The sequence below is a fragment of the Schistocerca americana genome, chromosome 5, assembly GCF_021461395.2.
Source record: "Schistocerca americana isolate TAMUIC-IGC-003095 chromosome 5, iqSchAmer2.1, whole genome shotgun sequence".
NCBI classification, from domain to species: Eukaryota; Metazoa; Arthropoda; class Insecta; order Orthoptera; family Acrididae; genus Schistocerca; species Schistocerca americana.
Genome location: NC_060123.1, coordinates 317,616,538 through 317,688,626, shown reverse-complemented (window position 1 = coordinate 317,688,626; position 72,089 = coordinate 317,616,538).

The window sequence follows — 72,089 nt, the reverse complement described above, 5'->3', positions numbered from 1 at the left end:
GGTCCCCGGGCCGCTGACCGGACGGCACCGTCGCTGAAAGCAGACGCCGAGCGGCAGATCTCGTGCGACGATAGAGGCGCAGCTGATTGAAATGCCAGCGCACCTCACCAGAGGCCCCCAAAACCAGATACATAGCGCGTCCGAGGCAGCGAAGAATGCGCCCTTCAAGCCAACGCCGTGAACCTCGATAGTGGCGGTAGTACACAACGTCGCCTGGGGCAATAGCAGGTGTCTGCCGCTGCACAGGAACCTGATGCGGTGGATGTAGCAAAGACATCAAGGTGCGATGAGGGCGACCGTGGAGCAACTCAGCCGGCGAGCGACCATCTCGGGGCTGAGAGCGATACGAGGACAAAAAGAGCAATAACGCGTCCTCCCGAGAATGCGACTCTTTCAACTTCAACATCTGTGACTTGAAAGTCCTGGCGAATCGTTCAGCGGCACCGTTTGACTGTGGCGAAAACGGCGCGGACGTCAGATGTTGAATACCATTGACCCTGCCGAATGACTGAAATTCCGCGGAAATGAATTGTGGGCCACTGTCGGAAAAAATAGTCTGTGGAAGAGCTTCAATGCAAAAGATAGCAGACAAAGCTTGGATCGTGGCAGATGATGTCATGGAAGACATCCGGACATCAAAAGGAAAATTACTGAATAAATCTATCACAACCAACCGTCGAGCATTCCAGAATGGACCAGCAAAATCGATGTGTAAGTGTTGCCAAGGGGAAGTGGCTTTTGGCCATGCAAAGAATTTCCGCGGTGGTGCTGATCGTTGTTCGGCACACACCATGCAAGTAGAGCACATATTCGTAATCGCGGCATCGATTCCGAACCAAGTACAGTGCTGACGAGCAAGTTGTTTCGTTCTCACCAGACCCCAATATCCTTGGTGGAGAATCTTTAAGACAGAGGACTGTCACGAACGTGGTACCACGACCCTGGAGTGATCATTATCAGAACGCAACAGCAAAACACCACGTCGAACAAAAAGTCTCTCCTCGTGAGAAAAAAATCGGCGAACCAACGTGTTCCCGATCCGTGACTTTGACAAGGGCCATTGCGTAGCTACAAAACGCAGAACGGTAGCAAGGACAGGGTCGGCAGTTGTGGCTGTAGCTACACGACGAAAATCAATCGGAAACGATTCGACCACGTCATCGGTTTCCGAATCAATGAACAAGCAAGCAAGTTTGGAGGAATCGAATGCCCTATCCTCAGCGACAGGCAAATGGGACAACGCATCGGCGTTGCTGTGCTTAGCAGTGGACCGATACAAGATGTCGTAGCGGTACTCCGAGAGGAAAATAGACCAGCGAATGAATTTCTGCGCTGTGCGTGGAGGTACAGGCTTGTTCGGATGAAAAAGCGATGTCAAAGGTTTGTGGTCTGTGATTATGGTAAAGTGACGTCCATACAAGAAGTCATGAAACTGTGTAACACCAAATACGAGAGCCAGTGCTTCTTTCTCGGTCTGTGAATAATTTCTTTGCGCAGACGAGAGCAATTTGGACGCAAAGGCAATAGGGCGATCGTGGGAGCCATCTTTGTGCGCAAGCACAGCACCGATCCCGAAATCCGATGCATCCTCCATCAACAAAAGGGGCTTCTGGGGATTGAATGGCGTAAGGCAAGTATTGGAAAGCAACGCCGATTTCAACCGGCGAAAGGTACGTTCGCATTCCGTCGTCAACACGAACGGAATACCTTTACGGCGTAAGCGATGACGCGGAGTTGAAATGGAAGAGGCATGCGGCACATACCTGTGATAATAGTTGATTATTCCCAGCGCACTCTGTAGCTGCTCCAAATTCTGCGGCGAAGGCAAGTCTTATATGGCACGGAGGTGCGTGGGACTGGGATGTATGCATTGGGCATTGAGTACATGTCTCAGGTATGACAAGTCACGAACAAAAAACACACATTTGTCCTTCCGTAAGCGAAGACCATTTTGTTTCAAGACCTGAAATAATGTTCTGAGGTTGGCTAAATGTTCTTCTTCCATCTTTCCGGAGATCACAATATCGTCCAGATAGTTTGCTGCAGTAGGGACCGACGCACAAACAGTTTGCAGGTATTGCTGAAACAATGCAGGGGCGGATTCACACCCGAATGGCAGTCGTTTGAATTGACACAAACCAAGATGCGTGTTAACCACCAAAACGCGCTGGGGTTCTTCGTCCACCGGTATTTGCAAGTACGTATCTGCTAGGTCGAACTTCGAAAAATATTTGCCCGGGCTCAGTTTGTCAAAAAGATCTTCAGGGCGGGGTAAAGGAAATGTTGCAGTCACTAGTTGTGGATTCACTGTTGCCTTGAAGTCCAAACAAAGTCTCAATTTTCCAGAAGGTTTTGGCAAAATTACTGAGGGTGATGCCCAGAGAGAAGTCTGCACACGTTCAATTACACCCTGTGATTCCAAATCGTGTAACGTTTTTGCAACCTCATCACGCAATGCGTGGGGAACATTGCGCTCTCTGAAAAATTTCGGTTGCGCGTTTACTTTCAGTTCCAAATGTGCTTTATAGTTCTTAGCGCAACCGAGGCCCAGTGCAAAAATGTCTACAAATGTCACATAGACGAGAAACACTGTCTGAAGGCACAGTCTGGTTCACTGATAGGACCTGATTTACTATAGACAACGACTGAAATGAATCAAAACCAAACAAGTTCACTGCAGAAGAAGAACAAAGGACGTAAAATGACACAAGTTTTGTTTGTCCTTTGTATGTTGCAAGAAGCCTGCGCTGTCCTAACACAGGGATCTCTTGACCTGAATAGCTAGTTAACTGAACATTTGCGGCACGCAATGGAGGTGTGCCCAGCAGTTTGTAAGTGTCGTGATTGATCAGCGAAACTGCAGCTCCGTTATCGAGCTGGAATGGTATCACTTTGCCGTTATTGTCCAAGTCTATAAAAAGTTTATTTTCCTGCTGACAACAAGAGCGACTGTCTCGTGCAACGTGAACTGACACTGGACAAAATCACATGTGACTTGACGGGAGTTCCGGCGATGTCGACGCACACTATTTGTGGGATGAACACAGTCACTGTTAGAGAATGTGGCACTGGACGGAGTGGAATGAACGACATGAATTCCCATGGGCGAAGTTTCGTGAGCCTGAGTATCCCTGGTTCGATTCCGATTCCGGCGCGAAGCAAAGGGCCTGGAGTGGTTTTGAGTTTCCGACCTGAGTTCCCGATCTGAGCTTTTTCTGGCAAACACTCTGAACATGTCCTCTTTTTATTGCAGTAAAATCAAATAGCTTGGCGTGATGGGCAATTCTAACGCGAATGTTTAGTAGCGCACCACGGGCATGATTTAAGCACTGCATTTGCTTGCCAGCGCGGCACACAAGGCTGCGAGCCTTGCGGCAGTGGCGCGGCCGGGCGCGACGGCTGTTTACTGCTCCGTGCAGCTCGCCCGGCGGGCCGGTTAACCTGACACACAGCTGGCGAAGTTTCAAATGATTCCTGAGTCAAGCGTGTCCTGCCGATTCAATATGTCCATCACTTGTTGAAGGGCGGGATTGACTAGTTTCAGAATCTGTTCCCTTATACGAACATCAGAAACGTACTGTGCAGTTGCATCACATACAATAGTATCTGAATATGGGAATCCACATTGACACTCAAAAGCACAATCCCTAGTAAGGCCTTGCAAGGTTGCAACCCACTCCCGATTAGTGTGACCTGCCGTACGTTTTGTACGAAAGAAAGTATCCCATCCTCGTCGCCAATGTAGTGTTGGCAGAAGAGCCAACACTGTGTTACTAGTGGAAGCCGAAATGCACTCGTTTTAGCTCACGCAGGCTGGCGTGAGGAGAGAAGAACTATACTGATGTGAGGTCTGGAACATGACAAGGAATTAGAATTCAGAAAGTAGACGTAATTAGTTTGATAATTAACTTTAATCCATCAATGATGAACGTCGCTCTTGACAGTACATGAGCCATAATATTACCTGTTCAGAATGGTAACTGAATATGGCGCCTTGCTAGGTCGTAGCAAATGACGTAGCTGAAAGCTATGCTAAACTGTCGCCTCTGCAATTGAGAGCGTATGTAGACAGTGAACCATCGCTAGCAAAGTCGGCTGTCCAACTGGGGCGAGTGCTAGGGAGTCTCTCTAGACTAGACCTGCCGTGTGGCGGCGCCCGGTCTGCAATCACTGATAGTGGCGACACGCGGGTCCGACGTATACTAACGGACCACTGCCGATCTAAAGGCTACCACCTAGCAAGTGTGGTGTCTGGTGGTGACACCACAGCTTTCATATGGATCCTGACACTGGAAAAATAACAGATATCATGGCTTTTGGCGGATACTATAACCCATCACCTGTGGTCTGAGGGTCAGTCAAGCTTTCGCTACCGTGCAGTGCTGACGTGCTGTTGTTTCCACCTGCGGAGCGCGCAAGCTCACTGTTGTTCACATTTCTGCGACCGTAAGTACGTGTCGCTTACATGTACTAGAACCATGGCCAACCGTTTTAGAAAATCAACACTACGCTTCAACTTCTGCAACGACTACACACGACCAAAGGTCTTGGAAGTGGAACGCTTCCTGAGTGACTCAGATCCCAGCTTCCGACATCTTGGGCATACATTTGTCCATATTAAGCAGTACGGTGTACGTCAAAGTCGTCAATGACGCGGTATGTGAAAGAATACTTCGTGACACCAACCATGGATTACGCATGTGCCACGCCGACGGAAATGTCGGTGCGGTCACTGTCGACAACGCAGGCCTGGGAATGCGCACCATACGAGTTTTCGAACTCCCGTTCGAAGCTCCCAGCGGAAGATGTTGTCGCGGCTTTCCTCCCCTATGGCGCTGCACATGGCCACACTGCCGAACGCTGGGCGCAATTCCAAATGTACTACGTTCTTAACGGTGTACTACAGATCGCCATCGATTTCCATCGCCACGTGCCATCTTACCTGCAAATTAGCGGTTGCCGCCTGGTCGTCATATACGACGGCCAACCCAAGATTTGTTCCGGGTGCGGCAAAGAAGGCTACCTGAGATCTGAGTGTCTTCACGAATCACCCAACTGCCAGCCGCTACCGCGGCGCCTCCGACTCCGACGACGATTTTACCGATCACCTAAGCATCGGCGCTCTCTTCTCCTCCCATCGGCCACCGCCCGTCGGACCATGTACCGGTGACCCATCCTGCTGCTACGGATACCGCCGGGGTCGGGGTCGACGCGTCGCGCTCACAACCTGACGCTACTCTGGCGCCGCTACCAACAGCGACGACTTCCGATCCCCACCCGGCCGATGATATGGACGCCCCTTCACTTAACGTTCCCGCGTCGGCCTTCCTCCCAGAGCGCCGCGACTCCCTTCCGAACACTGAAACACGTATGTAATATAACAGCGATGGCGAGGCATTGTAGCATCTGTGACCAGAGAGTTTGCGCTTGACCGCGCGAGTGTTGCGAGCGGTTCTCAGTCTGTCAGTAGTCGTTGCGAGTCTGTCAGTGAGTCGTTGCGAGTCTGTAGCTCTGTCTAGTTGCAGAGCAGTACTCTGTCAGTAGTCATCGCGTGCTGTACGCTATATAGTCGTCATGCAGAGCGGTCGGTCAGTAGTAGCAGCCCAGTGCGGTTGTGTGATGTAGGCGGTCGGCAACACTGGTCAAGATGGTGAATAAGGTATACCATTAATTAATATAATCATTAGATAATGTAAAATTTATTTATTGTAATTATTCTCCAACAAGTCCCCCAATAATAATTTTTATTTCAAAAGCATTTTTTCAAAAATTTAATTTTTTATTGAAGTAAAGATTTCGTTGCACTTCCCATTTCATTCCACTTCTTTTGAAGAAAAATTTCACTAAAATCACAAAAAAAGAGAATATTATTATTTGCAATGCAGTTCCTCCAAGCGGTGCGCAACAACAAGAGCAGAAATGTGACATCCATTTATTCTGAGGTAAGACTTTAATTCTGATTGTTTTACACAGGGCCAAATACCGATATTTCGGTTTAATTAAATTTTCTTATCACTGAATGGACTTTAATTTTTCATGAGGAATTTATATTTGAGTCAGATTGCGATTCTCATTTTTTATTGTCATTAAATTTAATTGCTAGGGAGGTTACGTTTGGCTCCCATTTCTATTAAGTATTGTCTTTACATTCCTTTTAAATATTTTGTGGGGAGGTTACACTTGGCGACACCCAGTCCAGGATCGTATTTCGTTGAGAGTCTTTTGAACAACAGTCAGATATCTGCTCTTGTTTGCTTAGATATAATTAGGATTTGGCGCAACGCTTTTATTAACTTGTGACTTTCTTTCTACAGGTCAACGGCAATTCGTTGCTCTATTGTATTTGTGTGCTGCTTTTGCATTTGTGCTTATTTGTTTTTGAATAATTGTGACTATTGTAAAAATGCCGCGAAAGACTGTGAATAGTGTATCGCGAGGTATTATGAACGAAATTACCGACTTAAACAACGTGACCAATAGTAATTGTGACACGCAGTGTAATGATGACAATCCTGCGTTCACTGACAATCAATGCATTCCAACCACTAGTGATGACTTTTACCCTGATAATGAACAAACAAACTCAATTGTCTCGTCTGTTAATTTGACGACAATTGATGACGCAGAACGCTCTATTGTAATGAGCGCTGCCCAGCTTAACACACCCGATTCGGAAAACTCAAGTAATGTACAGACAAATTTGTCTAATGAAAATGAACAGATCACACAAAGTAGGACAGATTTATTTAATTCCGAAACAATGACTGATAGTATACATTTGACTGACAAACGTTTTTGTAAATTTCAAAATGACCAAATGGTTACAGAAAGTGAAACAATTCCAGATCCACTATTGAACAGCACAGAGAATAGAAATGCTGACCTTGAGTCGAATCCAATTATGGCTTTGTTGCGACAAATGAGCAAACAACTTAGTGAACAGGACGAAAAATTTAATAAAATTAATGAAAAACTTGACAATAATGACGTAAATATCAAACAACAGAGTGAGAAAACAGACAACAATTTCAGACAACAGAGTGAAGATTTTAAACAACTTAGGGAACAGAACAGACAGCTTAGTGAGCAAATTAGAGACGTTGCCGCGCAGTGCCATGACACTAAGGAACAGTTGCGCGTGGAAATTGAGGCTTGTTCTCAAAAAAATAGCGAAGAAATTAAGACTGTTGCGCAAGAATTAAGGGAAATGCAGACAGCCGCAACAGAAACACTCAGAGACGAAATTAGCGGAGTCGCTAAACAATGCTCTGAAAAAGCTGCACAATTACGGGACGAGTTTAAAGTAATGACGGTAGAACTTTCGCGCACAATGGACGCAAAGATAGACGCGAAATTCGAACAGCAGAACACTCAGATTAACGAGCGCTTTAATCAGCACATACAGAACAGTGATACGCGTTTCCGCAGATTTATTCAGGATCAAAACAAAGTAAAACGACAAGTCATGGAAACAATCACTGCACAAAGACAAGAGGACAAACGTAAAATATTCGCGAAAGCGAAGACGTATGTAGACAATAATATTACTACAGTGTCCGACAAAATTAACACCATAGAACAGTTGAACGCGGAATTACGGGATGAAATTTCTGACCTTAAATCAAAAACAGATACACACACAGTAAATATTCAAACAGTGACAGACAGATTCGAACAATTAGATCTAACACAGGATTGCGATGTCATCAAAGCTGATGTTAAAAAACTGAGCGAAACTACGCGTAAGTTACAAAAACAGATTAATGCGTCTGATTCTAAAACCGACGATCAGGTTAAAATACTGACTGAAAAATGTGATGAATTGGCCAGTCGTATTGATGTTATCGAAAATACTAATGACAATAAATCAGACGATACTGCACCGGTTTCATTTAACCAAACACCTGAATTTCAAAATTTACAGCAGACAATTAATGAGATCGATTCATCTAACAACACGTTGCGTAGGAAGTTGTCAAATTTACAACAAGAAGTAACAGAGATGAAAAACATTTCAGTTAATAACATACCACAACAGACGCCACTTTATGAACATTTGTCAGACTCACGCAGCGCGTATATTTTGGGTAATCTACAGAGAGTACGGGACTTAGATTCCGATCAACCACAGTTCAATAGATTCTCTTACGATCCTGAACCTGTTCCATCACACAGAGATGATAATTTCGACTACAAACATTTTCTGTCAGTGAGAAAGTTTAAGGTTTTTAAAAACGATAGAACGCAGATTCACCCACTGGATTGGATTCAACAATTTAGCTTTGCTCTTCCACCGACTTGGCCTGTAACACACAAACTTGAATTCATTTGCAGTTTTTTGGAAGGCGAACCGGCAACTCGTATGAGACCGATCGCGAGACAGTGTTACTCGGTAGAGGAATTTCAGAATGCTTTTCTGTCAGCGTACTGGTCGAAGACGACACAGCGCGGAATTAAAGATCAGTTAATTAGTTTGCCGAATTACGAGAACTCAAATTTTCCCAGTGTGACGCAATTTTTTGAGCACATGGTCCAACAAAACCAGTATCTAAGTGAGCCGTACAGTGAATCCGCACTTATACAATTATGCATTTCGAAATTACCACGGTCATTACGAGTGTCACTTCTAACAGGTCAGCAAAAAGAAAATATTTCAGCGTTCAGAGATCTTTTACAGCTCTTGGAAGTACAGCAATCTGATTATTCTTTTGTAAACAAAAACTTTTCGTATAATAACCAAGGTCAACAAAAGTACAGCAATTATGATCAGACACGTAATTTCAATAGGAAAGATAACAGACGCTTTAGGAACGACTACTACCAAAACTCTAGTAGCAGCCAAAATTCTAATTATCAATATCGTCAAAATTTTCAGCAACAGGAACCACACTTTAGTAACAATAGAGGTATTTCACAACAACAACATCAAAACCAGCCGGTTAACATACCTAACCAACAATGGAATGCACAAGGTCAACCAGGCTTTAATGTTTCGCCGCGTGCACGTATAGTCCCTGATACAAGAAATAGTAACGTACGGCAGCAAGGAAACAACTACGTACAAAGAAGACAGTATTTCAATTCCTATCGTAATGCACCGTATAGGAATGACTATTACGACAGACGTAAAAACGATGAGCACAATTATCAGCGTACATATAACAACAGTCGGTCTCACCAACAGCAAAATCATACGCAAGAACATATTCTCATGAATGAACCCGACAGTAGGTACCATCCAGAGCGTAACACGTCTGGAAGAAGTAATAGGACAGTTCAAATAGTCGAAATGCCACAGAATCCTCCTAATAATAATAACACGTCAGATAGAATCTGACTAGATACTGCACAGGACGCATCTTCCAATAACACAAGCACTACCTTTGACAAGCAAAATGTTGTTCACGAAAATGTAATTACTTTTGACGATATCAGAGACACTCTCTTGCAGGAAAGACCAGTTATTCAGAAAACCATTTCTCATCCTGTTATTGAAATTAAAATTGGTTCTTCGAAATTCTCAGCAGTAATCGATTCCGGCTCACCTATATCAGTCATAAATGAGGAGACTTTTAACGAGTGTAACAAAGAGAATACCTATCCGACATTACCTTTAGGCAAAACAAAAGTGAAGGGAGCAGTATCGAGTAAAGGAGTAGACGTTAAATTACAGACGCATTTATCATTTTTTATTGGAGGTCATACTTTCCACTCTAATTTTTGGATTGTTCCTTTATTGACAACAGACGTTATTTTAGGTACGAATTTTCTGGTACAACACGACGCAGTTATCGATTTTCAAAATTCTTATTTAATGTTAAAGGATGAAAATGTACAACTTGCTTTAGAATTTCAGCACTCATTATCTGCGGAAGAACAAACAATCAACCGCACAGAGGTCATTTCCGCAACACGTGACATAGACTGTAATCCCACATTGTTAACGGATACGTACGTACACAACTATAATACTCCAGACGAAATGGACTACGACGTAATACAAATGATTTCCGATAAAGTTAGACAAAGCAGTGCAACTACAGACGACGAACGAACGCAATTACACAAAATTCTTTTACAGCAAGCTCCAGTTTTTGACAACATTCCTGGTACTATGTCCGGCTTTATGTATGAATTTCAAGTCAAACCGCACGACACATTTAAAGCTAAGCATTATCCTATTCCGTATATTCATAGAGAACAAGTTAAAAAAGAATTGCAGGATATGCTTGATCAGGGAATTATTGAACCGGCAGTTAGTCCATACATAAACCCGCTACATATTGTTAAGAAAAAAGATGGCTCACTTCGCCTTGTACTTGATTCACGTCACATTAATGACATTATTATTAATGAAACAGATCGACCACAGACATTAGAGGAACTTCTACAGAAATTTCACGGTACAGCTATTTATTCTACACTAGATTTGAAATCGGGATTTTGGCAAATTCAACTTCATCCGAACTGCAGAAAATACACAGCTTTTCTCTGTTTCGGCGACTGTTATCAATTTTGCAAATTACCGTTCGGCTTAACTATTTCTTCTGCAGCTTTTATTCGCGGTTTGAACACTATACTTCCGACAGAACTTAAAGACAGAATTACGACGTATGTAGACGACATTCTTATCGCAGAAGCTAACTGGTCCGAACACAATCTGATTCTTGAACAACTGTTACAAACTTTTCATGCACAAGGACTTACAGTTAATCTTAGTAAATCGCACTTTGGCAAAACTTCCATAAAATTTCTTGGACACGTAATTTCAGCAGAAGGCATTGCACCTGATCCGGAAAAACTTCAAGCTCTACGTGACATTACCGTTCCTACGACGAAGAAGCAATTACGCAGTTTTTTGGGCTTAATTAACTTTTTTCGTAAATTTATTCACCATTCTGCTTTAGACACGCCTAGACTATGCCAATTAACAGGTAAAAACAGTATTTGGTCTTGGGATAAGCAAGCACACTCTGAATTCATGAACCTGAAACATGCTTTGTTGAATGCACCACTATTATCGCACCCAGATCTTACTAGAAATTTTTCCATTGCCACCGACAGTTCCAACACCGCCTTAGGCGTACATATTTTCCAGGAAATTGAAGAAGAAGGCTCAACAGTAATTAAAAACATCGCATTTGCAAGTCGCATTTTGTCACCTGCTGAGCGAAATTACTCCGTTACAGAATTGGAAACATTATGTGTTGTATGGGCTTTCACGAGATTTAGGCACTTTCTTTATGGCAGACATACCACCGTTTACACAGATCACAGAGCGATACAATTTTTACTTTCGGCCAAATTCACTCACGATAGATTAAGTAGATGGAAACTGTATTTACAGGAATTTAATTTTACGATTGTTCACATTCCCGGCACGCAAAATGTTATAGCAGATGCACTATCGCGTTCTCTCGGCAACAATCAGCAAGACGTAGCAACCAACTTCTGCAAAACAAATTTCAGTGTCATGTACATTCAGCAAGTTGCATTTGAAAACTTTATTTCATCGTCATTACAGGACATAGCAAAGGAGCAAAATAAAGACAATGTGTGGAAAGAAATTAAACACCTTTGGCAAGATAAAAAAAATGTTACGATTAGAAACCATTACACTGTACGCAATGACGTTCTGTTTCGCCGCTCTCATCCTGACAGCAACAATTGGTTATTATGCATTCCTGACGAACTGGTCAACAAATTAATTTGGTACACTCATTTAAGCTACGCACATTACGGAGCACGAAAATGTTTTCTTATACTGAGACAGAACTGTTATTTTACTAACATGGAAAAACGTATACGACGAGTTTTAGCGTCTTGTAAAATTTGCCAGAAAGCTAAATCAGACACCACTTCACATATTCCTCCTTTATATCCCATTATACCTGTTAAATTAAGACACATGGCCGCAGTAGACATTTTTGGTCCGATTCCGAGAACTAACAGAGGTTTTTGCTACATTTTTGTCGCTGTTGAGCTCACTTCAAAATTTGTTACTTTCACTCCGTTACGTAAAGCTACTGCTAAAACTGTTTCGAAAGCATTTGTAAAACATTTTCTATCTCATGTAGGGCATGTGATGAAAGTAATTTCTGACAATGGATCTCAATTTCGTAGTAGCGTATGGACACGCATGTTACGAGCCAGAAACATTTCTCCGATCTATATATCCAAGTACCACGCTTCTTCGAACCCCTGTGAAAGATTAATGAAAGAAATTGGTAAGCTGTGCCGAATATACTGCCACAAAAGACATATTGATTGGGATACACACATACTCTCATTCCAAGATGTAATTAATTCCATTCCAAATGAATCCACTACGCTATCTCCGTCTGTTATACTGAAAAATGCTGAACCACCTAACAAAATTAAAGAATTAATAACATTTCCTACATCTCGTCGATTACGACACCACGAAATAATTGACATTGCGCTGAACAACATCAAACGTGCCGCAGAGCGCCGGAGAAGACAGCAAAAACAGGTTTGTACACGCCGTGACTTTCACGTTGGACAGAAGATACTAGTACGTACACACTATTTATCCAGTAAATTAAAAGGGAAGTGCAGTAAATTTGAACTTCTATACGCAGGTCCATATCGGATTCGCAGCATCCCTCACCCCAATGTTGTACATGTCGAAACTTTGAGAACTAGAAAATCGAAAGGCAATCACCATATATCAAACATTAAACCGTTTATTGAGTGAAACCACTGTATGATTCAACACACTATGATGCCATTTACTAACGCAATTATTTCACGTGACTAATTACTGATGATTATCGTATTTTTTCTTGGCAAGTGCCCGGCAAGGTAAGGTTAGCAGGTCGCTTTTCTTGTCGTTACACATCAGACCGTGCACATTTTCCACTTTTTTTTGTGTGTATGATTGTACTCCAGTTTTGTTTGTATGCACTATGAAATAGTTAAGATATAACACACACCAGTCGACTTTGACATTTTTTTTGCCTTATGACATCTCAACATCGTGACTGTTTCACATTTTTTTTTTGCTGCTGCATTGTATTATTCTGTGTATATTTTTGCATTTGAACACTGTCAATGTTTTTGACATATTACGTTTTCTGTCATGTTATGCTGTAGGGTTAATTATGTTACCATAAACCAGTCATTATCTAGTGGGTATATGATTTAAATGCAGGACATTAATCTTTGTTCATCAATTTCAGAAAGGAATGATGATTCTAAGAAATAAATTTAACATAAATGGGAATTTCACCTACGGAATAAACGAAAGGAGATGCAATAACTTTATGAGGAAGAGTAAATGGATCAGGATTAACAAAAATTAACAAGAATATACTATACTCATCACAGAATAGCAGTCTTAACTAATTTTTTCTTTCAGAATACAAGGTGATTGATGCAGGCTGTCAGAGAGAACTACACATCTTAGTTTTAGTGATGAAATATGCTAGAGATAAGGAATAGTTATGTAATGAGTAATGAAGTGATTTTTTGCAGATGATAATGAATACTGATGAATAATGATGAAGGATATGGTATTATGAATAATGAAGTTTTTCTTTACAGGTGGTGATAATAATGAAGTTATGATAATATGGATAATGAAGTGATGGATAATGAAGTTTTTTCTTTACAGATGAGGATAATGTTGAAGTTATGTATTTATGCTACGTAGTTATTTAAGTATTTGTTGCAGTTTGCTTTGACAGCAGGTGTTACATTGCATAGTAGGATGACTGAAAGTTTTGGAAAGGACAGCTATGGAACACATTTTTATACACACTTCACTGCCTGTTAATTCGAAGTTCACTACTTTTCAGCATAGTGTGCATTTCTTCTTTCAGGTCAATAATCCGTTTTTGTATTTTTTCCAGGAGAAGCTTTTCATGATACTTACTAAACCTGTTAGTTATTATACCTGTTCTAGTACTTGCATTTTTATTTTTTACCCATTTGTGTTTATCACTTATAAATGTGATCACATACACTGCCTTGTTACATAATCTTGCTACAGCTGACTCATGACGAATGACGTTACCTATCCTCATTTGCAGCAATAGGTCAAAAGCAAAAAGTGTTATGCCTCAGCAATTAATTATCGATCCCAACGCAATGCACTGCTAAAAAAAAAAAAAAAAAAAAAAAAAAAAAAAAAAAAAAAAAGTATTACCAGTCCCAAATAGTGATACTAGTTTATGATAATTCTGAATAATACTGATCAACTCTGAATAGCATGTCACTTGAGTAATGACCTCTTAATGAGACTATATTCAAAATAATGCTTTGTCACTAGCTAATAACTGCCACTGTTTATTGTAATGATACTACTTATAATGCCTGTGATTACTAATGATTTGACTGTAATTAACTGATTTTAATAATGACGTTGTAATGATCTGAATACTACTGAAGGAGGAACACTGTTTATTGTAATGATACTACTTACAATGCCTGTGATTATTAATGATTTGACTGTAATTAACTGATTTTAATAATGACTTTGTAATGATCTGAATACTACTGAAGGAGGAACACTGTTTATTGTAATGATACTACTTATAATGCCTGTGATTATTAATGATTTGACTGTAATTAACTGATTTTAATAATGACTTTGTAATGATCTGAATACTACTGAAGGAGGAACACTGTTTATTGTAATGATACTACTTATAATGCCTGTGATTATTAATGATTTGACTGTAATTAACTGATTTTTAATAATGACTTCGTAATAATCTGAATAATACTGAATGATGATTCTATTCAATACTTGCTGGCCACTGAGTGCCAATAATTAATGTCACTTGAAGAATTGTTATTAATTATGCCATTAATTAGCCCTTTTTTTTCCCATGTTGAGTTTTCATGTTTTTGTTAATGGCCAATGAGTGCCAATAATTTGTATCACTCAATGTATTATGTTAATGCTAGGCCAATAATTGACTCTCCTTTTCAACTAAGACTTCTGATGAACATTATTCTGTCGTACTAAATATACTTTGTAACTGGCCAAGGACCACCACTGTTTATTGTAATACGATCACCCATGATGCCAGCTAGTGATTCTTAATAGATTGGAATGACACATAATTAATTAACTATGGTACTGTTTAATAATGCTTTGTAATTAATTAAGGCTAATAACTCTTACTATATTGAAATGACAAATGATTAATTAATTAACTGTAATTAGACAAATGATTAATTAACGACAAATGATTAATTAACTGTAATTAGGAAAAGGCTAATGATTATTATTAGAATGACAAATGATTAATTAACTGTAATTAGGAGAAGGTTAATGATTCTTAATTATACTCTGTAACTGAAAAGAATGCGATTATTTCATAATACTTTGTAACCAGGAAAAGAAGGCTACTGATTCTATGTACAACAATTAATGAACATTTTTCTGTAATACTACATACTTGGTACAGAAATGTTCTATAACTGGGCTATGAATGCCACAAACTACTAATTAAGTCTGTAATTGTCAATATTATGTGACTTGATGTCCTTCACCTCATAAGCTGACTACCCTGAATTACTGCAATGTCCATTTGTCCTGTTTATCCCAGTGATCATGGAGCACTATATTTGGTTTTGCACTAATTCTACGTTGGTGTGCCTTGTAAGAGTGTGGTGTTGACACGACATGCTGTCCACCACCATGAGCGATGAAGACATTATTATGGTCCCACTGTTTGGTGTACCTAATGTACTACCAAAATGAAAACATGGAACATTACTACGACAGTTCAGTGTCTTGGCTACACTGATAAATTCTGATGGGAAAAGAACTTCAAGTTGTGTCACTTGGTGTTGTACTTCTGTGGAAAGATATGGACTTTCAAAACAGCTGTGTGCAATCTAAAGTGCTACAACCATGATGCAATCCTTCCCCTTCCTATCCTAATTCTTGTCACATAGTAAAAATCATTTTTGCTAACATTATTTATGTTCGTAGGTTATACATTTTTTTTTTTTTTTCGATTCACTGAACTCCAGTGTGAGTACACTTATGTCACTTGTCAACATAATATTTTTTTGCCAGTCTGTTTATTTGTTCTGAATATGCTAAAGAATTTTTTCAGTGCCTGTGCACTTTGTTATCTGTCAAATAATTTGTATATACATTTTTCTGATTTGCTACTATGTTTAGTATTCACATTTTGTCTTTGTCTGATATATTTTGTACTTAGTGCGTGTGCACAACATTTAAATATTCTGTAAGTTGTAGGATTTTGTTAATTAAAGAAAAATTTTGCCGCGCTTGGCAAGTCCAAATGACTCACCATCGCTGCCAAATTTTTGCCCCCCCAGTGGAGGGTTATGAAACACGTATGTAATATAACAGCGATGGCGAGGCATTGTAGCATCTGTGACCAGAGAGTTTGCGCTTGACCGCGCGAGTGTTGCGAGCGGTTCTCAGTCTGTCAGTAGTCGTTGCGAGTCTGTCAGTGAGTCGTTGCGAGTCTGTAGCTCTGTCTAGTTGCAGAGCAGTACTCTGTCAGTAGTCATCGCGTGCTGTACGCTATATAGTCGTCATGCAGAGCGGTCGGTCAGTAGTAGCAGCCCAGTGCGGTTGTGTGATGTAGGCGGTCGGCAACACTGGTCAAGATGGTGAATAAGGTATACCATTAATTAATATAATCATTAGATAATGTAAAATTTATTTATTGTAATTATTCTCCAACAAGTCCCCCAATAATAATTTTTATTTCAAAAGCATTTTTTCAAAAATTTAATTTTTTATTGAAGTAAAGATTTCGTTGCACTTCCCATTTCATTCCACTTCTTTTGAAGAAAAATTTCACTAAAATCACAAAAAAAGAGAATATTATTATTTGCAATGCAGTTCCTCCAAGCGGTGCGCAACAACAAGAGCAGAAATGTGACATCCATTTATTCTGAGGTAAGACTTTAATTCTGATTGTTTTACACAGGGCCAAATACCGATATTTCGGTTTAATTAAATTTTCTTATCACTGAATGGACTTTAATTTTTCATGAGGAATTTATATTTGAGTCAGATTGCGATTCTCATTTTTTATTGTCATTAAATTTAATTGCTAGGGAGGTTACGTTTGGCTCCCATTTCTATTAAGTATTGTCTTTACATTCCTTTTAAATATTTTGTGGGGAGGTTACAACACGCAAACAACGTTCACTTAAAAGGCGCAAGAGGAGGCGCCGTACGGTCTCGGAACGAGACGGATCACCTCCCCCTGAGGCTCCAGAGGCCGTCCGGCCCGACGAGACCTCGGAAAACCTGCACCACGACACGAATGACGACAACATGACGCTGACTGTGGCTGTGGCGATGCCTACTCTGCTGGCTCGCCCAGGTGCACCTAAACCAATGGACTCCACCCTTGCGGCTGCCGCCGAGACGTCCTCCGCTCCTACGGCCAAAGTGGAACGTACGAACATCACAACGACAGCGCCTTCAATGGCATGGAGTGACGATGTCGGCGAAGACCCGGACCACATGCTGGGGACAGAGTTACCCCAAACGGAAGCCTACTTACGCCGCCGATAACGCCGTGGCGTCCGGCATGACTCGCCGTTGTCTCGCTCCTCTTCCCCCTCCGCTGATGGTGTTCCCCTCCACAGCGGGGTACGGCTCCAAACCTACCGAGTAGCGATGATCTACACTAACACCATTAGCTCCCCCGTGAAACTTCAACTGCTGCGAGAGAGGATATGGGATCGGAGGTCGACATCGCACTACTACAGGAAGTACACTTGGCCACACTTCCAGACATCGTGGGATATAACACTTATCGTTCACCTGATGGCCACCTGGGACGCGGCGTAGCCATTTACTCCCGAGAAGGCGTTCCAGTGGCTGATATCACTTACCTTCTGTCCGCCAGAGGCATGGCCGTCACCGTCATGGGGAAGCGTGTTGTCAACATTTACGCTCCGTCAGACTCCACCCGCAGACGCGACAGGGCACTCTTCTATTCAGAAGAAATCGCCCCTCTGTTTCTTGGACGCTGTGACCGTTCTTGCTTGGGGGTGATTTTAATTGTGTCCTGTTCTCTAAGGATCAAATTCCTCACCACAACACCTATCAAGAACTGCGTATTGTCGACCGTAATCTGTTGCTCCGCGACACTTGGGAAGTTCGACATGGCGACTGCGCCTGGACGTACTTAACAGACGAGTCAGTCCACAAGCCGCCTTGATAGGATTTATGTCTCTCGGGAACTCACAACTGCAGTCTAAGGAGAAGAACTTTGGCCCTTGGCCTTTTTGGACCACTGTGCCTACATCTGCAACATTCTCCTCCTCCAGCAAGTGGTCTGGCGTAGTCGTGCACCGTGGAAGCTAAACACCTCTTATCTTCATGATCCGGAATGTCTTCAACGTGTTACCGCGACAGGGGCCACCTGTGAACGTCGCTTGCCTAATTAATGCACGACCTTGACTTGGTGGCTGGAATGTGCCAAACCTGCCGTTCGACGTAACTCGATTCAGTGTGGCAAGGAAATAGCTGCGTGGCGCCGGCACACCACCGACTGTTTCTACGCCGTTCGCCGCGAACGGCCAGCTGCCCACCCCTGACACCCAGAGGGAACGCAGCAGGATTAAGACACAAATAGGAACGTTTAAACACCCTAGACTGCAGGGGACGATGGTGCGGACCCGACCTCAGGATTCAGCGGAACAAGAAATCCCACCATGTATCATATCACCTCCGACAGGAAACACCGACGTCAACGACTCATCACCGAGATCTACACCTATCGCGCCCAGCAAGTCACTTGCCACGCCGAAATCGTCAATGCCTTTGTAGACCACTGCCGCACAATGTATCAGAAGGAGACTACTAACAACCACGCCGAGGAGTCCGTGTTACCACACGTAACCTGCATCCTCGCCAGCGACGAAACGGACGACCTGATGGAGCCAGTTACGCGTGACGAAGTCCACGATGCAATGAACAAAGTTGCTTTGAATAAGTCACCCGATGTCGACGGATTGCCGATAGAATTTTATCGCGCTTTCCTCACGCTAATGGCGTCACGGTGGATGACGATGTTTCATGAACTGATGATGACGGGGAACACCGTACCGCCGTCCTTTGTCACGGGAATTATTATAGCCATCCACAAACCGACACCTGGAGTGACGACAGCACATTACCGGCCCCTGACTCTGCTTAACACAGATTATAAAATTTTTACACGCCTTCTGGCGACGCGATGCCTCAAGATCCTGCCTAGCATTCTATCCCTGGAACAGACCACTCCGGGTGGCTCAGTTAATATACAAACGGCCACAGGAGATTGTCATCATTTAATTGCGCTGGCAGCGGCATACAGACTTCGCGCCGCGGTGGTTGCCATTGATTTTGACAGTGCATTGAACAAGGTGCGGCATCGTTTTCTGTTCTAAATGATGAGCCGAATGGGTTTTCAAACAGCCTTCATCGAAGTCATCCAGCTCCTGTGCGTCACCGCCGAATCGCTGATTCAGGTCAATGTTCGTGTGGTGGGATCAGTGACGATTCGGCGTTCCATAAGGCAAGGTTGCCCACTTTCGACCCTACTTTATGCCATAAGCCTGGAGCCACTCATCGGGAGTCTAACGAGCCACCTTTCTGGTCTCACTTTGCGACAGCACAGTCTTCGGTGTCGTGCGTATGGGGACGACCTGCTGCTCTTAGTCCGCTCACGGAATGAAACACAAACGGTGCTTGATTTGATATCAATGTACGGAACATGAATGTGGCTAAATCCACGGCGACGTCCATTGGACGCGGCCTCTCACACGACGACTTAGCACCTCTCCCGTGTGTACAGAAACTACGATACTTTTGGTATCATTTTCACCTCCACCGTGCGCCGCTCCGCTACCATAAATTTTCGGCGTGCATTCCAAATTATCCAAAAGATAGTGCGACAAAATCTCCTCCGCCGACTCGATTCTTTACAACATGTCCAGTACTTCAATCAATATGTGGGGTCCAGAATGGTCCACATCGCACAGGTCCTCAACTACTGGACGCAGCCTCCAGGCTGCTTCCGGATAGTTTCTTATGGCCGGTACGCTCTTTAATGTCCGCTACGAAACGTTCACCCTTCCCCAACAAGCGGGAGGCCTCGGCCTTGTCAATGTACGACTAAGAGAGGTTTTCTTGTACATGTCCATCATGCACAAGCAGTGGAACAGGGGCTCCTCCCTTACGCGCAGCTTGCTGAAAATTCTTATGCGACCATGAGGATACCAGTAGCAGTCGTACACATCAAGTACTATCTGAAGCACATTTCTATTTCATGCTTACACACACTTACCGACCATGCGTTCTCCTCGACCTAAAGATTTTTACACCCCTGCTTCGTTACATATCCAGCAACAACGTCGAACTCAGACATCAATCGAAGCGGTGACCCACGGTTTGGTGTCATATCCACCAGCCTTTCCTTCCCTCCAACGTCCGGGCAACGTGTACCACGTCGCAAGTGGAAAATTCGCCAAAAAACAACGTCTTCACGCCATCGGACTTACGGACTCTCCGCTTTGTTCCATTTGCCAGCTCATGGATGACGATGTCCTCCAACTTACTTGTGCTGCCACCAGTGACGTCTAGAAACTTGCCCGACAGTTCGTTGCCCGGTACCTCCGCGTTCCGCACGATTCGATCGACCCATGGACTTCTAACCATCCTAAGGATACTTATTTCCCCGCCACCAAAAATCATGCGATTGTTTGGGTCAAGTGGTGGACGATCACCTACATGTATAATGATGGCGACAAATCATCCCTTGACTTGTGGCAGTACTTACAAACCGCCCACAGTGAAGTTGAGCACCGACCGCGCTACCGCGCCTTCTTCGGCAATTACCTACACACGATCTTTACGTCACCCCCGCTCAGTTGGATGGTGCCACACACCGACAGCACTCCCCCCCCCCCTCTCCCCGCTGACACCTGAGACTCTCCGCGCTACTATCTATATTGTAACCCACAGTGGAGTAGGCGCATGGACACGCGCCTCCTTTCTTTTATGCACTATACCAGAACACGGTGGTTTTTTCCCCCAACTCTACAGTCTACTACTTCACACCTCTTAGCTTACATCATTATTACTATTATTTTTTCCTACACCTTGTTAATTAAAAAAAAATTGGTCGCCTTGTACGAGTGTAATGTCTCGTATTATTTCCGCCGGAAGGATGGCATTTCTGTTGTATTTAAGCTTGTACCAACAAAGCTATTTTGTTTATTTACACTGTTGCCAGTAAAAAAAAAAAAAAAAAAAAAAGTTACTCGAGGGTGCGAATCAGGGATGGGAGGGGGGAGGAATCGCGGATAGGCCTCGGGTTTCGACCCCTGCCTGCCTTGTCTCCACCTGTTGGGAACTGATCACTCTACTCTTAAACCAAAAAATAAATAAATAAAAAATAAAAAAGAGGTAGCGTCTTACTATTTTGAAAAAATCCCGCCGCTGCTTAAATTTTGATTAATTATCAGCACTGGCGGCCGAAGACTTCCGGCATACGAAGTCACCCTCATCCTGCCAACGGCCTTGTCAAAGAGGGTGGAAGAGCGGACAGAGGTTCAGAGCACTCTCTTGACCTATGGGTGGGAAACTGCCCCTAAAGACGGAATAATCAGCAATGATCAACGGCATGAGGATGCAGAAGGCAATGGATACAACTGCATTAAAGACACGTAACGTGTGGCCGCAGAACATGTGGCCTGTAATTGAAGAAGTGTTATGATGATCTCTCAATTGGCAAAAGATTCCGCAATAGTCCCCCGTTCGGATCCCCGGGAGGGGACTGCCAAGGGGGAGGTTTATCACGAGAAGAAGATTGAATAATCAACGGAAGGATAACGTTCTGCGAGTCGGAGCGTGGAATGTCAAAAGCATGAACGTGGCAGGGAAACAAGAAAATCTGAAAAGGGAAATGCAAACGTTCAATCTAGGTCAGTAGGGGTCAGTGAAGTAAAGTGGAAAGAAGACAAGGATTTCTGGTCAGATGAGTATAGGGTAATATCAACAGCAGCAGAAAATGGTATAACGGAAATAGGATTCGTTATGAAAAGGGAAGGTAGGGCAGAGAGTGTGCTACTGTGAACATTTCAGTGATAGGGTCTTTCTTATCAGAATCGACAGCAAACCAACACCGACAACGATGGTTCAGGTATATATGTCGACGTCGCAAGCTGAAGATGAAGAGACAGAGAAAGTGTATGAAGATATTGAAAGGGTAATACAGTACGCTCCAGAATGAGATTTTCACTCTGCAGCGGAGTGTACGCTGACATGAAACTTCCTGGCAGATTAAAACTGTGTGCCGGACCGAGACTCGAACTCGGGACCTTTGCCTTTCGTGGGCAAGTGCTCTACGCTGTTCAAGAATCACAAGAGGAGGAGATATACTTGGAAAAGATCGGGTGATACGGAAAGATTTCAGTTAGATGACATCATGGTCAGAGAGAGACTCAGATCACCATATAGTAGCGATGAAGAGAAGGCTGAAGTTTAAGACATTAGGCAGGAAGAATTAATACGCAAAAAAGTAGGATACGGAAGTACTAAGGAATGACGAAATACGGTTGAAGTTCGCTAAGGCTACAGATACAGCAATAAGGAATAGCTCAGTAGGCAGTACAGTTGAAGAGGAATGGACATCTCTAAAAAGGGCCATCAGAGAAGTTGGGAAGGAAAACATAGCTGCGAAGAAGATAATTGCGAAGAAACCATGGGTAACAGAAGAAATAATTCAGTGGATCGATGAAAGGAGGAAGTACAAAAATGTTCCGGCATATAAAAATAAAAGTCGCTGAGGAATGAAATAAATAGGAAGTGCAGGGAACCTCAGACGAAATGTCCGCAGCCGGCCGAAGTGGCCGTGTGGTTCTAGGCGCTACAGTCTGGAACCGCGTGACCGCTACGGTCGCAGGTTCGAATCCTGCCTCGGGCATGGACGTGTGTGATGTCCTTAGGTTAGTTAGGTTTAAGTACTTCTAAGTTCTAGGGGACTGATGACCACAGCAGTTAAGTCCCATAGTGCTCAGAGCCATTTGAACCATTTGAAATGTCCGCATGAGAAATGTGAAGATATCGAAAAAGAAATGATTGTCGGAAGGACTGACTCAGCATACAGGAAAGTCAAAACAACCTTCGGTGACATTAAAAGCAATTCCACTGTGAAATACAGAGGAGAGAGCGGATAGGTGGAAAGAATACAGTGAAAGCCTCCATGAGAGGGAAGATTTGTCTGATGTGATAGAGGAAGAAATAGGAGTCAGTTTCGAAGAGATAGGGGATCCAGTATTACAATCAGAATCTAAAAGAGCTTTGGAGGACATAAGATCAAATAAGGCAGAAGGGATAGATAACATTCCATCAGAATTTCTAAAATCATTGGGGGATGTGGCAACAAAACGACTATTCACATTGATGTGTAGAATGTATGAGATTGGCGACATACCATCTGACTTTCGGAAAAGCATCATCCACACAATTCCGAAGATGGCAAGAGCTGACAAGTGCGGGAATTACCGCGCAATCAGTTTAAAAACTCATGCATCCAAGTTGCTGACAAGAATAATATACTGAAGAACGGAAAAGAAAATTGAGAGTGCGTTAGATGACGATCAGTTTGACTTTAGGAAAGGTAAAGGCACGAGAGAGGCAATTCTGACGTTGCGATTAATAACGGAAGCAAGATTAAAGAAAAATCAAGAGACTTTCTTAAGGATTTGTCGACCTGGAAAAGAAATTCGACAATGTAAAATGGTGCAAGATCTTCGAAATTCTGAAAAATGTAGGGGAAAGCTATAGGGAGGGACGGGTCATATACAATACGTACAATAGCCAAGAGAGAATAATAAGAATGAACGACCAAGAACGAAGTGCTCGTATTATAAAGGGTGTAAGACAAGGATGTAGCCTTTCGCCCCTAGTTTCATATTGAGGAAGCAATGTCGGAAATAAAAGAAAGGTTCAGTATTGGAATTAAAATCCAGTTTGAAAGGATATCAATGATACGATTCGCTGACGACATTGCTATCCTGAGTGAAAGTAAAGAAGAACTACGAATCTGCTGAATGGAATAAGCAGTCTAATGAGTACACAGTATAGACAGTAAATCGAAGAAAGGCGAAGGTAATGAAAAGTAGTAGAAGGGAGAACAGCGAGAAACTTAACATCAGGATTGATGGTAGATGAAGTGAAGGAATATGTTACCTAGGCAGTGAAATAACCAATGACGGACGTAGCAAGGAGAACATCGAAGGCAGACTAGCTATGGCAAAAAGGCATTTCTGGCCAAGAGAAGTCTACTAATATCAAATATCGGCCTTAATCCGAGGAAGGAATTTTTGAAAATGTACGTCTGGAGTACAGCATTGTACGGTAGTGAAGCACAGACTGTGGGAAAATCGGAACAGAAGAGAATCGAAGCATTTGAGTCGTGGTGCTACAGACGAATGTTGAAAATTAGGTGGACTGATAAGGTAAGGAATGAGGAGGTTCAGTGCAGAATAATAGAGGAAAGGAACATGTGGAAAACACTGGTAAGGAGAAGGGACAGGATGATAGGACATTGTTAAGACATGAGTAAATGACTTCCATGGTACTAGAGGGTGCTGTAGAGGGCCAAAAATGTAGAGGAAGACAGAGACTGGAATACATCTAGCAAATAATTGAGGAGGTTGCCACAGGAGATGAATTCGTGGTGGGCCACATCATACCAGTCGGAAGACTGATTTAAAAAAAAAAAAAAAAAAAAAAAAAAAAAAAACTCGTCAGGCACAGCACTCATCCCTGCCAAGACTACCAAATAGGTTCTGTCTTTAAAACACTCTTACTTTCTCTGAATATTGCTGTCTTTGATCATCATATGGCAGTTTTCTTAAAAGACGAGAGTATTATAGTTTTCCATGTTCTGAAAGTACTCACCTAAATCGGATAGAATTTAAGATTTTTAACAAAGAGGCCTTCAGAAATTCGAGTTATCATGTTGATATTATCGGAAGAGACGTTAACCACTGGAATAACGAGAGTTTGGTGGACGTGACAAGACATACTGTGAAACATTACTAAATGTCTTCTCTGAAAACTACCGGGAACACATGGTTCAGAACGCCACTGGTGATGGGAATATATAAATGCAATGGCAGGAAATAGTCCACATCGAAACTGGTATCGGTAACCACGAGGCAGACGTAGCAGCAATGGTTACCAAAGTACAAAGATCAAGTAAAACAAGTAGAAAGTTTTATATGTTCAGTAAACTAAATAAAGAAGAAGTAATATCATATCTCAGTGAGGTACCTGAAACTTTTGGCTCAATACAGGAGGACACAAGGGCACTATGGGTCAGGTTCAAAAGAATAGTGGACCATACACTGGACAGATAGGTACCCAGCAGATCAGTTCATGATGGGAAAATCCTCCGTCGTATACAGGTATTGCAAAGAAATTCTAAAGAAATAGAACCTACTGCGTAATAGGTGTAAAACAAAACAGAGAGATGTTTAATGAAACGCTTTTGTCTGTGACGCAATGCTTGAAGTCTTGACTGCCGTAGCAGAATATTAATGATTTATCTTTCATTTTCCCAAAGAAACTCTGGTTGTATGTAAAAGCTGTTAGTGGCACCGGAGTTAGCGTCCATTCACTCGCGGATGAGACAGGAACTGAAATTGAGGGTACCAAAGCAAAAGCAGAAATTCTTAACAGCTTTTTCCGATGTTCTTTTACACAAGAATAGCCAGGAGAATTGCCCCAGTTTAATCACCGTACCATCGAAAAAATGAGTAGAATGTGTCGGTGGGGTAGGCAAACAGCTGTTGGCATTAAAACTGAACAAAGCCCTAAGACCCGCTGGAATCCCTGTCAAATTCTATGCTGAATTTGCAGCTGAGTTAGTCCCTATTTTAACTATAATGTAATGTAGATCTCTCGGATAAAAAACCGTTCCCAGTAATTGAAAAAAAACACAGGCCACGCCATTCTACGAGAAAGGTAGTAGAAGTGATCCACAAAACTAGCGTCCAGTATCCTTGACATCTATTTGTTGTAGAATCTTAAAACATATTTTGATTTCAAACGTAGTAAGGTACCTCGAACAGAATGAGCCTTGATCAAGGCATGCAACTAGATGCAGTACTTCGCGATTTCCGTAAATCATTTGACTCAGTACAACTTCTACGCTTGTTATCAAAAGTACAGCCGTGCGGAGTAGTGAAGACTTTTTTCATAGGGATGACATAGAAAGTTGTCTTGTATGGAGAGTCATCGACAGATGTTGAAATAACTTTGGGTGCGCATTAGGGAAGTGTGTTGGGGCCCTTGCTGCTCACGCTGTATGTTAACTACCTTGCGCACAATATTAAGAGTAACCTAAGACTTTTCGCAGATGATGCGGCTATACATAATGAAATCTACCTGAAAAAACAGCACAAATACTCACTCACACCTAGATAATATTGCACAAGTGGTGTAAAGGTTGTCAACTTGCTTTAAATATTCAGAAATGTAAAATTATGAACTACAGAAAATGAATAATCATACTATTCTATGACTGTAATATCAGTGTATCACAGTTGGATTCGGTCAATTCACATAACTAGCTGGGAGTAACAATTTTCAAGGATGTGGAATGGAACGACCATATGCGCTCAGGCGTCGGTAAAGTAGGTGGAAGACTGCGTTTCATTACGACAATACTAGGCCAGTACAATCAGTCTACAAAGGAGAATGCTTAAAAACACTCACGCGACCCATCCCACAAGACTGCCCAAGTGTGTGGGACTCATACCAGATCTGACTGGTGGTGGCTATTGAATGGATACAAAGAATGGCAATACGAATGTTTACAGATTCCTTCGACGCATTGGAGAGTGTCACGAAGATGCTAAAAGAAGTGAACTGGCAGGCGATTGAAGACAGACGCGAACTATCCTGTGAAAATCTACTTCGAAAGTTTCTAGAACCATCTTTAAGTAATGAATCCAGGAATAATCAGTCTCTACGCATCGCTCCCGTAGGGATCGTGAAGACAAGATTAAACTAATTACATCACGTAAAGGGACATTTAAGCAATCATTTTTCCCACACTCCAAGCGTGAATGCAACGGGAAGAAGCCGTAATAACTGATAAAGCGGGACGTTCCCTCTGACATGTGCTTCATACTGGTTTGCGGAGTGTAGAAGGAAACTAATTTAAATGCTTCTACACTCAAATGTCCGTTTCGGTTAATTCACTAGTTAATAATAACAACCGATATTTAATAATTTCATGCGAATGACGGATTAATATTACAGTTCAACACACTTCTATAGTTTTTACAAGGAAACTTTTACAACATCACCAAATTTGTAAGAATAGATTTTCGAACATTTACAAAAATGCAGTAATTACAAATCGACATCCTGAAAATGTGACAGAAAATGCTGAAACATGATGAAGTTAAGTAAGTAACTGCACAGTATGAAACTTCCGAACCAATATATTTAGTCTGCGGACTACGTAAACTCGTGCTAGAGAGACAGCGGGGATGCCACAGAATAGGAACGCAGATATTGATTGCGAGATAATAGGTGTATACTTCAGCTCCCACTGGTGTTCCGTGTAATTGGCGCGGAACTACAGCCAATATAAACCGCAAACAAAATCAAGAGCCACTGCTAATAAAGCAGTCACAGCTTCTCAATTTCTGTTATTATACGTGGAATGAGATACGAGACGGTAGTGTTAGTCGATACACTCATCAGAGGGACTGAGGGGCCTAGTTGTATCAGGTTCTATTTTAATTTGGGAGTATTATTCCGAATCAATTGTGACGCTAAGCACTTCTATTCAGTATTCAGTGGAGAGAAGCTTTGTTCATATTATTAGTGCCATAATGAATTCATGGAATTAGTAATTCACGTTAGCAGATAATTCATAGAACCAGACAGACGCAACACATTTATCCGTACTACAGATGACGAAGCAGATTTTCGCAGTAAAATATCAAATGCTAGGTAAGAATGAACTGAACAGGATCTGTACCACGAAAGACACTGCCCTCAAAACTTCGTGGTCGCCATTCTGATGTGCCGCAGAAGTATATATTAACTGTTCCTGTCTTTCAGCTAATCCATCTCCGTCACAGACCGCTAACTCAGACAAGCATGTTGATTTGAGTAATGTTGTGGTAGAACGTCTAGAATTTGGCTGATATGGGAACGAGAAGTTGGGCGTACACATGTATTAATCACAGTAACATAGGAAAGAAAATTACAGCTGGGTAGAAATCAATTGAAGAAAGTTTAAATTCACCTGTTTAATACTTATTTTAACGATGTCCTTAAAAATCTGAGGATTATTCAGAAATTAAAGTAGGTAAATATTAGATTGGTGCATAAGTCCGTAGCATTTTCGTTTTGCATGTTATTGGTTTATTTATCGACTGTCATGTTTTACTTGTAGCTTACTGTTGCTATAAGAGTGTACATATTGTGATTTTGTCATTTGGAGACAGTGAGTGCAGCTGTTGACGTTTTAAAATGGCGTAACACGGGGAGAAATCGCAACATTTTCGAAATATTCCTCTGTTTGAGTTTAGTAGAATGATGACAGCAGCGGAGGCAGCCTTAAGTATTTGCGCTGTGAATGGGGATAATGCCATTGGACAGAGCACGACAAGAAAATGGTTTTCTCCTTTTAAGGAGGATCATTTTGACATTAGTTACTCTCCACTAAAGGAGGACCGTGGGAGATTGATGAATATCGTTTCAACGCATTAATCCTCAATGATCCACGTCGCTGTACCCTTGAGCCGGCAAAAGTGATGAACTGCAACCATTCCACCATCTTGCGACATTTCAATGCAATAGAGAAGGTTAGAAAATCGGGTGTATGGGTACCACATGCCCTAAACGTATGCTGGTGGCCTGCTTGTCGTCAACTGGATCATAATCAACACGACCGTTCCTATGCTGTATCGTTACTGATGACCAGAAATTGTCTCTTTATGCTAACATAAGGAAAAGAAAGGAATGGTTGGGCCCAAACAAAGCATCAACTACCCATACAAAGAACTGTCCCCATACAAAGACCTGCACGCATCCACAAAAGATATTGTTATGCATCTGGTGAAACAGCGACGGTGTGGGGTACTACAAATAACGTCCCCGAGGTGTAACCATCACTGCTGACATTTATTGTCAACAACTGAGACGTCTTGCAGACGCAGTGCAAGAACACCGACCACGATGACTTTCTAAAGTGACGTTACTCCACAATAACGACCGTCCGCATTCTGCTAGGCCGACACAAAACGCTATGCAGTAGTTGGGTTGGTAAGTCATTCATCACCCACTTATTCGCCTGCTCCTGCGCCCTCAGATTTTCACCTTCCCCGCTCGCTATCGAACAACTTTCAAGGAACTTTCTTTCCGGATGGACATATGCCCCGAACATGACTCGACGAGTTCTTCGCCTCGAATCCACGTTACCACTACAGTCGCGGAATCGAAAAGTTACTCCAACATCGGTAGACTGTTGTAAATAGTGGAGAAGAATATGTCATTGATGAATAAAGTCTCTTTTATGTGTAGCTGTTGTATTTGTTAAACTTGTGGGAAAAGTATACGAACTTATGCACCATTAATGTAAGTGTACTACTATTTTCAGACGATAAAGTAATTAAGATGACCTCTTGCAAGTAGTTCAATGGTTAAACCAAACATGCACCGGTTAAATTATGAAAACCTAATTTCTCAAGAGCAAAGTTATGGCCTCCCAAGGTAGATATCCAATATGGTCGAAAATGGCAATTAATTACAAACAATTGACCAGGTACAGCATTTTAAATATCTCGGTTGCGACACGATTAATGATTATGATGATCCCGCAGATGAAAAGCTGTGAAGCTGTGGAAATTTAAAGTAAACTTTGCGCTAGTTGATAATGACATAAATTAATAGGTAAGACTAATTACATTATTGTTGTTGCAGCACCACCTTGTAATGGCGTGGATGACAATGCCGTGCACTCCTGATATGTTGGAGCACCAAGAATCGACAGATTCAACTAATAACGTTGACCTTGACATGTGATATACTGGAAAAAGTGAATTTAAGAGCTCAAGAGTGATATTGTTAGCGCCCATGATAAAATAAACTGAAACAAACATGGTTAAGAGATATGAACTAAAAGAAAGTAAGTTATATAATCACTGAACAGTACATTTACTATCTTCCATTATCACTCACATTCACCATTTCCAATTATACGCAACCAAGCACAACAAAAATTGTTTATTTCGTCAGCGCTATCATAACCATAACTGAATTATAGAGTAAAAGTTAAAAGATAACACACGAAAGCGTGGTTAGCTGCTTATTTATTTATTTACTAAACATACCCAATTGAAATGTAATATTAAATGTTTGAAAATTGAGTTAAAATGTTATCCATAAGCCGCGCGGGGAGATCGCGCGGTTAGAGGCGCCATGTCACGAATCGCGCGGCCCCTCCCGCCGGAGGTTCGACTCCTCCCTCGGGCATGGATGTGTGTGTTGTCCTTAGCGTAAGTTAAACTTAGTTTAGTTTAAAGTTGTGTGTAAGTCTAGGTACCGAAGACCTCAGCAGTTTGCTCCTTTAGGAATTCACAAACTTTTTTCTTTATCCATAAAATTTGTTATCAACAATGGCCTTACTTTTGTGGACTGGCAAGAGAGCCAATCCACTAGGACGGGAGGCCGAAGGGCACGCGTTTAAGCTCACGCAGGATGGCGTGAGGTCTGGAACAGGACAAGGTCTTTATAGTAGCAAAAATAGTACGTAGCTTCTGGAATACTTAACTTTAATCCATATATGGTGAACATCGGTCTGACGGTACATGCATGACAAGATAAATAGCAATTGATAATGGCGCCTTGCTAGGTCGTAGCAAATGACGTAGCTGAAAGCTATGCTAACTATCGTCTCGGCAAATGAGAGCGTAATTTGTCAGTGAACCATCGCTAGCAAAGTCGGCTGTACAACTGTGGCGAGTGCTAGGAAGTGTCTCTAGACCTGCCGGGTGGCGGCGCTCGGTCTGCAATCACTGACAGTGGCGACACGCGGGTCCGACGTATACTACCGGACCGCGGCCGATTTAAAGGCTACCACCTAGCAAGTGTGGTGTCTGGCGGTGACACCACATATACAACTCGTGTGGTTACATTAGGTGCCTTACTTAATACAGTGCCTTACTTAATACAATATTTGTATCTACGACTACAGACAGCTGACGCTAAGTATTTTCATACCACTGAGAATCTTATCGAATTGCAAAAGTTGTAAAAATCTTTGGCTGGGAGATTACAAGCAAAACATTAGGTAGAAGCAGCTACCCTGATAACGAGCTTAAAATGACGCTCGTAGAGACACTAATACTTCCCATACTTGACAGTTGTGACGCCATTCTTCAAGAAGTTTCGTACGAAAGCTTACAGAGGATGGAACTGGCGATGAATGCTTGTGTACAATATACTTTTCGAACGTATTACACCAGCCAATTATCATGATATCGATATTTTTCTTCAACACTTACTGTACTTTGAAGAAACTTTTAATGGCCAAGATCACATTCAGTACTATCTATTGCCGATGACTGGTTTCAACAGTGAAGACTCATCTCATGATCTTAAAAAAAAATTGTTGTTATATGTTCTGTTCCATTATGGCTGTAACATACATGCCATGTTGACATTACAGTGGACTGTATGTAGCACATTTCACACAGGTTTTTTTTTAAAAGAAAAGCAGGTTTTTCGCAAACGAAATAATACACATAAAAAGGACCTCGTGTAACTAGGGATGTCCACACACATAACATCGCACTGACGCTTCTTAGATGTAGAACTGCGTAACAGTGCACATTTGTGAACATGTTTACATTTACATGATGAGTTAAATGTATCATAGATCCACATTCCTTGAAGTACACAGACCAACTGAAATCGGAGACCATCATAATTAGACACCACATAGCAAAGGAAGTGAAGAATTTTAATACCTCTTGCAGCTAGTGTCACGATGCCATGCGTGCAGGTGACCCCCTTGCAGGTCACCATAACGACACAGGTTGTTCGGCATGGCAGCGGGTACGTAGAGCCAGGTGGAAGACCCTTGTAAACACACAGAAACAGTGAGAAGATACTAATCTGTTTATTCGTCACGATCAGTACAGTAGCTGGAACGACGTCATGCTATAGTGAGTGCCCGCCAGTACAGGGTGGCCTCAGACGGCAGTGTCTCAGCTCGATGCGTCGGAAGTTGCCCAGTTTGTGGAGTCACCGAACAGGCGCGCTGCAACGAAGTCAAGGTGGCAACACCTCGGCGAGTGCAAAGCCGTGTCAGTTCTCGGCTGGTAATAAGCATACAGTGACAAGGCGTTGGGTGATAAGTTGGTCACACAGTTTTGTTCAGATGCACGGACAGCTATCAGCCTGTGGTGAGTCCACTGCAGAGAGCACCCAAGCATGGAGGCGCACTGAGGATCCCTGTGTAGGATACCTCAGCAGCAGCCCACGGACACAAGCCTGCAGCAGCAGAGTGGGTGCACACAGGGCAGGCACTCACTCAGCAGAAACTGAAGTGCAGGTTCAAATGCTGGACCCGGGCATCCTGAGGTCGGTATACTGCAGCCTGCTGGTGGTCCCCAGGCGAAAGGCACCAGTTCAACTTCTGGTGGCATCCGGATCAAGCACAGCCTGCAGACCGACAGTTAGCGGAGGAGACGTCTAGTAGCAGTATATTGGGTGACTATTGTCTGATTTAAAGTAGTTGTCACTTGATAGGCAACGGGCTGCAGGGATCCCGCCACCAATAAACCAATGGTAGCCGGCGCTGTCGGCTGCCACTGCGTTGCCACTTCGCTCTGCTGAGCTGACTAAGGCATTGTGCCAGCCAGTCCTCAGCGAGCCGTTGTAGACGTGCGGGTGAGAGATTTGTGTGACTTGTAGCTTCGCGTGTTTACGATGTCCGATGAAAGTAGTCGCAAGAGAGGGAGACCGAGGCTCCACACTCCTCGGATACCTCCAAAAAGTGGCGGACATGGCGTCGTTATACGCAGTCAGGCGCGTGAATACGTGTGTTCCTTAAGGGAGTATTTTGAAAGAGAGAGGGATGCAGGAGGGCCTCTTGTTCCTTTGCATAAGGTGGTCGAGCGAACTGCAGCTGCTCTGCAAGTTAGCGAACGATCAGTAATAAGAATGTGCAAAGAGAAATTCACGAAAAAAGGCTCAAGTGAATCATCTAAATTGGATACACCTGGGAAAAAGAGGCGACTAGAGAAGAGGGTCACAAAACTTGACTCTTTTCAGGAAGATGGCATTCGTCGTCAAATATACGCATTTTATTCGAGGAAGGAGTATCCAACACTCAAAAAACTATATGCTACCCTCACAGCGGCTGACCTGTTTCAGGGTACAAAATCGTCTTTGTTACGAGTTGTGAAAATATTATATTCCGCTATAAATCCATCTCTGGCAGAAAGTTACTAATGGAACGCCAAGATATTGCAGCCTGGCGATGCCGCTTTCTTAGAGAATTAGTGGGGACAAATTTTGATGATATCGTGTGGCTTGATGAAACGTGGGTGAATGCAGGACACAGTTTAAAAAAAGGCTGGACAGACGGTACCATCAGCGGAAGTATGGCAGCTCCGATCGGCGGAGGAAAAAGGATAATTGTAGCACATGCCAGGAATTGAAAAGGTTTCATTCCAAATTGTCTACAGCTATTCAGTTCAAATAAGACCTCCGACTACCACGAAGAGATGAACCACAATACTTCTGTGAAATGGTTTGAAGACTGTGTGCTCCAGAACTTAACAAAAAACTCTGTCATTGTTATGGATAACGCTCCTTATCATTCAATAATACAAGACAAAGCACCCACAAAGGCAACAAGGAAAAAGGACATTGTTAGCTGGTTACAGAAACATAAGGTGCAGTTTGACAGTAATTTTACAAGGGCAGAATTATTAGAACTTGTATCGCAACACAAGCCAAAGAACTCGATTTACATTGTGGATGAAGTAGCAAAAAAAATACTGGCATGAAGTGCTCAGATTGCCTCCTTACCATTGCCATTTCAACGCAATAGAGCTGATTTGGGCTCAGGTTAAACGGCATATTGCTGCAGAAAATAAGAAATTCACATTAACCGAAGTGGAACGCCTTTTGAAAGAGGCAGTTGAAATTGTGACATCGGAAGACTGGCAGAAGGCAGTACATCACGTGAAAGGAGTGATACAGGACGCATGGAACAATGAAGGTATCTTACAACAAAGTGTCGAAGACTTAATTATATCTGTCAATACGAGCAGCGAGACGGATAGTTCCACTGACTCAGACTCTGAATTAAGCGGTGTTTTCGCATTGTCTGATTAGTGTGTAGTGTACTTACTGCCATTAAATATTGTGTTTGTGAATTTATTTCGATTAATTCTTATTTTTGTTGTGAGACTAAGAAATACTATTTGGCCAGCTCTCGTCATCTCCTTACGGTAAGTTAGACTGAATTTTAATTCTATTTCATTTTGTATGTACACCAAGATGTTATTCAATGTGTGTAATAGTTTTCGAGATTTGCAGTCTAAAGAAGAAAACTTTTCAGGACGCGAAAATTTCTCACACTTCCATAGTTAGTGTAACAACGGCCCTAATTAAAATTAAGAAAAGATATTTGATTTGCTTATAGATACCACTGAGACCGATACTGTACGTAAATTTCAAAATATTTACATAATATTTATAGGAGATACAGATTTTAAACGTCATACTTGTTTCGAGTTCAGTATTGATAGGGTTGCTTAAAAATTCTGTTTTCAGAAATTTATATACAGGAAACCTGATGCACTACGAAAACTTTGAAGGATTCTTTGCCGAGTGCATTATTTCGGTAATGAATGGAAAAAAATATTTTGCTGTGACGCCAATAGTTTTTCAGTAATGACGTGATAAGTTAGAAGCTGTTTGCGAAATCGACAATTTAAATGGTTTCAAACAAATTAACGTAACTCTTGTCCTAATTAAAATTAAGAATAGGTATTTGACAGATTGAGAGACATTGTGGAGATATACATCATATATGGGTTTTAAATTTTTTACTTACTTTTTGTAGAAGATACAGGCTTTCAAACGATTTTCTATCGCAGGGGGTAACGACGCGCTGAGGCGGCTGCCTCCAGCCAGTGCTTGACGTGACAACGTCGCAACTTCACAGTGCAAACGTCAAGTGACAACTACTTTAAATCAGACTATATATCAGGAATATGTCTAGAAATGACTCTCAAAGACGGATGCAGACGGTGACAGACACTGCATACCTGGAACGGGTCCACATCAAACCCACCAACAAGCAACAGTACCTCCATTATGACAGCTGCCACCCATTCCACATCAAACGGTCCCTTCCCTACAGCCTAGGTCTTCGTGACAAACGATTCTGCTCCAGTCCGGAATCCCTGAACCATTACACCAACAACCTGAAAACAGCTTTTGCATCCCGCAACTACCCTCCCGACCTGGTACAGAAGCAAATAACCAGAGCCACTTCCTCATCTCCTCAAACCAAGAACCTCCCACAGAAGAACCCCAAAAGTGCCCCACTTGTGACAGGATACTTTCCGGGACTGGATCAGACTCTGAATGTGGCTCTCCAGCAGGGATACGACTTCCTCAAATCCTGCCCTGAAATGAGATCCATCCTTCATGAAATCCTCCCCACTCCACCAAGAGTGTCTTTCCGCCGTCCACCTAACCTTCGTAACCTCTTAGTTCATCCCTATGAAATCCTCAAACCACCTTCCCTACCCTCTGGCTCCTACCCCTGTAACCGCACCCGGTGTAAAGCCTGTCCCATGCACCCTCCCACCACCACCTACTCCAGTCCTGTAACCCGGAAGGTGTACACGATCAAAGGCAGAGCCACGTGTGAAAGCACCCACGTGATTTACCAACTGACCTGCCTACACTGTGAAGCTTTCTATGTGGGAATGACCAGCAACAAACTGTCCATTCGCATGAATGGACACAGGCAGACAGTGTTTGTTGGTAATGAGGATCACCCTGTGGCTAAACATGCCTTGGTCCACGGCCAGCACATCTTGGCACAGTGTTACACCGTCCGGGTTATCTGGATACTTCCCACTAACACCAACCTGTTAGAACTCCAGAGATGGGAACTTGCCCTTCAGTATATCCTCTCTTCTCGTTACCCGCCAGGCCTCAATCTCCGCTAATTTCAATTTGCCGCCGCTCATACATCACCTGTCTTTCAACAACATCTTTGCCTCTGTACTTCCGTCTCGACTGACATCTCTGCCCAAACTCTGTGCCTTTACAAATGTCTGCTTGTGTCTATGTATGTGCGGATGGATGTGTGTGTGTGTGTGTGTGTGTGTGTGTGTGTGCGAGTGTATACCCCTTTTTTCTCCCTAAGGTAAGTCTTTCCGCTCCCGGGATTGGAATGACTCCTTACCATCTCCCTTAAAACCCTAAAACCCACATCCTTTCGTCTTTCCCTCTCCTTCCCTCTTTCCTGATGAGGCAACAGTTTGTTGCGAAAGCTTGAATTTCATGTGTATGTTTGTGTTTGTTTGTGTGTCTATCGACAAGCCAGCACTTTCGTTCGGTAAGTCACATCATCTGTGTTTTTAGATATATTTTTCCCACGTGGAATGTTTCCCTCTATTATATATATATATATATATATATATATATATATATATATATATATATATATATATATGCAGATGTCATTTTGTGTGAAAAGGATTTTAGTATTATCTACGATCAGCCAGTTCTATCTAACGAGACAGCCCGTCAGGATAATGCCAGAAACAGTTCCAAATTATATTCGCAACAGACTACGCAAGGAGAAGAAAATATTTTATTTTTGATTCACCGTTTATTTAATACAAGCAAACACACAGGTTCCCATAAACCGACCCCTCACAGTTATCCTGTACAAACTGCAAACAGCTCTAATAACGCTAAGATTTCTAAAATGTTAGAAATTAGTCGCGGTCAATGGCAACGGATAAAACAGGGTAGTACAGCCTATTGAAAACAGAGGCCACGGACAGACAATGATATCTGCAACAGGTAGGTGCCACGCCGTCCTTCAAACCAGCAGTGACGAAGTCAATAATACCGTCAGGCCGAACGGCTGCACGCCGCAGCTTCCTTCAAAGCAATGTAGCGCAACGCCGACCAAAACTCTGCTCCGCACATTTCACATTTCAAGCCCATTAACGTCAGAGTTACTTCCTTTTACTCGCGATGCCAGCCTGATTTAACAGCGGACAGATTCTATGAAATTAATCGCCAAATCATCAACAGCAAATAAGTCCACAATAAAATAACGAGAGCTGAATGACACCAGCGCCAAACTGTTTATAGGAGACTGTCACAGAAGCTTTACACCTAAAAACATTTTTCACAATTCCTTATGAGGTTGCATATGATACTGACTTCTTATGTTAGGATGCATGACTGTTTTTTTTTCGGTTTAATAATCACATTTCCAGGTTCTACTATTTCTGCAATTCATTCGCTTCTTTGCACATTTATCTCACGATTTACTGTGGTATGTTACATTTATCTAGTACTCTTGTCTTTATGCTTGCATATACTATAACCACATTTTTTCTTTACTTTGACCATAGCAGTTCTTGATTCAAGATGAATGACGACTGACTGTTAATCATTTGCTTTATAGATAAAGTGCACTGCCCTGCTCAATCATTCCCATATCCCTCCCTGTAGATGTGCGCATTGTTAGAGACGTAGGTCATTTACTAGACTGAAATTTATGAAGCCCTGAGGGTGCCACACAACCTATAAATACTGTGTATTTACTCACACGGTGCCTTTCTTTCATTCTACGATTCTATTTGTCTAATATGCACTCATGCAGGCCTTACAGAGCCATACTTTTGTATAATACTGCTATTTATGCGTTGTTCTTGTGAAAACTATGTCAAGTTACGTATTCTCATTATGAATTATGCATTGGCCCCTGAGTGACATATTAAGTTATAAGTCAGTGATATTTTATGACACATTCTCAGCTTTGATGTTTACGCTATGTACAACTACGCCACCTAGCACCACAATGAAGTTTTTTGCCACATTTTTAGTTATTAAGGTCATCATTTACTTCAAGTAAACTACACTACGTTGAGCCACAAATATGATTCCTGTAATATTTTTTTAGCTACTAAGATCAGCATTTACATATGTAGAAAGTCCACTTGGAGCCTCTGATTGATATGTTATATTCAGTTGTTTTAGATATTAAGATTTGCATGTATTTCATGTACTAGGCCACTTGGAGCCCCAAACATTTTACAGCTACCAAGATCAGCATTTGTGATATGTAGAAAGGCCACTTCGAGCCTCTGATATTTTCTCTATACTTGTTTTAGTTATTAAGATTTGCACGTATTCCATGTACAAGGCCACCTGGAGCCATTCAGTTCTTGATTTTATTGCTAGGTTTTCTTAAGTAATTACGTCTCTATATTGCATACACAAGGCCACTGAGAGCCACAATACAATATTATAAACCAGTGATGTTCTCTGTCATGATAGGTTATTCTATGTCTAATTGGCAGCCTGATGCAACACTTATTGTTTTGTTTTTTTTATTCAGAGCGCACTTTGAATTTTGCCTATCCACTCTGATGTAAAGCATTGTTGCTTCAGCCAGTCTGTAATTTCATTAGGATACCGAACTTTTTCTGATCAGATAGATTACTCGATGCTGACATAGGTAGAAATGGTAATGTTCCACTAACTTACCTTTGCTACTTTTCATATCTTCCATTATCAGTCTCCTACCTCTGTGCATGGTACTGGAGCAATTTATTACTGGTATTCATACCTCAAAATAAGTGATTATATATGTCTTTGGATCTCAGAAGAATCTCCACTATGAAGAGCAGTGATGATGCTGGTCATCACATTACTGATATTACGGCAATCGCCAACTGTGGCTGTCGATAATTTGTTGCTGAATACCTCTTGTATCTCTGCACATGACTGAGGAAAATAATACGGAGTTCAGATGTCTTGGCACACTGAATACACTCCACATTGGTCACTACTAAGTTGTTAAACATGCACAAACCAAAAAGAAATTGATTTTATGATGCAGTCACTTCGACATGCACGTAGTCTTCAGCCCTGACTCATCGTTTCCCTTGTCCAGTCCCATACCATTATCTTGGCGATTAGGATTGTATACTGATTTTGCTTTAATGACTTATTTGTCAGCAATCTTGTTTAGGAGACAGTTTACTAATTATATAATCAGATTATGATTCATATTGGTGCACCTGAGCACTAGTAATTCTTTCAGGTTTGATGATGATATACAGTTAGATTTTTTTTTCTTTTGTACAATCATGACATGTTACTTTATAATGGTCCTTAGGACTACACTGTAATGGTTTTATACTGCTCAAGACTTCTGTGAGATAAATTTATCACACATCTGTTGTACAAGATACTTCCAAATATGTGTCAAATTTGTTAAACCCCGTTGGAGGCTTGTGAAAGGCGTCTACTGAGGCGCACTCGTATGTGGCACCCGAGTATGGTAAGAATACTAATGTAAACCAAACGAATCCCAGTATATTATAAACGATGTATGTCTCTGATAGACTTTATAAAGTGAATAGCTGACTGTGTATGACCTCAGAGCGAAAGATACTATTTCTGGTCTGAGATTGTAGTGTTCGAGTAAGAGAGCGCTGGGTGCTCAGTTGTACGTAGCAGTCTGTGAGCGAAAGAAGATGGAGTAGGCAGTTTTGTGGTGTGCTGTGCGAAGCCACCAAGTGTTGGATTGATTTAGGTATGTCAATATTGTTGAACATGGAAACAGAAGTCTTCATGCAAGCAAGGTAAAGATGTTAAATAATTATGATTTTAGTTTTGCCAGCGCGTTTGTATAGATGAGTTGGCGGATAATTTGTTACTGTTGAGTAACCCCAGAATGTACGTAAACTGATTAGATAAAAAGGGTAGTTATATATTTCACTTTTGCAATGCTCCTAAGACTTGTTAACAAAAAAAAATGGTTCAAATGGCTCTGAGCACTATGCGACTTAACTTCTGAGGTCATCAGTCGCCTAGATCTTAGAACTACTTAAACCTAACTAACCTAAGGACATCACACACGTCCGTGCCCGAGGCAGGATTCGAACCTGCGACCGTAGCGGTCACGCGGTTCCAGACTGAAGCGCCTAGAACCGCACGGCCACAACGGCCGGCGACTTGATAACAAAGCTATATGTAATTTGATGTTTTTTATTTATGTTGGATTAGTGATGTTAGATAATATTTGGTGTTCAAATCTCATTGTTTGTGAATCAATTGTGAGTAATGTAACTTGAATTGCCAGATGTTTTTGAAAAGACAAACTTAACTTGCAACACAATTTTGCTAAAAAAAAAAAAAAAACCCTCAGTAATTCACCAGAATCAGTACCGCTTCCCGGATCAGGTCATACATTTTTTCAAAGAAGTTGGATTTTCATAAATGTTCTCATTTATCAGCCAAAAGAATTTCATGTGAATTTCAAGTATAATGGCCAGCGTTGTACAGTGCTGAGCCTGTAGCTAGTATATTTATATTTGTTCAGGAGAGACCAAAATATATCGCGTTCCACCGTTCCTGCTTTAGAGGTAAGGCAGTTTAATTTATTGGTATGTGCACAGGGACAGCACACCACAAAACTGCCTACTCCATCTTCTTTCGCTCTCTTATCAGTTTGACCAGGGCCAGAGGATTCAGTGCCTAAGGGGCTGAATGTATTTCGCAGTGACTATTTATTGGTATTGGGAATACCATTGACCAATCAGTTCAGATGAAGTTTTTCTAACAATAACACAGAGTAAGCACACCACTTGCAGTTACAACAACGAGTTCTGTACCCATTCCGCAGTTCACACATTCATTGAACATAATCGTAAAGCTTTTTTTTTCAAAGAACGTGTAACTTTCTTTTAAAAGTTTTGTGTTTGTGTTTACCAATGAATACGAACACATTAATATATCTGGCACATTAATATTTTTCTGACGCTGATTGAAAAATGATTTCTTTAAAAAATATTCATTGGGTTCAAATAAACACGACGTGGAAGAGGGTGAGTTACTGATAATGGGGTATCCTAAAACGAAATGCTTCAGTTTGAAAGTCCGCAGCTCGTGGTCTTGCGGTAGCGTTCTCGCTTCCTGTAAACGGGGTCCCGGGTTCGATTCCCGGCGCGGTCAGGTCCCTGCCTCGAGATGACTGGGTGTTGTTGTGTTGTCTTCATCATCATCATTCATCCCCATTCCGGTCGGAGGAAGGCAATGGCAAACCTCTTCCGCTACGACCTTGCCTAGTCGGCGGTGCGTGTCTCCCGCATCGTTCCCTACGCTCCTCGGAGTATGGGATCTCATCATCATCATCGTCAGTTTGAAAATTTTAATCGAGATAAAGTTTCTCCTGTTTCAAAATCTGATATGAAACATTTTACATGAAGTTAAAAATCAGTGAACTTCTCAACTGTTCTACAATTCTCTCTTAGTGTCGTAATTAAAAACACTCGGATTGTTACAAGACAAAAAGTCTGACATCGTTCGACAAAATAGATTCCAAAAGTTAATTTGTCTGTATCAGGATTACAAAACACACAAAATATTACAAATCAGATATACCTAATTAGCCTATACATTAGATCTGATGGAAAATTCTACTTAAAACTAAATATATAAAATTTCATTGCCTTACAAATTTGTTCCAGTTGCCTTACGTTTGAGTTACAGTATAAATTCACTACTCTTCTATAATTTCCATGGCCAATGCTCAGTATTTGTTAATGATCAGTATCACTTCAATGCCTGATAATGTAACAGTCTCACAAATTAATAACACACTTTACAGTTTATAAAAATAACTACAACATTTACTGGCTCTGTGTGAGTATAAACAATATCATTCGTCCATAGACCAACAACTAGACTCTCCTAGCTAGCCACTACTTTTAAGTCTTACATCCTGCCTATGATAGAGTGTAACGGCAACTGCTACTGCGCTCCGCGCGCCCCTACTTAGGATCGATTCTGCCACTCAGGCAACATCTTTGGTTCAGTGGTGTCAAAAATACAATCTCTTCTACATATGACAATCGTTTCAGTTCATTTTTCATGAATTATATCACAAAATCGGGCTCTACGGACACTAGCCGACAAATATAATTATTAGAAACAAACACAGCAGCGTAATTACCTTGTGGAATTGAAAGCAGAGAATTTAAATCACCAAAAGAAAAATTACTTAACAAGGAAGAAGCTAGGCGAAGTCAGCTGACAAATTTAAATACGAAGAAACAGCACCTAAATTGCTTGGTGCACTACACTCGTTACTACACGAGCACTGGAACTATATATTTGTCTGCTAACCAGTATGGCGAAATTCACACAGATTTGCTTTAGTACGAAATTTTCGAACTGGATAAGTGCTTACCAAATGTAAAACTTTTATTGTGTCCTTCGTCGCTAGTGGTGGAATACCATTCTCATATACAGTAGCCACACTACAAGATGCATCTAAAGTGCCTTGCACACGCAAGGACCAATAACTAGTTCCACAAGCTACCTCCGGAACAGTGACCTCAATGAGAAGCAAACAGCAACTGCTTCGCTGCAACTGCGATCCACTCGTGGAACAGAAGCAATCTAACTCGCGCCACTTGCAGACGCAGAGACACTACGTACTTCCCTCAGCTTGAAAGGACCCGGCCGGCACATACAAGCGCCCATCCACAACAGGACGCCACAGCAGCTCTCCGTACGGCTAGTTACACTATGGCTCCAACTCTAGTCTAAGCGAGGAAGTGCTCAGTATGCGGTGCCTCTTCTCTCTCTCTCTCTCTCTCTCTCTCTCTCTCTCTCTCTCTTTCTCTTTCCCTGTTTTCTTCCTCTTTCTGTCTGCCTTCTCTGTCGCACTACCGCGCGCGCCGTTTAAGATTGGCCGCGACAGTTTCTCTAATATACAAACTGCGATTTAGCGCGAGTTATCGAAACCCGATCAAAGCTGGAGAAAGGTCGACCACTCCATGGCTCAATCTCTGCTGCCTGAGATACTAACATTGCTCAGAGGGAAAACACTTCCCATCCGCAAATACATTCTCCTGTGAAGCTTCTGCGAGGAACAAACATTCTGTAGATCATAAATCTTGCACTCAACATGATACTCTGATCCTACGCAGTGCTTCATTCCAAAATTAATTTGGACATTATTTTTGAACTGTGAGAATGACAGCAGTTGGTACATATTCATCACACACGTTTTCTCTTCCTGCGAGTTCGCCATTCTGCCATGATAGCTACAGCGCTTCTGGTAGCGAATACGTGAACTGCACAAAAAGCATGAAATTTATCGACCAGCTTATGAAGGTCATCATCAGTCTATGCCTTTGTATTTCGTGCTTCCTATTTCGGTAAGCAATAAATTAGTATTTTTTGTTTTATAATTTTTATAGTAATAAATAATCAGCATTGGCGGCCGGAGACTTCCGGCATAAGAAGTCAGCCTCATTCTGCCAACGGCCTTGTCAAAGAGGGCGGAGGAGCGGATAGAGGTTCAGGGAACTCTCTTGTCCTAGGGGTGGGAAATTGCCCCTAAAGGCGGAAGAATCAGCAATGATCAACGACATGAGGATGCAGAAGGCAATGGAAACCACTGCATTAAAAAAGACATGTAACTTGTATCCACAGGACATGTGGCCTGTATTTGAAGAAGTGTCACGATGATCTCTCCATTGGCAAAAGATTCCGGAATAGTCCCCCATTCGGATCTCCGGGAGGGGACTGCCAAGGGGAGGTTTCCATGAGAAAAAGATTGAATAATCAACGGAAGGGTAACGTTCTACGAGTAGGGGCGTGGAATGTCAGAAGCTTGAACGTGGTAGGGAAATTAGAAAATCTGAAAAGGGAAATGCAAAGGCTCAATCTAGATATAGTAGGGGTCAGTGAAGTGAAGTGGAAAGAAGACAAGGATTTCTGATCAGATGAGTATCGGGTAATTTCAACAGCAGCAGAAAATGGTATAACAGATGTAGGATTCGTTATAAATAGGAAGGTATGGCAGAGGGTGTGTTACTGTGAACAGTTCAGTGACTGGGTTGTTCTAATCAGAATCGACAGCAGACCAGCACCGACAACGATAGTTCAGGTATACATGCCGACGTCGCAAGATGAAGATGAACAGATAGAGAAAGTGCATGAGGATATTGAAAGGGTAACGCAGTATAACGCAGTATGTAAAGGGGGACGAAAATCTAATAGTCATGGGCGACTGGAATGCAGTTGTAGGGGAAGGAGTAGAAGAAAAGGTTACAGGAGAATATGGGCTTGGGGCAAGGAATGAAAGAGGAGAAAGACTAATTGAGTTCTGTAAAGTTTCAGCTAGTAATAGCGAATACCCTGTTCAAGAATCACAAGAGGAGGAGGTATACTTGGAAAAGGCCGGGAGATACGGGAAGATTTCAATTATATTACGTCATGGTCAGACAGAGATTGCGAAATCAGATACTGGATTGTAAGGCGTACCCAGGAGCAGATATATACTCAGATCACAATATAGTAGTGATGAAGAGTAGGCTGAAGTTCAAGACATTAGTCAGGACGAATCAATACGCAAAGAAGTGGGATACGGAAGTACTAAGGAATGACGAGATACGTTTGAAGTTCTCTAACGCTATAGATACAGCAATAAGGAATAGCGCAGTAGGCAGTACAGTTGAAGAGGAATGGACATCTCTAAAAAGGGCCATCACAGAAGTGGGGAAGGAAAACATAGGTACAAAGAAGGTAGCTGCGAAGAAACCATGGGTAACAGAAGAAATACTTCAGTTGATTGATGAAAGGAGGAAGTACAAACATGTTCCGGGAAAATCAGGAATACAGAAATACAAGTCGCTGTGGAGTGAAATAAATAGGAAGTTCCGGGAAGCTAAGACGAAATGGCTGCACGAAAATTGTGAAGACATCGAAAAAGATATGATTGTCGGAAGGACAGACTCAGCATACAGGAAAGTCAAAACAACCTTTGGTGACATTAAAAGCAACGGTGGTAACATTAAGAGTGCAACGGGAATTCCACTGTTAAATGCAGAAGAGAGAGCAGATAGGTGGAAAGAATACATTGAAAGCCTCTATGAGGGTGAAGATTTGTCTGATGTGATAGAAGATGAAACAGGAGTCGATTTAGAAGAGATGGGGGATCCAGTATTAGAATCGAAATTTAAAAGAGCTTTGGAGGACTTACGGTCAAATAAGGCAGAAGGGATAGATAACATTCCATCAGAATTTCTAAAATCGTTGGGGGAAGTGGCAACAAAACGGCTATTCACGTTGGTATGTAGAATATATGAGTCTGGCGACATACCATCTGACTTTCGGAAAAGCATCATCCACACAATTCCGAAGACGGCAAGAGCTGAGAAGTGCGAGAATTATAGCACAATCAGCTTAACAGCTCATGCATCGAAGCTGCTTACAAGAACAATATACAGAAGAATGGAAAAGAAAATTGAGAATGCGCTGGGTGACGATCAGTTTGGCTTTAGGAAAAGTAAAGGGACGAGAGAGGCAATTCTGACGTTACGGCTAATAATGGAAGCAAGGCTAAAGAAAAATCAAGACACTTTCATAGGATTTGTCGACCTGGAAAAAGCGTTCGACAATATAAAATGGTGCAAGCTGTTCGAGGTTCTGAAAAAAATAGGGGTAAGCTATAGGGAGAGACGGGTCATATACAATATGTACAACAACCAAGAGGGAATAATAAGAGTGGACGATCAAGAACGAAGTGCTCGTATTAAGAAGGGTGTAAGACAAGGCTGTAGCCTTTCGCCCCTACTCTTCAATCTGTACATCGAGGAACCAATGATAGAAATAAAAGAAAGGTTCAGGAGTGGAATTAAAATACAAGGTGAAAGAATATCAATGATACGATTCGCTGATGACATTGCTATCCTGAGTGAAAGTGAAGAAGAATTAAATGATCTGCTGAACGGAATGAACAGTCTAATGAGTACACAGTATGGTTTGAGAGTAAATCGGAGAAAGACGAAGGTAATGAGAAGTAGTAGAAATGAGAACAGCGAGAAACTTAACATCAGGATTGATGGTCACGAAGTCAATGAAGTTAAGGAATTCTGCTACCTAGGCAGTAAAATAACCAATGACGGACGGAGCAAGGAGGACATCAAAAGCAGACTCGCTATGGCAAAAAAGGCATTTCTGGCCAAGGTAAGTCTACTAATACCAAATACCGGCCTTAATTTGAGGAAGAAATTTCTGAGGATGTACGTCTGGAGTACAGCATTGTATGGTAGTGAAACATGGACTGTGGGAAAATTGGAACAGAAGAGAATCGAAGCATTTGAGATGTGGTGCTATAGACGAATGTTGAAAATTAGGTGGACTGATAAGGTAAGGAATGAGGAGGTTCTGCGGAGAATCGGAGAGGAAAGGAATATGTGGAAAACACTGATAAGGAGAAGGGACAGGATGATAGGACATCTGCTAAGACATGAGGGAATGACTTCCACGGTACTAGAGGGAGCTGTAGACGGCAAAAACTGTAGAGGAAGACAGAGATTGGAACAAGTCAAGCAAATAATTGAGGACGTAGATTGCAAGTGCTACTCTGAGATGAAGAGGTTAGCACAGGAAAGGAATTCGTGGCGGGCCGCATCAAACCAGTCAGTAGACTGATGACCAAAAAAAAAGTAATATACAGGGTGACAATTATTGAACTATATGAAAAAGACGTAACTCCGTTACAAACTACGGTGTGCACACACTTTATTTAACACGCAAATGTCACTACAGATATTCAGACTTAGGTGAGACATGTTTGATACGCCTGGCGATGATGTGGCGCAGAGAAGTTAGGAGAAGAGTAACGTAACTTTGCAAACACTGTAAAGTAATGAAGAATTAAAAGTTAAATAAATTAAGCTATAAAAGTAAACGGTGCTTAAACGTGATAATAACGTTGATGTAATTCAGTTTATCTGCACAGTACACAACGCTTCATTAAAGCAAGTGAGCAACTCCAGCTGCTGTTGAGAATAATAGTAAACTTAGATTCTCAAAAGATGGGACGTTCTGAATTCTTTACGTTCTGAATTCTTTACGTTTCCGAAATAATCTTTCAAAACCTTCACATACCGTTCGGTAGTCACCGTGCCATCAAGGAATATCGCACCGATTATTCTATGACTGTACACTGCACGTCACTCAGTCACCCATTGAGGGTAAAGAGACTTCTCGATCGCGAAATGCGGATTCTTAGCCCCCCCACCTAACGCGCCACTTTTGCTTATTGACGAACTCAACCAAATGAAATTGGGCTTCGTCGCAAAACCCAATTATACTGCACATACTAATTCCCATCATCCACCACGGCAACCCGTGCAGTTTGAACGTCCTATAACGCAAACCGTTCAGAAGTTATGACGATTTTATTTCATATAGTTCAATAATCATCACCCTGTATATTGCGAGTATTCCTCAATGGTGTATTTTTGTTGGTACGGCACATCTCCGGTATTTTCTTAATCATCTTTTGAGAATCTAAGTTTACTATTATGAGCAACAGCAGCTGGAGTTGCTCACTTGCTTTAATGAAGCGTTGTGTACTGTGCAGATAAACTGAATTACATCAACGTTATTATCACACTTAAGCACCGTTTACTTTTATAACTTAATTTATTTAACTTTTAATTCTTCATTACTTTACAGTGTTTGCAGAGTTACGTTACTCTTCTCCTAACTTCAGTACCATTAACCTGCATTAAAATTCCGAAATACTGTTAACGTAATTTCGTTATGTAGTTTTGTTATCATCATATCCAGGAGTTCAAATGTGTATGAAATCTTATTGGACTTAATTGCTAAGATCATCAGCCCATAAGCTTACACACCACTTAACCTAAATTATCCTAAGGTCAAACACACACACACCCATGCCCAAGGGAGGACTCGAACCTCCGCCGGGACCAGCCACACAGTCCATGACTGCAGCGCCTAAGACCGCTCGGCTAATGCCGCGCATTATCATATCCAATGTCACAGAAATCAATAAGCAAAATGTTTCGCAGTTCTATTCAGCGGCGATACTACGTCCAAGAGATGATGACTGTACAGCAGTCAATGAATGTGTCACTTCTAATGTGTTTCGTGGAGAGTCAATGCCTTACACAAGTTCTGATTCGCTCCAACTTGAAGAAATAGTGATGACTGGGTGTTGTGTGCTGTCCTTAGGTTAGTTAGGTTTAAGTAGTTCTAAGTTCTAGGGGACTGATGACCATAGATGTTAAGTCCCATAGTGCTCAGAGCCATTTGAAGAAATAAACAACGTTGAATTGCACATCGTAGAATTTTTGAACTCTTTAAATCCGCCCGGTTTACCACCTCATCAGTTGTTTTTAAAGAAAAATATCATTATTATGTCAGTTTCAAATCCTATCGCTACTGTGGCATTAATGTTGCAAGATCTGTGGCAAATCACTTAGGCAAGTACATTATCACTGCTAAATTCATTGACGCCGGCAAAATTGTCCTCATATCCGGAATTAACCTCACACCTTCTGATCCAAACATGCTTTTCCAGATGATAAGACAACGGTTCCCAATAAAAGTAGACTTGATTATGAACATCAATAAAGCATAAGGGCAAACGCTTCAAAGAGTACATTTGTATATACCAGAACCTGTTTTTTCGCACGGACAATTAATTATAAGTGACCTTTTCACGAGTTCGCACGTTCAGTGATAATTATGTTTGTGCTAAAGACAAATACAACCAAAAAGTAAACGATGAAAACATTATAACTGCTAACATTCTTTCCAAAGAAATTTTGTTCACATGTGTGTGAATTCCTAAGGGACCAACTAAGGGACCAAACTGCTGAGGTCATCGGTCCCTAAGCGTACGCACTACTTAAACTAAGTTAAACTACAACACACACACCCATGCCCGAGGAAGATCTCGAAGCTCCGGCGGAAGCGGCCTCGCAGTCCGTGACATGGCGCCGCTAACAGTTCGCCCACTCCGCGCGGGGCTCCGCGGCGTAACCGCCCGCCCAGTCTGAAAGGGGACTTGTCAGGGTCCGCGCGGCTCCCGCCCCCCCGTCGGTGGTTCGAGTCCTCCCTCGGGGATGGGTTGAGTGTGTGTGTGTGTTGTAGTTTAACTTAGTTTAAGTAGTGCGTACGCTTAGGGACCGATGACCTCAGCAGTTTGGTCCCATAAGACCTTACCACCAATTTCCAAATTTTCCACTCCGCAAGAAGTTTTGTAAAATAAAAAATTTTAAAAAAATGAAGGTAATCTGACAGAAGCTATCTCCTTTTTACATGTTTTACAATCAACCATATCGTATATAATAATGTAGATTTTTTACAGCGAGACTGTAATTTGTTACTGCTATTCAAAAAGTGGGTGACTTATCAGGATAGAGTGCGAATTATTTGCACGGCAAAACTAGTTTAGCGTTGATTTAAGTACTGGTTTGTTTGGCTGGCTTTAAAATCACGACATCTCAAAGAATCCAGTCGAACAATCCTATGATCCTCTCGTGGTGTAGTCCTTCTGTAACAACCCGCGCTCATTCTTCTTTCCACACGATCGTTCTGAGAGCATCCCGTCACCATTGCTTCTACAGACATTGCAGCACAACCAAAGCTCTGCGCGGTCTTTCGGTATGATGCTCCTATGTCCCTCACGCCAATGGTTCGACTCTTCTCAAAGACCGGAAAATGGCGTAAGCTGCACGTCCACGGCCTCTGGACACGCCGTGTTGCGATATCCACCTGAGCAGTTGTAGCAACGTGAGACACACTCAGTGGCCGTCACATAACTATACCATTCTCCAACTGTCCTGAAAATGTCGAAAATACGCTCGCATCAGGATAAAATATTAATCAGTGAAGCCCACAGGCATGTAAATGCTGTAGTATCAGTCTGGTAGCGAGCGGTCACATTGTTCATGATATAAAACTTTCTATTTGATTCAGTGCACAACGGGCAAAAACCATTAGTTAGTCACTTTTTTAGCAATTGATGTCGGTATTGCCGGGCACCGTGTCCCAAAGATGTGTGCCTTTGTGAATTTTCTTTTCTACTACTAACTGATGTACTTCGCAATAGCAAGAGAAAATCATCTGTAAAGCACAAGAAGTTAAAGGATAATGATAATTCGTGAAATACGACAGGTAACCTTTGCCTACTTCTAGTTAGATCAGTAATCGACATTTCTTTTTTTTCCTTTGGAATACGACCGTTTATTTGAGAACATTTTTCATTAGAGTATATCTCATCAACTAGAAACAGTATTTTATCATTTTATTTACCATCTTTATCATTTACTAGTCGAATCAAGGCCTATGAGAAGTGTTCCGTCGAGTACGTGTTTTATTTCATCTTAAAACCTTTTCCTTTACATTCGGCAGCCCCTGTTTCGTAAACGCTCTCTGTCTTGCATGAAATCCATTTTGTTAATTTGGCTGTGGCCAAAGTCGAATTTTCTGTTTTCACTGAGCTCAGAAATGGAGGACTGATCTGTTAGAATACACAGGACAATAGCAGGGAAGGAGGGAGGGGGGGGGGATCAGAGAACAAGGAGAGAAATTAGAAATTTTGCCAAAGGACCCCAGCTCTCTGTCTTAGCGTATGTGACTTCTTGGAGCGCGTAGGTGAAACGACCCTTCCCGCCGAATTCGTGGACGAGAGTTTCCATTAGCCGTTGGAAGTTCGTGGTAGAGGCTTCGAGTTCTCCCTAGAGAATACGCTAACTAAAACGGACGAACAAGGGATTCACAGGGATCAGTTTTGACGCCAGCCGATGGGGCCGTTGTGTTGCGTCCAGATGCTTGGCCCATAATTGGCAGGATTGTGGGCCAAAAAGTGTGTCGTCTCGAGCGTGTTGAAGACCGGACGGGCGAACGATGGGTAGTTGAAGACGGCGTGAGCCACTGTCGGGATGTGTTGGAGATGCTTTTGGTGGGTGGGACACGCTGTGCAGCTGTACCATGTGGCAATGACGGTGAGACGCAATCCAAATGCTTGCTGGCGTACTGCTCGTAGTCACAGTTCTCTGTACCAAAATCTTCTCCAATCGCTGAAATTGAAGTTAAATTCCCCGCCCTCTTTTAAGTTGACCGGTATGTTCCTTTTCTTGCTTAAATTACTGTAGGTAACACCCATTTTTCTCTCGCTCTGCTCTTGTCCCGTGCAAATCGGTGAACGAAATTGTACGTTTATCAGCCCCATCTCTGTGAATTAGTAATACTAACTTTCTCTCTCGTTCTTTGCCCTCAACAATGCTTATCTCTGTTGCAGGATGTTGGATCACGCCCAACCTTATAAAAATCCTTTTCGTTATTCCCATAGAGGAATCCCCTTGCTGATCACTTTGTCTGCTAACTTATTGTCAAGACTTCACTTCGTAAGGGACAGTAGTCTTTACGCAATTCAAGTTCCCTTCATGTAAAAGTATGTTAATAAATTCGAAAGTTAGAATTCACTCTTTTACTCCAAGCCTTCCCCCCCCCCCCCCCCCCCCCCCCCACCAAAGGTCATTTACATACGCATCAGGCATTAGATTAAGAAATAGATGAGGTATGACGTTGTGTTCTCCACAGACTGTGATACTTGTTTCCGTTGCGCTAGGTTAAAGAAATTTGTTTTCTTTTTTTCAGGACAGAAATGTCCGCCCCCATAGCTAAGTGGTCAGCGTGACGGACTGCCGTCCTAAGGGCCCGGGTTGGCTGAGTTGGAGGTTTTCTCCGCCCAGGGACTGGGTGTTGTGTTGTCTTCATCATCATTTCATCCCCATCCGGCGCGCAGGTCGCCCAATGTGGCGTCGAATGTAATGAGACCTGCACCAAGGCGGCCGAACCTGCCCAGCGAGGGGCCTCCTGGCCACTGACGCCAAACGCTCGTTTCCATTTCCAGTACAGAAATTCCTCCTAGCTGAATTAACCACAGTGTGACCACTGCACTTATTGGGTACGACACCATCATCAGTTTTAGAGAAACAACAGTAATCAGTGACTAAGGGAATTATTGGCACATATTTTACTATTTTCAGTCATAAAAACTGATTAAGATCATAAGTTCATCAGACCACTTCATGCTACCAAATTTAAAACAGCAACCGATACCCGAAACTTCTTTCCAAATTATGCTAATGCTCTGTCAAATTCGAATCGATTTCTTGGATTGTGCCAGCTTCACCCATGTATCTGGGGAACTGCCTCAACTACAAATATATCTGCGGACTCGACCAGGAGATAATTAGTTCTCATTGGAGTTTAAATAAACAAGGTAAACGAACACTTAGTCATATTGCGACTCCGCAGAGTACAGACATCACAGCACTAGCGCGTGACACAACAGCAGAATGTCATCAATTCAACATATTCCTGTTCTCTGGTGCTCTCAATATACAGATTGGCCTCGATATCGTCGGTGGATGATATACGAGTATTTATATTGTTTGGTGCGGCATCCAACTGCTGGCCATGGAGAAGCGTGAAGTGTGTAAATGTAATAGCTGTCAACTACAGAACTGAGTCACAACCCTGTGAGAAATACGAGATATTTCCAAATTTGTCTCTCACATACTACATGACTTGTCATTCTTCGCTATATCGGGTGATTAATAGGTACCTCATTCGTCTCCCGAACACATTGCTTACAAAATGCATGTACACGCTATACTGCAGTATTTCGGAAATGCACCGGAGCTGTAAAGGATTGCACTGAAACGGACCGTTGAGCTTATACAAAGAACGACATATCGACTACTCACAAGGATTGTTCTACAAAATTGTCAGTACGCTGTATGTACAGAAAAATAGAGGAGTATCGCGCAGGTCCCTATTCAGACTACAGCTCTCGTAGGGATCCCGAAGATAACTTTATACACTGCTGCCCATCAAACTTGAAATTCCAGGAAAGAAGGAATAAAATTAACATTTACTAATTGTCTGGATACAGTACAGTAGAAAGAGTACGTGATTAAATTTGTATGTTATTTGGGAAACACATAGAGTGAAATCTAGTACACAGAACTAACACCTTTAGCAAGGATAGCAGCTATAACACGGCACGGCATAGAATTGAACTGAGTTAGGATGACAGATGAGGGTACACCATTCAGTATTGCTTCAGCTGTCTTGGGAACGATTCAAAGCATCAGTGTGTCAACTCAGTCAACGACAGAATCCGCGCCTTAGGCCACAGATTTCACGACGGGGGGGGGGGGGGGGGGGGGGGGAGGAAGATATTATCTACTGCGACAAGAAGATGAAGCAGACTCCACAATGCACGTGGTCAGCAGATGCAGACGCTCTATCATTCGTCTGTGTCCGCATTACGATTACGCCGACGTTCTCCTCAATGATGTATGCGCCCTTGATGAATCTTCATGATGAACTACAAACAAACCAAAACCCGTTGAACGAGAACGAGAGTGCGTTGTCAAGTAGAGACAGCAGAATGGGTCGGTCAAGAGAGCTGAGTGACTTCTGATATGGCTTAGGGATTGGATATCACCTGATCAACAGATTCATTGGGGACATTTCAACACTTCTAAATCTTCCCAAGTCGACTGTTGGTAATGCGACTGTCAAGTGGAAACGTCAAGGAACAACCACACCTAAACCAAGACCAGGCAGACCACATCTACTGACGGACAGTGACCGGCGAGCGAACATTGCAGAGGGTGGTTGTAAAAAATCTCAAGAAATCAGCGGAAGGAAGTGCACTCGAGAAGTCCAGTTACGTCAATGATTCTGCGTAGGGAGATAAAAGATTTGGGTACAACGCTGGAGCAGCTCCTCATAAGCCATGCATACTATAGTCAACGGTTGAGGTGGTGGAAAGAGCGACATCACAGACCAGTGGCTGTGGTGTGTTTTTGGCGGTTAAGCTGTGGCACCCTTATTGCACCCAAAAAATAACGCCAAATGCGGAAATATATTAATAAGTTTTACAGCGTTGTATAATGCATACAGAGGGGCGACAGACTGGAGACGATGTTTGTATCAGAATGACAATGAACGCTGTCATAAACCATGATATCTGAAGAAATGGTTTCTGGACAATAATCTCACTGAAATGGACTGACCTGCTCAGAATCACTATCTGAACCCAGTGGGACAGCTTTGGGAATTATTAGAACGGCGACTACACTCCACAACCCAGCGTCCAACGTCACTACCTTGTCTAATTTCGGCCCTTGTCGATAAATGGCCTGCCATTCCTCCACAGACAGTCGGACATGTCATTAACGTATCCCCAGCAGAATTCAAGCCACCGTGAAGGCGAAGGGCGGACACATCTCATACTGATGGCTACTAATTGGTGCCCAGATTATTTTCATTAAATAGTGTAGAATTTGCACTGTCGTGCGGGATTGTACAGCCACCTCATATAGTTTACGTCATTAAATAGACTCGTCTGCAGCTAGGAAAGTATCCATACAGCCAGTGTAATGTCGTCTGGGTTACCACGGACTGTCAGCACCATGACCTACAGCATGGTTATAATTAAAGTACAGCTACTCCCAAAGGTCCATTGTGGGCCATAATTATGGCAGCTAAACCTGGTAATATTCTAATGCTTTAATGGAGAACCGAATGACGCTGTGGAAACAAAAAATAGTTCCAATTTTGGCCACCAGGTGCAAATCTAGCGCTGTCAATGCAAGAAAGACGTATAGAAATGTTTTCACATGTAATGGGTTACGAATAGGACGTGGGCAGAAAAGATCAAATAAGTGAGAAAGACGTAATGTTGATTTTATTATTAACCGTCGCTTACACAATTTGTTCAGTTTTTGCACCGGAGACGTCAGCGAGAACTTGCATCCATATAAATACGTGATCAAAAGTTGCTTGCAGCAACTACAGTGGAATCTGATCAACATGTTCCTGTGTATTGGTCTTTACATTAGGTAGAGATCGAAAGCGCATTGGTAAACGCGTCCTTTTACACATCCCCGGCGCCAAAAGTCACGTGGATTCATATCACGTGATGTTGCACGCCATACATCTGGAAAATCTCTGGCGATAATATATTCGTGGAAGGTTGCATTAAGCGAGCGACATGAGGTGTTGCCCCATCTTGCATGAAAACAGTGGTTTCCACACAGTTGCGCTCTCCCTTAGCAGGAATCATATTCTGTACAAAGAGGTCTCGACACCGTGTAGATGTCACGCTGCACCTGACATGCCTCTTTAAGAAGACATTTGCTGACTACGTCCCGTTCCTAATCCATTACACTGAGAGAGTGCAGGGCACTCTCACTTCTGATTTGGTGTTATGCCGCTTCATGTTCTTACGGAATATGATCTTTACTGCAATTTTGACTTCATACATCATGATGAAAGGTGGGCAATAGTTAATGCTCTTGCTCGCATGCCCTAGGGAAGGAATAATGGTAAGATTTACCTGCGTTCAAAGGAATAGGGTGCCAATTTAAACGACTGCAGTAAAAGTGCACGGCGACGGTGGGCCGAGGGAAGCGCGTTTTTTCTGTGGAACCTGGGTGGAAACATTTCCAGACGGCCAAGTTCCACGGTCTCATTGTGCAGGCACGTTGGTTGGTGCCAGTCAAGAGGCAGCTGCGTCCAGATAAACTGACTAGCGCCGAGAACTCGCCGCTGCAATCGCCAGCGCACTGTAGACCGGAAATAAAGCAGAGGATAGGCCCTTGTTAGGCAGGAAGCCGACAAAACAGCTGTGAGTGTTCTTCGAATTTCCGTCGGCACCCAGACATTCAGACTCTGTTACAAAACATATTTGTGAAAGCATGAAGCTTTTAGCGAATTTATGGCTGTTCTTTGGAAACTTTGAAATGGCTGCTACAGGTTTTTATGGAGGGCCAGCCGGCCGTTGTGGCCAAGCGGTTCAAGGTGCTTCAGTCCAGAACCGTGCTGCTGCTATGGTCATAGGTTCGAATCCTGCCTCAGGCATGATGTGTGTGATGTCCTTAGGTTGGTTAGGTTTAAGTGGTTCTAAGTCTAGGGGACTGATCACCTCAGTTGTTAAATCCCGTATTGCTTAGAGCCATTTGAATCATTTGGAGGGATGTGGTTACATTGTGGTCATGCTGTTAGCAAAAGACATGGCCTAAACGCTCGGGAAATAGGCTGCAAAGCTGAATCTTTTTTCCTTTTTTCCCAATCAACTTTAAAGTCTCTCATTGGACAAATCGGTGTATGCAGAGCAAAGGTCGCTCTCCCAGCTTCGAATGCCGCGCTCCAGCTCGTCATTCGCTTGTGCTAAAGTGCGGAAATTCTAAGATGTAAATGTGCTTTGCTACCGAGCTGAGGAGGAAAGCAGACAGAAAGAAAAGATCACTCTTGTACTAGCGCTTCGCTAGTAAAGAACCTGCAGGTCTCTACCTAAATGGGGAGACTTGTGTCCCTTGCTGGTGTGCCACTTAGAGCCTCAGCCAGTCACCCTCGGAACTGCTTCTAGCATCACGCACACAACGAGTGATGCGTGGGTGTATTTATTGTCTTGAGTCGGCCGTCTAAACATTTGACATATTCCGTCACGCATAGTCATGGCATGGAGTCAAATTGGTTTGGCAGACCAGCAAACGGGTCCACCTGCACACTCGAATCCACCGGGGTTTGAGAGGCTCATAGGAAAGTAGCTGCATAGTGAATTAACTGAACGAGAGCCCGCATACTTGCATCTTTCAGGCACGCGCCATTAATAATAGATTGCGGCCATCCATGACTTCAGTCACTGAACGCATCATGGTGTCCCGCCCTGACCAGCAGGAGGGTAGGGTATTCACTGCTATGGTGTAGGTCTCCAATATATGTTTCTCGGTACCCTGTTTTTCGAACTGTATTTTTCTTTTTTGGAATGGTAGAATATAGATGCTTGATGGTAGCGTAGTTTTTGTGCCATAACCCGGATTCACGTGATGAAGTCAGAGAAAGCGACTAGTGTTCCTGTTAGTGGTGTGTGTCGATCCCCGACTGATCACTTTGTCCACCGTAGACCCCATGTTAGTGAAAGCGTTTGTCAAATAAAAGTGTTTGTGTGACGTTTCTGTAGTCATTTTCGTTGTCTTGTGATATTAAGGATGAATATATCTACTGTCATTCAGACCAAAACTTTTCCCTGAGTTCTGATTAACAGTACCTTCCCATTTTATTATTTAAGTCTAGATTTGAAACGTGAGTAGAAGGTTTTCAACATATGGAAACTGTTCTACACATTGCCACCTGGTGGCCAAAATTGGAACTAACTTTTTCCATCAAAACGCTTTAGCATATCTACCAAGCTTCGCTGCCATACGATAATTACAGTCCATAGTCGACCTCTGTGAGTAGCTGCACTTTATTTACAACCACCAGGTAGGTTCCTTTGATGTGGCAGCAAGTCTTGGTTCAAATGGCTCTGAGGACTATGGGACTTAACATCTGAGGTCATCAGTCCCCTAGAACTTAGAACTACTTAAACCTAACTAACCTAAGGACATCACACACATCCATGCCCGAGGCAGGATTCGAACCTGCGACCGTAGCGGTCGCGCAGTTCCAGACTGTAGTGCCTAGAACCGTGACAGCAAGTCTGTGGTGCGCCCAACGAAAACACTGGACACGGGAGTGGAGCCACTTGGTGTTTTCAGACGACCACCTTTTCTCTCTACAGCACCAACACGAACATACCCATGTGTGGAGGCTCCGAGGAGAATGAACGTTACCAGACTGCATTCGTTACCGTCATTTTGACCTATTATCTGTCATGATAGTACAGGGTGGGTGCCTTTGGGTACACAATACCTCTCACTGAGATAGCTGGTAAATTGGAAAGCACGCGTTGCGTTAATGTTATAAGACCACTGGCTGTGACCTATATTCGAAGTCTCCGTGACTTTATCTTTCAACAAGACATCCAAGATCGCATGTATCCTACGCTTTCGTTACCTACCTACCAAGATACTGAGGTTGTCCGACTGTTGCATGGGCAGCAGATTCTCCGATCTCTTCCACCAATCGAAAACATCACAGGTAGCCGAGAGACTGGTGCGCTGCTGCTCAGCATCCACTGTAACTGATCAAGTTTGCCCTTTATACATAGTCTAGATCAGGGGTGCTCAATCTCCTTAGGCTTAATATCTACTTCATGCAGTTTAGGCAACTGAGAGATCTTGAAAGATGGCTACACTGAGTCACAGCGCCCGAGATTGCGCGAAAGAGTGTTATTCAGCCGCCTCCACTGGCAGTAGTAGTTCAGAAGTTGCCGTGGGCAATAGTTCTGAGATTGCCGTGAGCAGTGCTTGTTGAGAGGATGTCGATAGCAGTACTAGTTGAGGGTATGTCGTGTGCTTTTGTTCTGTTGGACGAGACAGCAGATGCTGTTTCATTGGGGATGTTGCAATGATCACAGTGTATTTTTCGTCAATATATACGAAGGTACCAAAAAATTTTTTATTTCAAATTTCCTAAATAACGATGCCTCTTGTCACAGGTTCAGTCAACAAAGCATCTGGCTTGTGTTCATGTATTAGACGGTAATTCGGGTTTCTATGTGCAATTATAGTATACCTGGTTTTTTAATTACTTAATTGTAAATGCTGTTTAAAATATCTTGTCGTATTGAGGAAGAACCGTGCCAGATGTGTACTTTGAATCACACTTCCACACACAGAACAGTTACACTTGTGCTTTGTTGTTTCGTAGCTTTTATAGTTGCTGGGGACTTAATTAATCAATTGTGTTAACGGAAATTTCCTTTCATTCTTTATTGTTATTCTATGCAGTCACATTGTGTAATAATACTACTGTCCACAGCTCGTGGTCGTGCGGGAGCGTTCTCGCTTTCCGCGCCCGGGTTCCCGGGTTCGATTCCCGGCGGGGTCGGGGATTTTCTCTGTCTCGTGATGACTGCGTGTTGTGTGATATCCTTAGGTTACTTAGATTTAAGTGGTTCTAAGTTCTAGGGGACTGATGACCACAGCTGTTAAGTCCCATAGTGCTCAGAGCCATTTTTTGAACTAATACCACTCAGGGCCAACCGCTTACGAGACTTCGTAATCGGACAAACAGCGACTAAAATTAAAATTATTTGCATTTTATTTAATTAAGCCCCCATGCACGTGGCGACCGCTGCTTCGGATCGTCCCTTGGAATTCTTTTGATAGTAAAAATAGCAGACAGTAGTATTGTTGTAGTAATTTGTAGTTTAGTAATTGTAGTCTATATTGCATGTGTAGATTTGGTAATGAACATTTGTAGCTGTCTTGTCTTTCTTCTAATGGTATTTTTGCAGAATTTAATTTTTGATGTCTTGTATACGGGTTTGACAGTTTTGTGCAATTATGAAGATTTCAGTTGTTCGTTAATCGTCTTTGTCGGGAAGCATTTCGTGTGGATGGTATTGTTGGTGATAAAGTGTTATATAGTGTGTAATTTTCGTATAGTGACGAGTTTTGTATGTTTTGTAAATGATTACGCGATCGATGAAAAAGGCAAAAATGATGGATAGTCAGAATGACGAAATTGTTGACATGGCGAACTCGCGAACACGGGAGAACTGTATGATGAATAATGAAGTTGAAAACAATTTAATAAGTCGGGGAAATAGTCCGGAACCAGTTCAAAATTTTTCACAATCAAAAAATTGTCAGAATACGAGGTTAACGACAGAAGTTTCTGGAATAGTATCGAACACAGATAGCTTTACAGCTTTGACGAAAGAAGTTGGTTTTGCGGGAAATGTTAGGGATGAAAAGAATTTCGAACCAGTGAATATGGAGCAGTTGATGAGTGCAATATTAAATTTGGGATCTGAATTAAAAACAGTGGGATCACAAATAGGAACAATTAAAACTGATATGGGAACAATGGAAACACAGTTAAGATCTGAATTGAAAACAGTGGGATCACAGTTACGATCTGAATTAAAAACAGAGATGGGAACTTTGGCAACACGGTTAGAAACTGATATGGGAACAATGGAAGCACGGTTAGGCTCACTGGGATCACAGTTAGGATCTGAATTAAAAACAGTGGCAACACGGTTAGAAACTGATGTGGGAACAATGGAAACACGGTAAGACTCACGAGTAGGGACATGTTTCAAAAAGATGAAAGATGAATTAAAGAAATAAATTAGAGAAGAAGCACAACCGATTTTGAATGCTCACAATAATAGATTAATTTCAATAGAAATAAGACAAAAGGAACAGGATAGAGAACAGGAAGAAAGAGATCGTGTGATAGTACAAAAATTTTCAGAGTTAAATTTACAACGTGCACACGATAAGGAAAAAATATTTGAAAGAATCGAGGAATCCGTACCAAATGACAGAATAAGTAACCTAACATAACAATACGAACAGTTACCTACTAATTGTGTTAATACTGCAACCCGAGTCGCGACACTTACGGAAGACGTAAATAAACAGAAAGAACAAATAGGTGACTTATCGGAAAGAGTTGAGGAGATTTCAGATAAATTGACAAGTCTTAGTTTAAATGGGGACAGAGATTCAGATGATACAGCTCCATTGCCATTTGCAGAAACCGAAGAGTACCAGAACATAAATAAACATGTTGAAAATCAGGGAAAATTTAATGAACGCGTTAAAAGGGAATTTGAGGCGTTACGAAAGCAAGTCAAACAAATTGAAAGCAAAATCGTAGGAAAAGACAGCAGAAGAAATTTAGAATCACAGATAGCAGAGGGCTTTGAAGAAAATAATTTATTTCATTTACGAGAAGCAACAAGAGAGCGCCAGGGGCTCGAACTTGACAATAATCGACATTTGGACTGGGACAGACGCGGTAGGTCTTTGTCGCCACGAGGCGAAAACTTTGGCTATAAACACTTTTTAACTGTTCGGAAATTTAAGATCTTTCGCAGTTCTAAGAATGACATACATCCATGTTCATGGTTAGATCAATTTATGTACGCACTTCCACCAAACTGGCCACTAAGTCACAAACGGGAATTTGTGTGTGGATATTTAGAAAACGAACCGGCGACGCGGATGCGCGCACTTATTAGAGATTGTAATAATTTAAATGATTTTTATCATGCATTTCTATCGGCATATTGGTCCGAAAACACGCAAGACAGAGTCAAACATAGTGTTATTATGCAGCGTAATTTTAAACAGTCTGAGTTCCGCACGCCAGCAGAATACTTTGAAGACATGATTCGAAAGAATCAGTTCCTTTCCAACACTTATAGCCCGACTGAATTAATTCGCATTTGTTTATCTAAGCTGCCACAGTCGATAAGACAAATTGCTTTAGCCGGAAGATGTAAAGCCGACATTGAGACTTTTAAGACTTTGCTACAAGAACTTGAGTATGACAACGACGACGGGACTTCTTGTAATTTTTTCAGTAACAGTAATCACAATAGATTTTCAGAGAAAAGGGATAGTGATCGGAACGGACATTATATCGGTAATTTTGAAAATGACAGACGAAACAGACAGGACAATAGATACCGGCCTTATGACAGTAACAGACGTTCTAACAGAAATTACACACACAATTATAATAACGGAAACTCCTACCGGAATGATCAACCATACGGAAACGGTAATCGGTATCATCAAGACCGAAATTATTCATACAATAATAGGAATTCTTACTACAGGAATAACCAGGGTAGTAGATATAACAATAATTTCAGAAGTGACAGTCGAAATTACACAAGAAGTAGTCATGCAGATAGACAGGAAAACAGAAATTTTAATAACAGACACAACCAAGAATTTACATGTAACAGACAGGAGGGACCTAATTGGCATCCTCCACGTGACAGAAATTCAGACAGACAAGTGCAAATCGTAGAAACTGATCCGCGAAATGACCCAAATAATGAAAGACGTGACGCAAACAATCGACAATGACTTGTAGCTTCGGCTTCTGGCAGCAATATAGACGGTTCAGAAAGTAATGACAGTACGACTTTACACAACGTACGCCTGGAAGACATGAGAGATATTTTGCTAGACGAAAAGGAAAATAATGTAAACGCATTTTTGCATCCTGTTATTGAAGTATGTGTGGGTAAGAATGAGTTCACTGCGGTTTTAGATTCTGGGAGCCCATTGAATGTTATTAGTGAATCAGTTTTTCGTATATGTGTAAGAACTATTGCTTGTCCTGTGCTACCTGTTTCTAAAACTACAATTCGAGGAGCTATTTCTGGAAAAAGTGTGGAAGTCAAACAACAGACCAACTTAAATTTCATTTGTCAAGGATATGAATTTTCTGCTAATTTTATTATTGTTCCATTACTCAGTACACAAATTATATTAGGTATGGAGTTTCTTAACACACATAAGGCAATTTTAAACTTTAAAGAAGGAAGTGCGAACTTGACTGTTGCCGGAATGCCGAGATGTTTGAAATTTTTTGAGTGTGTAACGAAATCTGAATCAGACACAAAATGTTAAAGGTTTCTTATTTCTGATGTTTTCGCTGAGCATTATGACGGCAATGTGTTCATTCATGACAACGACAACAGATACAGAGACGGGATGGATGATATAATTAATAGCGAAGAATTAATTAATGAAAAGGTTAATAAAGCTGAAGTGCCAGATGACGTTGCAAGAGAAGAACTGCACCAAATTTTGACTTCACATGCTACAGTATTTAGTCATCACACAGGAACTATACAAGGCTTACAATATTTATTTAAAGTAAAAGAACACACCCCGTTTCGAGGAAAAACGTACGCTATTCCTTTGGCTTATAGAGAAAAGGTTAAGAGTGAACTTCTATGCATGTTAGATCAAGGCATTATTGAGCCAGCAGTCAGTCCATATACCAGCCCATTACACGTCGTTCTTAAAAAGAATGGGTCAATTCGTTTGGTTCTGGATTCCAGACAGATAAATAATATCATCATTCCTGAAACTGACCGTCCACAAAATTTAGATGAACTTCTTCAACATTTCCATGCAATTAAAGTTTTATCCACGATTGATATGCGCGCTAGTTTTTGGCAAGTAGAACCCCACCCTGATTGTAGACAATACACTGCCTTTTTAGCCTTTGGTAACTGTTACCAATTTCGGAAATTACCGTTTGGACTTACTATATCTTCTGCAGCATTCATTCGTAGTTTAAACGAAATTTTATCTGTTTATCTTCGTGACAATATTACTTCATATGTTGACGATATTCTTATTGCTAAACGTTCTTGGAGTGAGCATAACAAAATTTTGGATTCATTATTACGTATTTTTGCAAGAGTTGGCATTACAGTGAACTTGGAAAAATCTGAATTTCGTCGTTCTCAGGTGAAATTGCTTGGTCATATTATTTCTACAGAAGGTATTCTTCCTGATCTAGAGAAACTAGACGCTATTCGTAATTATGCTGTTCCTACTACGAAACGTGATGTTCGTAGTTTCCTTGGTGTCTGTAAGTTTCTTAGACGCTTTGTTAGATTGGACAATTTGGCCACACCTCGTTTATGTGAACTATCTGGAAAGAATTCTAATTGGTGTTGGGATGAGGAAGCTCAATCAGAATTTCAACAACTTCGTGATGCTTTAGTAGCTGCTCCACTTCTTTCACATCCGGATTTATCTAAAAAATTTTGTTTGGCAACGGACTCATCATACAAAGGCCTAGGTGCACATTTATTTCACGAGATAGAAGAAAACAGCGTTGTAGTGCAGAAAACTATTGCATTTGGAAGTCGTGTTCTCTCTAAATCAGAAAAGAATTATTCGATTACGGAACTTGAAGCTTTGGCTGTTGTATGGGCTTTCACAAAATTTCGCATATTTTTGTATGGCAGACATACTAAGGTTTACACCGATCATCGAGCTCTGGAATTTCTTATGCCAACAAAATTAACACACGGAAGATTGTCACAATGGACGCTGTATCTACTGGAATTTGATTTTAGTATTGTTTACATACAGGGTTCTTCAAATATTATTGCTGATGCTTTATCACGTGCACCTATGGGTTTGAAACAAAGTGCTGAGGAGGACTGTAAAAAATAACAGTTATTGTTTGGTGTATATTCAAGGTGTTGCGTTTGAAAATTTTATATCGTCTTCGCTCCAGGACATCGCTAAGGAGCAAAACAAGGATCCAATCTGGAAGGACATTAAGGAGAAGTGGAGGAGAAAGGAAAGCGTAGCAATTAGACAGTATTATTTAGTTCACAATGATATTCTTTTTAAACGAAAATCGGTTGACAACTCTGTTTGGATAGTTTTCATTCCTGATGAGTGGGTTAATAAATTGATTTGGTATACACATTTCAGTTATGCACACTTTGGTCCCGGAAAATGCTTTCATAAATTACGAGAAAATTGCAACTTCAGTAATATGGAAAAACGTATTCGATCTGTTCTTGCCAAATGCAAATTATGTCAAAAGGCTAAGCCGCCTACTATTTCTCACAGAGCACCGTTGTTTCCTGTCATTCCAGCGAAATTAAAGGAGATGGCTGCAGTCGATTTGTTCGGTCCAGTGGTTCGTTCTACTAATGGTTTTGCGTACATTTTGGTAGCAGTGGAATTGACATCAAAATATGTGTGTTTTACACCTTTACGCAAAGCAACAGCTCGTTCAGTATCTAATGCTTTCATCAAACATTTTCTTAAAGAAGTGGGTCATGTTGATACGGTTATATCAGATAATGGATCACAGTTTCGCTCTAAAATTTGGCTTCATACTCTACGGCGTCGTAAGATTAAACCAATTTTCATTTCACTTTTTCACCCTCAATCTAACGCTTCAGAGAGATGGATGAAGGAAATCAATAAATTGAGTCGACTTTATTGTCATCAGAATCACAGAACGTGGATCAGTATCTTCATATTTTTCAAAACATTCTGAATGAACTCCCTAATGATTCAACTTCTTTACTGCCTATGTTGATATTAAAAAATAAAGCACCGACAAATCGCATTTCTGAAATCGTTCCTTTTCCGCCTTCACGAAAACTGCGGCATTCTGAAGTTGTCAACTTGGCTCTACAAAATATTGCATCTGCGGCTGCTAGAACAGAGAAATCAGCTAAACGTCCTCGTCGTTTAAAAACCTTGTCAATTGGTCAAAAGGTGTTAATTAAGTCTCACCGTTTGTCTCACAAAGGAAAAGGCTTGAGTCGCAATTTTTTTTCTGCTTTATAACGGTCCATATAGAGTTAGCAAAATTATTCATGATAACACTGTCGAAGTAGAAACTCTTAAATCTCGGCGCTCTAAGGGAATACATCATATATCGAACGTTAAAATTTTTGTGGAATGACATACTTTTGAGAAACTAACAGTTATACGTAAACATGCAGAGAATACAAGGATACCGCGCCGTGTTCCGGCGGCGGCACATACTCAAACCAACAGTCAAGTCTGCGCGAAGCACAAGGCAGTCGTTGACCGCAAACAATTACTTCCTACGTCACGCGTACCTACAGCTGATCGAGCGCTCAGTGCGAATGCACTGACAGCTGTAAACAAATACACAGTCTAATTTCTCTGATTAAATTTTAAAAAAATGGTTCAAATGGCTCTGAGCACTATGGGACTTAACATCTATGGTCATTAGTCCCCTAAAACTTAGAACTACTTAAACCTAACTAACCTAAGGACATCACGCAACACCCAGTCATCACAAGGCAGAGAAAGTCCCTGACCCCGATTAAATTCAGTATAAAGCTATAGTGACGATAAATTATGTTATTAACGTTCAGTATTTTTCAGGATACGGTTGTATAAAATACTTAAGAACTTCAGGCAAATTCTGTGTGTGTCCGACGTTAAGATGACTTGCTATCGAGAAAATTTCAGGAAGAATGTAATTTCGAAGATGAAAGTAATAAGCTAAAAAGGTAACTATTAACTGAGTTTATTTTTCAGGTAACATATTTCCACTTAGGTACGTACTTTAGACGTAATTTGCTGCTCGCGATTACGTGATTTATACTTTGTGTTTACTGATTTTGACAATGATTGGTTAATGAACAGGGTTGTTACTTATGTATATTATGCATCGCTTGGCTGCACTGCTTTTTCACTGATGTCACTTTTTTTTATTATGTGCTTGCTGTGCTTATTTATTTAAATTATAATTGTCACCTGATTAGTTGTGTTGATATGGTTATGTATGCAAGTTATACTTTGTGATTTATCTGCTTGCGCCTTCATGTTTACTTATTAAGATTACATATGAACATTTATTTGCTTATGCTGATATGATGCTAATGACCTGTTTAATATGTAGGATATATATTTGCTGCTTTGCGTATGAATTGCACATTTATACATTTCTGTTTTGTTGTCATAACTACTCTTTAATTTGGTATATAGAAATGCTGATATACAGTGTACGAACATGGAGTTAAGGTCACACTATGGTATTAATTATAGATTGTTCGCTTGGCAGAGCCTCGTTGTAGGGATTATGCTACATCCATTTGTTGACATTCTGTTCTCTACTGGTATATTTACTTGCTATTACATGTTTTGCTTACGCTCAGTGCTTTATATTTTAAGATAAGAAAATGAACTGCCATGAGCTGGAGGTTTTATGGAAGCTGTATAAATTTATGCTAATAGAAAGGAAGCTACCGACATGAAATACCAACACTAGGTTTAGACCATTGACAGTTATTACACTGCATTCTTCGTGAGCAATTGAAATAGCAAGTGACACTTGACACAAGAAATACTCCACATGTTTGCTTCTGATTTGCCATGATTTTTGAAGTGGTGTACACACTGTGAAATATTACGATCATTCACACTCCGTACTCATACTTACTTACTGAAAGTTATTCAAACTAAAGGCTGTTAGAGGTCATGTATGCATTTCTTTTATTTAATGATGGACAAGGTAACCAAAATGTATTTTATAATTCATAATTAGTAGAAGAATTGGGTCAGATGGATTACACAGAGGTTGTGTGTGGACATTGTGTCTTCGGATTGTATGGGATGATGAATTGAAGTTTGCACTAGGATTTTATCTGTACTTGTTCTAGGAGACTAACTAGAGGAAAGAGTTATTATGGAAGTGAAATGATATTGGCGGGAAGGTTTATATGTATCGACGTATTGAAGAGGTATTATTGAGGTATTGAGATTGTGTGAAGTTGATGATTATTGGAGTTTTGGTGGACAAGAGGTAAGATAAATGATATTGATGATAAGTTTCATATGTATCGACGTAAGAGGTATTATTGAAGTATTAAGATTATGTGATGGTGATGATTATTGGAGTTTTGGTGGATAAGAGGTAAAATAAGTGAGGAGCATTTTTTTTGTTATTTATATGGAACAAGGAGGCTGAAGATGGCAGACTAGAACACTCAAGTGGAAGGAAGATTGTCTACACACACACTTCATTTAATCAATAAGCAGTAATTTTGGGGGGGGGGGGGGCGGGGAGAGGAAGTATTTGCACATGTTGGCACACTGACAGTTGTTGAGCAACCGTACATTTGATTTGGCTTGCCAAACATTGGTCTTGACATGATGACTATGACGTTGACTAACTATTATTGACTGTTATACACTGCTGCCACTACTGTTCGGTACACATGTTGAACATCAAATTTTTGACAGAATTGCATTTACACAGTTAACACTATTCAACTAGAAAGATGAGTGAGTGTGTTTTGTGTGTTTTCCTTTCCTAATCGCAAATAATTGCTACCAACCTACCTCCTAAATATTATTTTACTTGTTTGTTAAGGCTTGCACTGACACCTATAAATATTATAGGTTTACTGATACTTCTGTATTTGTAATAGTTAATATGACAATTATCTGATATCATTTGTGTGTTTATTATAATTTGTACGTTTAGTGTAAGAGCATTGATGACGATTTTGTAAAACCAATGGTGTGTGCATTCAAACTGTTGTTCGTGCTTACACGTATTAACATTTGTGGGTGCCACTTGGAAATGTTTAATTTGTGCTAATGAACTCTGATGAACTGTCTAATTAGTAATAGTGAATATTATGGACTGCTACCTGCACAACATTACTGGGTGCCACTGATGGAACTGCTTCTACTGAAATGGTGTCACTTGTTGGTGTCTGCACCTGTTCAACATTGCTGGGTGCCACTGATGGAAGTGCTTCTACTGAAATGATGTCACTTGTTGGTGTCTGCATCTGTTCAACATTGCTGGGTGTCACTAATGGAACTGCTTCTAATGAGATAATGTCACTTGTTGGTGTTTGCGCCTGCTCGCCATTTTTGGGTGCCACTGTTGGAGCTGTTTAAATACTGCTGATGAAATGTTATGAGACTGCTATTTGCACCTGTTGTCCATTGCTGGGTGCTACTGTTGGAACTGTCAACTACTCTGAGGAGTGCTACTTGTTTATTGAACTATTGAAAAGATTTTATCTGAATATTTCTATAAACTGATTTTTTGTATATTTACTGTTTATGAAATGTTATGAGACTCTTACCTACACCTATTTGTCATTGCTGGTGCCATTGATTGAATGATACTTGTGTAAACTATTATGTAAAATCACATATATGCAAGCATTTGTATTCCTTACTGTATTTTATATATTAGGTTATTGAAGGGTCAGTGCAAAGCCAAAATTTATTTAGTTATGTGGTATTTACTTATAAATATTATCCTTTATTTTTGTCTGTATTTTTTTTTACGAATTTGGTGGTATTTTCACCACCAATGCTGGCAAAAATACCATCAAATTCTAGCCCATGGAGGAGGGGCGTATGAAAGGTGGCTACACTGAGTCACAGCGCCGGAGATTGCGCCAAAGAGTATTATTCAGCCGCCTCCACTGGCAGTAGTAGTTCAGAAGTTGCCGTGGGCAGCAGTAGTTCTGAGGTTGCCATGAGCAGTGCTTGTTGAGAGGATGTCGATAGCAGTACTAGTTGAGGGTATGTCGTGTGCTTTTGTTCTGTCGGACGAGACAGCAGATGCTGTTTGATTGGAGATGTTGCAATGATCACAGTGTATTTTCCGTCAATGTATATGAAGGTAACAAAACATTTTTAATTTCAAATTTCCTAAATAACAATGCTTCTTGGTCACAGGTTCAGTCAACGAAGCATCTGGCTTGTGTTCATGTATTAGACTGTAATTCGGGTTTCTATGTGCAATTATAGTATTTCTGGTTTTTTAATTACTTCATTGTAAATGCTGTTTAAAATATCTTGTCGTATTGAGGAAGAACCGTGCCAGATGTGTACGTTGAATCACACTTCCACACAGAACAGTTACACTTGTGCTTTGTTGTTTCGTAGCTTTTATAGTTGCTGGAGACTTAATTAATCAATTGTGTTAACGGAAATTTCCTTTCATTCTTTATTGTTATTCTATGCAGTCAGATTGCGTACTAATACTACTCGGGGCCAACAAACAGCGACTAAAATTAAAATTATTTGCATTTTATTTAATTAAGCCCCCATGCAATTCATTGGCTTAAAAATTCATAAAGGTTTAAGCACAAAACAATACGATAGCCAAAATTAACCAATTTAATTACATAAAGGGTAATTTTCCCTCCATCAGAAGTTATAGGCCTACTACACAGTTTTCTAGATATTACGCATGTAAAAAAAAAATTGAAATATACACCATAATAAATGATGAAAAATTTTTAGTGAGATACTTGGCTTGCATATCATTTGTAGATTAGTTAGAATCTGGTGATTAATTTGTCAGAGGCAACCTTTACACAGCTTGAAAGATGAGGATGAAATGCAACAAAAGAGGTGGAGACGACGTTGTCAGATTTAGCGCGCACAAATACCATGCCGATAACTTATTGTCAACAAACTAGTGTTTCACAAAAACAACTCCTCTTTACAGATTTCTGACAAACATTTTGGAAGATTGACTCGTTAAGCCAATGGTGATCGATCGGTCGACTGATATCGGGGGATGAGCTGCCCTGCCTTGAATGATGCAGCATTTGCATTGGTACTGACACAACACAATCCTCCCCGCCTCCTTTTATAGTGGCGTGGTCGCCTCTCGTGGTACCTAATAATCAATTCCGCGTTTCATGGATATTCTTGTTTAGATAGTGTACTGCTGTTCTCCTCAACATTAGTCACATGGTGCCGTTGAGGACCTGCAAGGCATTATTTCCCTCTTGAACCGATCGATTCATTTTCGAATAAACTGATAACTGCAGACAGCAGTAACGCTGAGCGTTGAACTGTAATTCTGATAAACCTCGGTCCTACCGCTCTGAGTGTCGACACGTTCTGATACATATTTATCCTTCTTACAAAAGCATAACACGATCTTCTCACAAACTATAATCATTAAAACGCAATTTGTGAATGAGGAAGCTATTGCGTAATCTTTCTTAATGTACTAGTTCCGAGCAAAGTCTTCAGGAATGGGAAATACCCACCGTGTTTTAATAACTGTGTTAGAAAATTGCTCCGTAAACAAAGAGATCTTCATCACGGATTTAAGGAAAGTCAAAACCTAGCTTACAAACACAGGCTGCACGAGGCGAAAATGAGCGTAAGGAGAGAAATGACAGCAGTGTTCAATGACTCTGGAGGGAAATTTTGTCAACCGATCTTACTGAAAACCCTAAGAGGTTTTGGTCTTATGTAGCATCAGTAAGCGGTTCGAAATCATCTATCCTCTCGGAGATCATACTGAAACGAAACGGAAGACCGAAATACTGAATTCGGTCTTCCGAAATTGTTTCACCACAGACGATAGTAACACAGTCACTCCTTCCAGTCAGCGTACGAACGTCGAAATGTTAGATATTGAGATAACCGATCGCGGAATAGAAAAACAACTGTAATCGTTTAGTAGTGGAAAGGCGTCAGGACCAGATGAGATACCGATAAGATTCTACAAAGACTGTAAGAAAGAACTTGTGCTCCTTCTAGCAGCAGTTTATCGTAGAGCACAGGAGCAACAAAGGCTAACTAGCGGCTGGAAAAAAGCGCAGGTCATTCCCGTTTTCAAGAATGGCCTCAGGACAGATGCACACAATTATAGACCTATATCGTTGACGTCAATCTATTGTGGAATTATGGAACATGTTTTATGCTCAAGAATTATGACGTTCTTCGAGAGAGAAAATCTCCTCTATAAACATCAACTTGGATTCCGCAAACAGATATCTTGCGGGACTTGGCACGCTCTGTTCTTCCATGAGATCCATAGCGCTGTACACAAAGGCGTCTGACATCGGGCCATACTGCCATTTAGTGAAAAAAACACGAGCTTGTCGAGTAGAGAACCAGATTTGCGATTGGATTCAAGACTTCCTTGCAGACAGAACTCAACTTGTCTCTCGTAATCGACAGACGTAAAGGTAATTCCCGGAGTACTCCAAGGAAGTGTGGTAGGACCGTTACTGTTTACAATTGACATAAATGATCTGGTACAAAACGTCGGTTGCTCCTTAAAATTATTCGTAGATGACGCGGTTGTCTATAAGAAGATAGGAACGCCAGAAGACAGTATCGATTCACAGAATGACGTGCAGAGGATTGAAGAGCGGTGAAGGCCAAGGCAGTTGACCCTGAATGTAAATAAATGTAACAAGTTTCGCCTGCATGGGAAAACAAAGCCACTATTGTACAACCACACTATTGATGAGAAACCGCTGGAAGGAGTATCTAGCGTAAAATATCTAGAAGTAACTATCCAGAACGATATCAAACGGAATGACCACGTAAAACAAATAGTAGGAAAAGCAGACGCCAGTCGGAAATTCATAGGAAGAATATTAAGAAGAGGTAACTCATCGACGGAGGAATTGGCTTACATGGCGCTTGTTCGACCGATTCTTGAGTACTTTTTATCAATATGGATCTTTACCGGGTAGGACTGAGAGAAGAGATAGACAAATCCAACGAAGAGCGGCACGCTCAGTCACGGGATCGTTTAGTCGGCGCAAAAGCGTTACAGAGATGCTCAACAAACTTCAGTGGCATACGTGACAAGCGAGACATTGTGCATCACGAAGTGGTTTACTACTGAAATTTCGAGG